Consider the following 72,089-nt stretch of genomic DNA (forward strand, 5'->3'; position numbering starts at 1 on the left):
GTTCATTCAGGTTGGTTTTCGCTAATGATCTAACACTTGTGTGTACACCTACACTCACTCTAGTCACCGGCACCACAGACACCATACATGCATATGAAAATGGAGTGAAAACCCCCTTACTGGAAAATAGTTGAAGAGACAGTTTAATGAGGAGACAGAACACACTGCAGTGATCAGGGACTGGACATGGCCAGATGAATACACTAACCAACTCCTGCATAAACTCAAATGGGCTCTTCTGTTTCTTCATCCCTCTATTGCCCCTACTTGTTTCTTCCCAAATCGCCTAAACCTCTTCCTTTCCCCACCTTTCTTCCCCTAAGTGTATCTTAATAAATCCTGTGCAGTCCCAACATGCTCTTTCCCTACGTCCAATACTGCCTCCCAAAACCCTCAGCCACAACTCCCCTTAATCTAAAAGGTGATCTCGTCCCTGGGATGAATTCCATCCGGCCTCATGGATTTAGGTATATCCAGCTGGTGAAGGAAGTCTCCATCAAGTCCAGGGTCAGAAAGAATTTTATCATTCCCCCATAGAGTGATGTTTCTTTTTCCTTTCTTGCTATGTACACACTATTCCTCAACTGAGAAAGTTTCTACTCACTTTCCATCACTTCCTGCTTTTCTTCTGCTACCATACACCCAATCCAGATGTGTTATCACTAATCTGGCAAATGAGGAGGCTGGCAGAGTAGTAAGAGAGAAACATTCTTGAATTTTATAAACACTGTTTCATTCTTGTGGCATTTAAAAGACAAATAGCATGTGAATGTGTGGTGGTGGATTTGAGTGGTGAAATAGAAAGAGGAAGAATAGCCCTAATGACTGACATGGAGCCAAGGCAAGATCTAGATACTTTCTTCAGATGCTATGCTGATGAAAGCCCTCCTAAAACTTTTTGAGAAAAAAGAAGGGACTGAATTTTCAGGTTCATGTGACAGTTTTACTGTCTTTTAAGGCTTTTCTTTCTTGATCATGCCTTTAAACAACCACAACAGCCAATTAAAGGAAAGCTTTTCACCAAATCTAGAAGGAATATTCTGAATATAAATGCTGATAAATTTTCTTCCTGCATTTTATCTCTCCTGCCCAAATAAAAGAATCAGAAATACTGGAATTGTATGGAAAGGAGATAATATTAAGTGACAAGATGGGATTACTTATAAATGTTCAATTTACTCCTGCTTCCCAAAAGACCAAGAACAAAAGTGCTTGTTATAAAAGTTACAGTTTCAGTACTTTTAATATGGATAGGAGTAGCTTCAGACCACAATTCAGTTGACACACGTGCACTTGCAAAGTACTGTGATATATGATCCCTTGATTAATTTTCTGTCTTTTTGTACCCAACTTTGTCACCTGATGCCTAATTTTAGGGAGGCAGACACCTACCTCTGAGCCAGTTGTCTAGACTCCTTTTCTTATCCATGTTGAGAAACAGAAATTTTTAGAGTGTAATTAATATGTCTTCCTCATGATAAGCGGCTTAATATCACAAAATTTCCTTTTTTGATGCTGACTATAAAGAAACTTCAGACAAGTATCTCAGATGTGGATATCTACTTTGTAGATGCTTAATACAAAGTCAGATGAAACTATCTGCAAAGTCTGTTTAATCAAACCATTTTTCACACATATAGCAGGTTTTTCCTTCTTTAATAACTCAAACCATTGGGTTTTTTCCAAAGATTAATATGGTCCTAGTGAAGATGAGGTCTTGTCTGTACATGCTATGTCAGAAGACAAAAAAGAAAGAGGGTCACAGTTTTGATATAAAATGAACTAACTTGTCAACAATTCACACAAAAATGTTGTTTGGAATATCCTAGTTCAGATGAACACATGGGGAACTTTAATTAGGTCCCACCTAGACTAATAAGTTTGGTGAGGTTTAAGAAAGAAGGAACTGAATAAGAGGTTGAGGTTTTAAACTTTCAGGCTCCAAGTTACAGATTGTAAGGAAGTCTAGCCAGAATGTCACCCCATTATAGCACAACTACTTTAAAACATTGAAATAAAAATTGTGGGCAGAGGCAGATGTTAGAAGCTGAGTATTTGACATGATATTGAGCAGGCTCCCATTTGTGTAAAAACCAGGTGATTTTCTTTGGAACCCACAATCTTGTACTCTTCAGTCTAAGACAATATTTGGAACAACAGCATCCCAAACAAAGACACTGGAAAATAACCTTGTTGATTTTTATGTCTTCAAAGACAAACAGGCAAATTAATTTTTTACTATGTAAATTTGCTGAGTTTGAAACTGTTGACCAAAACCCACTTCCATTTGTATTTGTTTATTACAATTATTAACACTAGATTATTTTCCTTTGCATGTCAATATTGTGAAGAATTACATTGTTGAGCAAAATGTGCCAAATACTCCCATCACAATCAGTGCTTGTGTGTATATGGAGATTACACAAGAGACAAGTTATGCTGTTTTCAAAAGGTGTGTATTCTGTCTTTGAATAGTGTTCTGTTCCAAGGCTTTGTGTAGCCAGAATTAGGTAGGCAGAGAGAATTAAACAACTGCACTTGCTTTGAAGCTTTCCATTGTGACACCTTTTGAAAAGTCCTGTATTTAAGTCCAATTTCCTCTTTGCTTATGTTTCTTACAGACTGGGCTTCTGAAGTCTGCTTCTGTAGAGCACTTAGTATAATGGAGTATGAATTCTCCTGGAGTGTTAAGGCTTTAAGCTGCAGTTAACACCAAATAAATGCTATTTTTCAAAATCCATTTTCCAATTGGCTGATTGGAATTTCAATAGTAATAGTATCATATTATATTACCATATTCATACCTAAATCCCCCCATGGAGCACTTCTGTCATTGTTTTACTTTATCATTCCTAGTTTATACAACAGGGTTCTGTATGCGTATTAAATATTTCAAATTCACATATTTAGGAGAACATTTTCAAGAAGTCGAGTCTACAGCTCCCATAGAACAGTCATAATGTTTCTCTGTGCACTTACTCAAAATCCTTCATCGCGTTCTGGGAGAGATATAGCCACTTAGATGCTGGCAGACACTACCAGTGTAGCTGTCCAGCCTTGCCTTATCTCTAATCTCATTATTTATTTGTGTCATATAATACCTTTTAGGGAGGGGCCACAGTTCCAATGGCATTAAAGATAAATCATAGAGAGTATAGCAGAAATTATTATACTAACAGCTGTCAAAGCATGTGTAATGGCGTTATGCAGAAAGCCCAGCTTCCAGAACCCTTTTCCTTACCTTGGCCTAGGAATTAGGTAGTGAGATGGAAATATTTCTATTAGATGTTAAACAGATGCCAAAGGAACAGACATCTGTCAGAAGACTACCAGCCCACAATTACATGATATTTTGCTAAAAGATTATTTGAACTCAAAATTTACTGTATCATCCTTTTGACTTAAGGAGATGAAGATCCGATATCAGCTTTTTAGGTCCAGAAAAGTTATCTGACCATGTGCTTACACAGAAGAAATTATAGACTCCAACTCTACATTTAGAAAAACTGTTTAAATTCCTTATTAATAGTCATTCATTAACTATAAATTAATTTGCGTGCCTTAAAGTAAGTACCTTTTATTTAAGCCATGCGTTTAATTATTTCTGATGTGGAGCTCTTCTGCAATTTTCTTTTTAACCCTTTTGACAGCTGTAATAGTTAATATCCAAATAATGAACAGATTTATCCTCTATGGAGCTGAGGTTTTGTTGTCGTTTCATAAAAGAACTAGATTTAATTAGACTCTAGCTAAATGGTCTTTCCTTTACAAGTAAAGTACCCGATAATGTGCTGTGTCTGACAATGTGTCCAGCCCTTAATCACTTCCACTAGCAGTTTGTTAGCATCTCAAAGGGTCCAGTGTTCAATCAGACCCCAGAGTGCAATTCTGAAAGGATACTCTTGAGGGACCAGTAACTACAAAACATGAATCCGAATTTCACACATTTAGATGACACTACATGGCTCTGCTACCAGATATGAAGAATATGAATAAGACTCTTTCTCTGTGACTGGGAACCATAAGCTTATTGATGATGACCTGTAGCTTAAAAGGCAATGCTGTGTTTTACCACAGGGATTCTTCTGCAGTTTGTGAGGTCTTGTTCTTCGCAAAAGAAAATCCATTACTCCTATCAAAAGTCCTATTTCCTTGGGTAGGAGGCAATGTTGCTCCAACCTACCTAATAGCTGGACATTCCAAAGAGTACCTGAAATATTTTTTTTTAAAAGTAATGTGAAAATTAAGTCTCATCTTTCTCTTTTGCATACATATGACATGAGGAAGACAAATTTGTGGAGGATAACTTTGCACAGTAGCCTTTAATTCTTGTTATGTGATTTGTGCAGGCAATATTATACAGAAGCCTATATTTATAGGTAAATTTTCATTCAATCTTAAGGATAGTTTGCCCAGGGGAATAGACATGAAAAGCACTCATCTGAACCTTTTTTCAGTAAAAGTTCTGAAAAACCTGAGGGCATTTCTGCAATACAAGTTTTTCTTAGCAAAGTGGAGATGATCATGGATGATATTATCAATTTAAAAATAAATAAATAAGTAAATTTAGGCTTATGTTCTACTCTGCTCCCCAGATTTCACAGAAGAATGTAGCATATATTCTTTCATCAACTTGAGAATCTTGCTAAATCTCTGTCAAACATGAATCCAATTCTAGTTACAGAATTCTTAGCTATAAATTCCCAAGTTCTTTTCTCAGGTCTGAGAGAGTTTATTTTGCATAACTGAGAAATACTGTATGTATGAATATCATAAACATTTCAGAATAGATCCATGCTTATGTTTTTGATATAGTATTTTTTTGAAATGATTAAGAGTGAAGGAATACACATGAAGGGAGGATACAAAGAAGATGGAGCCAGACTCTTTTCAGTGATGTTCAGCGACAGGACAAAAGGCTATGGACACAAGCTGTAAAACAGGAGGTACTTTCTGAACATCAGGAAACTTTTTTTTCACTCCGAGGGTGATTGAGCACTGCCACAGCTTGCTCAGAGAGGTTGTGGTGTCTCCATCCTTGCAGTTATACAATAAACATCTGGACATGAGCCTGGGCAATCAGGTCTAAGTGACTCTACTTGAGCAGGGAGCTGGGACCAGATAATCTCCAGAGGTCCCTTCCAACTGCAACCATTCTGTGATTCTACAATAATGTGAATATCTGGGACACAGAAATAATCTGTTTTAGACATTCTATAGCAAGAACTTGCTGATCTAGTAAGTTCCCATTTTGATAATATTCTTCTGCTTACTTAAAAAAATTACTTTCACTTCCAATCTTTAACAAAAAAAAATCACACTGCAGACGTAGGTAAAATGACTCCCATCTGCACAAACAGCAATAAAAAACTCTCCTTCCCTATATGAATACAAATATGAAAATTCATTAAAAGCTAAGAAGAAATCATGAATGTGTTAGCATTGTGAAAGAGCAATTATGCATTTTCAGCACATTGGTTTGTAAGAGAAGGAAAAGAAAATTCTGTTATTTCTGTACTGAAAACAATCTTAACTTGTTTTATAAGAAAGTGAAAAAATCTCATGAATTATTACTATCAATGCATCTATAGCTGTATATATTTGATTTTCAGAAATAAGTGTCTGTGTTTCTTCTCAGGTTCTTTATTTCTTAAACCACTTTTTTACTTTTCAGTCATTCACCATTTTCTTGATTGCCCTTCTGAAGAATTCACCATACTGTCCTTAAGCCTGGAAACAATTGCTGTTTCTTCCCTTTCATTTGAACAGATTACATACAGTTCTCGTAAAACAGAAACTTTCAACAGTGACAGATTTGCGTAATTTTTATTTATGAGACAATTCCTATGACTCTTTCAACTCCGGTTCAAAATGTCATTGTTGAACTAGATATGATTTTATGTTGCTGTCTGTCTTTTATAACTTTGAATTTGTAGCTGCACAACAATTAATACTATCTTGACAAGCCATTTTCATGAGGCAGTCGTTTATATGTATAACCATAATTATGACCTTTCAAAGTCCAGCTTACAGAATATTTCTTTTAACAAGGAATGTGTGAAATGATTTAAATATTTATTTTGAAGACGTATTTAAATGCAGAAGTTAGTATCTTTCTGTCAGTTGTTATTCTTTAATTCCTAGTGAAGCCAGTAAAAAACTCCTTGACTTCACTAGATAGAGAATCAGCTGCAGTATCAGCAGTAGTTATTTGCAAACTGGCTGAGGTTACTGGTGCAGAAGACTGAAAATACTTGTCTGATCAGTTTGTAATATAAGTCTCCCATAAAAGAATTCAAATACATTCTCTGTGTTCTGAAAACCTGATGTAGCAATGACATCTTCTGAGATCTTAGCATCAGCTTCCACGTGGCCAGGAAGGAGTAGCATTTAAGCAGACTATATGGATACTCAATGATTCCAGTCCAAAATTATGACAAAATAAAATCCCTTAAAAGGGAAAGAGTTAAATATCTTCCTCTCACAAGAAAATATGTTCAAATTCAATGATGTGATCCATTAGATTATTTAGCTAGGCACACAAACTAGCACCAGAGCTGTATCTGGCCTTCCAAAACAATTGATATGATACAAAGTATAGCATCTCCCTAGAGATGCTTCATGAAGGGCACTGTAAAAAGTCGAGTGTACCTTCTGCCATTTTGTTTGTAAAATATCATCTCTTCCACATCACTTAAAAAAACAGTGTCATATGACCAAAATACATCTGCCTGTTGCCATCTAATGGACAGGCACCTATTGTGGCAAAACATATTTTTATATTGATTATATGATAAATGCATTCACAATCACAACAAGAGGACAGGAAAGAACATGCTTGAACTCCTGCACAAGTAACTACTTGACTACCTCAACCTAAATCATGGGTGTTAGACTTCTAAATCCCATAATCCATTGATTGAGATCATCTGTATCAATGTGATCTTCTATACAGTCATATAGTTTCCCATCAATCCACTCATGCAAATTATCATGAACCTGCAGTATTAACATCCTGCTTTTCCCCTCAAATTCAACTCCCAGCAAGCACCTGCTCATGTTGAGTGACTTCTCAGAAAACAGAACCTCAACATACATAACAATTGCTTGGGAAGGCAAGTGCCGCAGAAACAAACATCCCCTTCCTGCTCCTTTCTCTGAGCTTTTACTGCTGAGTGTTGTGCAAGCAGATATTTAATTGTTTGCCTGAGTTTTTACTGCTGCTTATTGTTGTGAAGCACCATTCAGTGGCATCCAAAACACTGGAGTGTTATCAGCACTATTTTAGCCACCACAAATACAAAGCAGTGTGCCACATGACCTGTTGTGATAAAAAATAGCTCCATCCTAGCCAGACCTAGTACAGCCTGGTCTTCGATGTGTTTGCTTTCTTACATTTTTAAATAGGTCATATCAGACTCAGCATCACAGTGCCAGACCCTTTCATCTAAGGTCTTTCTTCTGTTCTCCTAAAAAACAGAATAACGATTTTCATCATGATTATTGTCCAAAAAGATGACAAAGAGAAGATTTTCTTACCAAATTTTTCAGAGCTACAGTATAAAAGAATGACATTAAAAAATGTTTGTCTCTACCACAAAGGTATTCTTAAAAGTATTCTAAAAAGTATGTCATTAAAAACTACTGTAAATTATACAATTAGACTGGTGACATATGAATTAACTCCAAATTTTAGTTTCCATGCATTTGGTACAGTAGTCACTTAGGCAGTGGTCAAAGATAGAACCATAGAATCACTAGGTTGGAAAAGACCCATCAGATCATCGAGTCCAACCATTCCTATCAAATATGACTGATATATGACTTTTGTTTTAGTTTCAATATTTAGTTTCAATATTTGTTTCTACTTCATAGTCGCTCAAGGTGTCTGCATTTTTCCTCAGTAACAATTTTACAGTGCTATAAAGATCAAAAATACTTGATAATCTGCTTGAAAGACAATTTTTTTTATAAATAAGAAAGGTCAACCAGCATCTTCCTGATATTCTAAGCATAAAAATATGATATTTAAAACTTTTGTGAAAATACTTTAGTCTTAAAATGTTTAAAATTTACTTTCAGTGAACATTATTTTTGTACAAAAGTTCCCATAAATTAAAAATAAAAAATAAAAATAAGATTTTAAAAAGTGAGGAAAAAGATTAGACAACACAGAAAAATACTTTATTTCTAGTTTAGATAAATGCTTTTCATTAATAAAAAAAATTAGATTTTCTTTGTTTAATTTAGTTTGGGTACTAAGACAAAACTCTACTTTTGTTCAAAATAAATAAAAATCTGTGTCTTCCTAAATGAAATCTAAAAAATAAAAATCTATCTTTAGGAACAGAATAAAATATGTTAGTCCTTTTATAGGCTAGAAAACAGAGAGACAGTCTGGGTAGTGGAGTCTATTTTCAGCTCTCTGTATGTCTGAAGGAGATAAAGCAAGAATCCAAGCCCAGTTATCCCTTGCAACACTGATCAGAACCTAACTAACTGCAAATTTCAGGTCTTCTTTGCTAATAGCAGTTCAAACAAGTAGAGTATTGTTCAAATCCTGCAGAACAGCTTACAATTTTTCATGGGACTGGAAAAAAAAACCAATCCAAATTAAGTAATGTTTTTACATTGAGACTTGTATTTATATATATGGGTATTTAATTTTTATTAGATCAGTCAACATATATATTTATCAACCAAAACTGAAAAAAATACTTTCAGTATCCTGAAGACTCTAACTCCTTTGCAACTCGATAATCAGTATAGGCAAACAACATCATCTTGAGTACTGTTCCTTACAATAAAAAAACATGTTTTGTACATGAAAGAATCAAGCAAGTAGGAAGAAGGTTTTGAAAGCTTTCACCTGGTTACTGTTGCTTAGGAAACCAGAAGCTCAGTATTAGCAGATATTCGTCACAGAAGTACCACATTAACTAGTGAAGGACTAAGTGGCCTTACACCACAATTTCAACAAAATCAACACTTGGGCTATTGACCAAGTACAAGCCTTTGGGATGTTACTACAAATCAACTGAAACTTCAGGAATCATACACTAGTTTAGTGTTGTTATGCTACCCCAATAATACTGTGGACAACGATGTAGTAAATATCTTATTGATTTCAATGTTAGTGAAAACAATAGCACTCGAGGTGCATTTGTGTTGTGGGTTAAACCTGGTAGACAGCTAAACACTGAACAGCTGTTTGCTTACTATCCCACAGTTGTGTCAAGGAGAGAATCAGAAGGGTCAATGTGAGAAAATTGGTGGGTTAAGATTAAGACAGGTAAAGCAAAAGCTACATGTGCAAGCAAAGTAAAATAAGGAATTAATTCACTCTTTACCATTCGTAGTCAGGTGATCAACCATTTCCAGGAAAGCAAGGCTCCATCCTGTGTAACGGTTACTTGGACAGACAAATGCCATAACTCCAAATGTTCCCACTTTGTCCTTCTTTCCCTAACATTTATTGATAAGCATGGCATCATATAGTCAGGGAAACCCCTTTGGTCAGTTGGATCAGTTATCCTAAGCTTCTTGTGCCCTAGCCCACTCATGGGTGGAGCAGTGTGAGAAGCAGAGAAGACTTTGATGCTCTGCAAGCACTGTCCAGCAGTAATTAAAACAGCTCTGTGTTATCAACACTGTTTTGGTCACAAATCCAATACATATCTCTCAGTGAGCAAACGTAAAGAAGATTAACTCTATCTCAGCCAGACACAGTAGAATCTGGCAGAGAAAACAATTTTTCTATTTCAGTGTTTGACATAATGCATCCTGTTAAAAGTCCAAAGCATAATATAGCACAGATTGGCTAGCTGGTTTTGGATTAATCGTATTCTCATGCCTCAAGACTCTAAACCAATTATCTCAAATCAGAAGCTTTTTTACCTCTAAAAGTATACACCTCTTATTCTGAATGTGATACATATATCTGAAGAATCTCACCATTATGACATGCCCTGAATTATTTAAAAATGCAAAAGGAGAGAAAAAATACTTAACAGATAAAACTTTTACAAACAAATGAATTGCAACTGACTAAAAGTTGGTTCTCATAGTGCAAAGGGCAAATACTTAGTCATCATAGGAAGAATTTTGAAAACACAAGTATGGGTTCATTTAGTAGATCTCTACCTGTAGACTAAGTGAGAATGCACGGTGTCAGTAGAAGGAGCATTTTTCTAATTATATACAGCTAGTTGGCACTGGTTTTGTGTGCACTGTGAAAAATATGAAATTTTTTCAATGTATGATTTCTGAAAAATCATAGTTAATCTGTTTTCAAAGCTGTCTCCAATGTCCTCTTCATAAAGCTTTGCTAAGATTATTTGTATAACAAGTATTTGCTTGGGGTTTTGTTAGTTTGGTTGATTTCAGTGAATGAAAGACAATTATTATAGATTTGGCTCGTGGCACATAAGTAATTCATGTTCAGGTCTATTTCTAGCTTTTCTTAGAAGTTGTAATTAAATTAAAGAACAACCTGATTGTAGAGGTTTGCCATATATACATAATGCAGACTGCTTTAGAAGTACCAGACTAGTCCATAAATCTTAAAAATAAGCACAGGTTGAGAATATACACAAATGAGCTACAAAGCTATTAGTTTCTAAAACAAGTTTTTCAAATTCAAACCCAGATTATAAGGGGCCATGCTTACAAACATTGCAATTGGCATAGTTCCTGAAATGTTAAGCATAATTTTCAGTGGACTGTGTTCCAAGGGTATTGAAGGAGCTGGTGGATGTGCTGGCCAAACCCCTTTCCATCATCTTCCAACAGTCCTGGAAGACTGGGGAAGTCCCACTGGACTGGAGGCTGGCTGATGTTGTGCCCATCTACAAGAAGGGTCACAGGGAGGACCCAGGAAACTACAGGCCTGTCAGTCTGACCTCAGTGCCAGGGAAAGTCATGGAGCAGGTGATCTTGAGTGCTCTCATGAAGCACATGCAAGAGAATCGGGTGATCAGGCCCAGTCAACATGGGTTCATGAAAGGCAGGTCTTGCCAAACTAACCTGATCGCCTTCTATGACAAAGTGACTCAGCTGCTGGATGAGGGAAAGGCTGTGGATGTGGTCTTCCTGGACTTCAGTAAAGCCTTTGACACAGTTTCTCACAACGTTCTGCTTGAGAAACTGTCAGCCTCTGGCCTGGACAGGCACACGTTCTCCTGGGTGGAAAACTGGTTGGATGGCCGGGCCCAGAGAGTGGTGGGAAATGGTGTGAAATCCAGCTGGAGGCCAGTGACAAGTGGGGTTCCCCAGGGCTCAGTGCTGGGTCCAGCCCTGTTCAATGTCTTTATCAATGACCTGGATGAAGGCATCGAGTGTACCCTTAGCAAGTTTGCGGACGACACTAAGGTGTGTGGACGGTCGGGAGGCTCTGCAAAGGGATCTGAACAGGCTGGACCACTGGGCAGAGTCCAATGGCATGAGGTTTAATAAGGCCAAATGCCGGTTCATTGCTTTCTATAACTACCTGAAAGGAGGTTGTAGAGAGGAGGGTGCTGGCCTCTTCTCCCAAGTGACGGGAGACAGGACAAGAGGGAATGGCCTCAAGCTCCGCCAGGGGAGGTTTAGGCTGGACATTAGGAAAAAATTCTTAAGAGAAAGGGTCATTGGGCACTGGAACAGGCTGCCCAGGGAGGTGGTTGATTCACCTTCCCTGGAGGTGTTTAAGGCACGGGTGGATGAGGTGCTAAGGGGCATGGTTTAGTGCTTGATAGGAATGGTTGGACTCGATGATCCGGTGGGTCTCTTCTAACCTGGTTATTCTATGATTCTATGATTCTATGATTCTTATATAAATAAACAGTACCACAGGCAAGCTAAGAGAGTATTTTCCTGTTAGAGTATTCACATAAGAAGCCAAGAGACTTTTTGGGCTAGTATCTTTTCAAAATTGAAAACTGCTGCTTTATTCGTTCTTCATTGTCCACCGAGGAAGAATTAGTAAGTAACTTGTCTTCTCTGTCTCAGTGTGGGGCTGCTTGGTTTGCTCTGTTGTCCATGTCCCACCAACTATTAGAACACGAACTGCCTGATAGGACATATGTTTCTTCTCTGAATTTTAATTAACTGTCTCCATTGCTAGGCTTTGTTTCCTTTATTCTTAATGTGTCTTCTGTTTATTTTCACAAAAAATTGACAAAAAACCACTAATGGAAACATAGACAGACTAGCTGGTTTGTCTTCATAAGTAAATGCAGAAAAAACACTTGGGTTTTAGGTGTGCCACCTACTAGAAAAAAGCAAAAAACAAAAAAAAAAGCCCAAACCCAACCAACCTAAACATTTATTTCCAAGAGAACAGAGAACATGTCTTTTCTTTGTTCCTGTTAGACCATAACAGATGAAATTTTCTAAAAAAATGTGTTGTATACCAGATACTTAGCAGATGGGAAAATGCAACCAAATGGTTAAAGTCTGCCAAGATGAAAATAAGTGCTTATAACAAAAAATGTCAAGCAACAAAAATTCTCTACTGCTATTTACCTTAACCCACTGCCTTGACATTAATATGCAAATTTATATAGTTTGAAGAACAAATGCATGTTTTGCTTCATTAAAGGTTTCGGGTTTCCTTAAGGGAAAAAGAAAACCAAGTTTATTAATTAACTTGGTCGTCATATGAGACACCTATGCTACTTGACAAGGCATAATTTATAGACTAAAACTTCTATATAGAAGACAAGTACCATAGTCTGGTTTGAGGAACATTATCTGCTATTCCATCTTGTCTGATAATAGGGCTGATATTTTTCTTGGTGACAATGGGAGGGCAGCTACATTTCTGCATTTAGAATTTCTTGTTACTTGGTGATGTCGTTCCTTTCCAGGCTACAAGGGGCTGAAGAAAATTAAGTAGAAATTAAAGTCTCATTTACACAGTGAAATTAATGTGCTGCAAGGTGGACTCTGAATGCAGAGTGCACCATCAGATCTGTTTTTTACTCCCCAGGTAGGGGACCTAACGTGTGCCTATTACAGAATTCCTTAAAGCACTCTGAATTTTCTAGGTATCCCTGAGATCCCTATCACAACACCAGCCTGCTCAAATGTTCTGAAGAGGTGACTAAATATCTTACAGTAAGAATATCATGGACTTCACTTACTTTTTCTAATCTATATTATCCTAACAAATGTAGGTATAATATTAGGAATCATAGGATCACTAAGGTTGGAAAAGACCTCTAAAATGCTCAGGTCCAAGTGTAAGCCCAGCTTCATCATGCCTACTAAACCATGTCCTGAAGTGCCATATCTACACTTTTTTTGAATGCCTCCTGGGATGATGACTCCATCATTACCCTAGGCACCCTGTTCCAGTGCTTGATTATTCTTTTGGTAAAGAAATTTTTCTTAATATCCAATCAAACTTCCTCTCGTGTAATCTAAGGCTATTATTTCCTCTCATCCTATCACTAGTTACTTGGAAAAGAGACTAACACCTGCCTCAATACAACCTCCTTTCAGGTAGTCTTGGAGAGCAATAAGGTTTCCTCTCAGCCTCCTCTTCTCCAGAGCAAACAATCTCAGTCCCCGCAGCTGTTCCTTATAAGACTTGTGCTCCAGATCCTTCACTAGCTTTGTTACCTTTCTCTGGCCATGCTCCAGCATTTCAATGCCCTTCCCTGAGGATTCCAAGACTGAACACAGTATTCAAAGCGTAGCTTCACCAATGCCTTTTGGTGAAGGCTACACTCCTTTTGGCCACACTTATTGGTAAAAGCCAGGATGTTGTTGGTCTTCTTGGCTACCTGATCATACTGCTGGCTCATGTTCAGTGTCTGCCTACTAACACCCCCAGGGTCCTTTTCTGCCAGGAAGCTTTCCAGCCACTCTTCTCCAGTCCTGTAGTGTTACATGGAGTTGCTGTGACCAAAGTGCAGGATCTGGCACTTGATTCTGGTTAAACCTCATACAATTGACCTTGGCTCATCAATCCAGCCTGCCCAGATCCCTCTGTAAAGCCTTCCTACACCTGAGCAGATCTACACTTCTGCCCAGTTTGGTGTCATCTACAAACTTACTGAGGGTCCACTCTATCCCCTCATCTAGATCAGTGACAAAGATATTAAACAAGACTGGCCATAAAGTTGTGCCCTGGGTAACACTGCTTGTGACTGGTTGCTAACTAGATTTAGAAACATTGGATGCATGTGTGTTTCTCTGTAAAAACATTGTGTGAAGCACTCCAAAGTGGGTCTGTGGTAATACTGCAGGTAGAAATGTGGATAGTAGTTATCCTAGACTTAGGGCTGCCCTGCAGCCTCTATGTACTGTTTCCTAAGGAGAAAACAATTTTTTTGAGAAGTATGTAGTAATATAGGTGTGTGATTCAGAAAACTGGTGACCCACTATTTGTTAAAAGCATATCTGTGTAATACATAATTACAGACAACAGATTTTTGCAACACTCACAATGGTTTTCATAATTAATCCACCTTTTCTGGTAAGCCAGTGGCTTACCTAATAGCTGTCTACACATGATAACAGCTAACGTGCTTTACTGTGATGCTAGCTATGGAAATACTATCTTGATTGAATGGTACTCCTATTAAAGCATTAGAAAACTAGAAAAATTCTCACAGTGTAATTAATAGATAAGACCTGTACTATGTATCCTTGAGGCTGAATGCTAAAAAATCTCACATAAGCTGCACAACATCCCTTATGAGAGAGAAAGATTTAGTAAATTTCCCTTCTCTCTCTGAAGTCAGATTTACTGTGAAGACACTATAATGACCATCTTTGAGTATACCGTTTTATCATTTTTCAAACAGACTTGCTCTAGGCTACAGTGTCTTTGAACAACCCGTTCCAGTGTTTGTCTATTGTCACTGTGCAGACATGTTCCTAATGTTGAATTGGAATTTCTCTTTCTGCAACTTGTGCCTGCTGTCCACTGATGCACCTCCAAGAAGAATCTGTTCCTGTTGTTCTAGCTATAGATAGCAATAAGATCCCCTCTTCACTTTCTTTTCCTAAGGCTGTAGTTCCTAAGGCTCGAGGTTGTAGAGAGGAGGGTGCTGTCCTCTTCTCCCAAGTGACGGGGGACAGGACAAGAAGGAATGGCCTCAAGCTCCACCGGGGGAGATTTAGGCTGGACATTAGGAAAAAATTCTTCAGAGAAAGGGTCATTGGGCACTGGAACAGGCTGCCCAGGGAGGTGGTTGATTCACCTTCCCTGGAGGTGTTTAAGGCATGGGTGGACGATGTGCTGAGGGGCATGGTTTAGTGTTTGATAGGAATGGTTGGACTCGATGATCCAGTGGGTCTCTTCCAAGCTGGTTATTCTATGATTCTATGATTCTATGATTCTATGATTCTATGATTCTATGAATATCACTATCTTTACAATAAATATTAGGGGTTTCTTTTCTACTCCCTTTATTCTCCATAGAACGCTCAATCTTTCTGGCAAAATGATGGCTCATGTTTGTCTTCTGCATCAACAAAACCGAACCACAAAACAAAAAACAGGAATACAATTAGAGATTTGGTATCTAAGACTTCACCGTTGATATTTTATGCATAGAAAGGAGAGAATACCTCCTTTACACCAATATGCCTCACTTGTTCTTCCTGCCAGCCATGTACTATAAGCTGCCAATTTCATCTCAGAAAGAGCACTGTAAAATACTTCCTTATTTGATAGACCTACTATTAATGTTTATCTGTAATACTACCTTCTCCTTCCCTAGAAGTAGAGGCGATGACATTTGCTCTTAATCTGCAATCTTAACAGTTGCTATTGCAGAACTAGTAGAAACATTTCTACTCTTGAAATTAAGATTTTCTTGTTTGTTGTTCTTTTCTTTATGAGAATTATTTTTAAGTAAGGCACATATTTCTTGTATCACTAAAATAAGGTCAGTGTGATTTGAACAAGAGCAAAACTACAGCTCAGATTTTAGAAATGTTTGTATAAGTCATAAATGCGCTGCAGCACAGGAAAGCGGAAAAAGAATTAATACTGTAACATTAAGACTGCGGTTCACTGAGAATAGTTTCAGTGCTTAAATACATTGCTGTCTTAATATTAATTAAATTATGATTACACTAATCTATTCCCCGTAGGTCTTTACTGGGTGTCCATAGACTTTTAAGGGACAATTTAAATGTTTGTTTAGAGTACAACATTAGAGTTTAAAAAGTTTATATGCAAGCTTTCTCTTTCTCATGCAGCAAAGAACAGATAATTGTTGATAAAATTTTGACAGGACAAGAGTTAATGAATTTTGTATGAGTTTCTAATTCAAAGTATATTAATGTGTCACAGTGGAAGTGCTCTTTAAATATTAAAATCCTGAAACTGTATTCAAAAGCGTATGCTACATGTAAAAATAATTTTGTCATCCAAAGTTAACGAGGAGATTGTGTGCTATGGCACTCTAATTGTAATGTGTGCTGTGCTTTTGAGCCCTACAAGAGATTTAGGCCCAGTTCTCTATCATAGGAGAAAATTCCCACTAAAAGCAACCTGAAAAAAACATGGCTCTGAAGGGAAAGTCAAAAGGAACACTAGCAAAGAGAACTAGACAGCAATGTGATAATACTGAACCACTATTGCAAGACTCGGATTTAGTTTTTGCCATGACATCCAGTTATTCTGCTGACATTCAAATGAGAAAACCAGCACTTGCTTGGGAGAATTAGGGGAATGGTCTTTTGACTGATTAATAGGAAATGCTGAATCATTTGTGAGCAATTCTTAAAGTTACGATTCATAGGAAGTAATAAATATTTTTGAAATTTTAGTAAGGAAGGAACAGAAGATAAGATTGTTGTCCTCTGTTCTCACAAGTGTCGTAATCAAGTTTGTTAGCTTGTATTCACATATCTTTCAGATGGATTTGATGTTTATGTATTGTGCTATAAAGGATATTCCTCACCAGAAACAGCTTGCAAATTGAGTAAACTCTATATAGGATTAAAACCAATTGGCACATACTTCGGCACGCTTACTTATAAATATAAGAGCACTATTGAACAGATTTTTACAGATAGAGATAGAGATGAACAGTAGAGGATAAAGCTGCAAAGTCAATAGGTGGGCTGTGAAACTATGGGTATGTTTGAGCACATTTCATTCTCGTGATTTTTACTGTAAAAAAAATAAAGGAGTTATATCCTGTCCTACAGTGTTTTCAGGAGTTTGGAGATAGGCTCTATCTGAGCAGAAAATACATTCCAGGCATACAGCCAAGACAGAGAATGGTAAAAGAGACAACCAAGGGGAAAGTGAAAAGAAGAGGCTCTATCAGAGTGCAAAGTCCAGGAGAGGGGAACTTAATTAGTAGCAAGCTGTTATGTAAACATTTAGATGGAACTGGTGAATATTCAAAATTAAGTTTCTCATCAAAAAGTGAATAGGAAGTAGTGGTTAGGCTACCAGCAGCTGCTGAACAGGACGCTAGAGATAAGTAAAAGGCATCTAGATAGAGAAGATAAGCATTAAAGTGGAAGTTAAAAACCAATAATCAGTATGGGAACCATAATTGGTTTCTTAATATTGTTTTACTGCCTTTCTGCTGGGAGCCGTTTTCCTTGGTGGAAAGAGATAGTGAAACTAGCACTTTCCAAAATGTTCTTTATTATAGAAAAAAACTAAAATGTGTGCTGAGCAGACATTAAAAAACTTGTGATCAGATGCTGACAAACATAAGTCCATTCTAATCTAGCAACTCTGTTAAGCAAAGAGTTGGAAAAAAGTAGGTATTTAACTGCTTTGAATAACTGGGATGTTTGTATAAATGTAGCATTTTAAAAGACATTTGGCTTTCAAGCACTTGGGGCACAGATTCACTGGAGCTTCCTACATGTGCCAGCCTATTGTTTTATTGTTATAGTAAATAGTTCTATCAAATATTTATGTCTCATTGAGAAACTCTTCACCTAAACTGTAGTTCAACCTTAAATTTTCTAAAATATACATTGTATGAATTAACAAAAGAAACATGTGCAGTGCCAATCACAGAAGAAATATTTGATCTTGCAGTACATTGGTTTATTCACGGGGGACAATCTGAAAAATCTCACTGCCTTCTCTCACATTCTCTCGTCTGTGATCCTACATGTTTCATAATTTCCTAGCAAGAGAACGCATTATCCTTCTCCTATTTGTATTTCTCCTGGTTTATATTATAATTCTCTAAATATATCCTGTCCTGTTATTTATCTTTGTATGCAGATGCAGGGTGTATATCTACTACACTGACTCCGGGATTCTTGTAAATAAATTTTTCAAGAGTGCACAATGCAATGCTGGGGTTAACTGAAACACCAAACATTTTTCAATTATGCTATGGAGAGCAAAGCAGAGTAATTTGATTTCCAGAATTAAAGGAGTAGGTTATTGCTCCTCCACAGATGGCCTTCCATAAATCTAGAGGGAAAGAAATTCTATCTGAACAATCAGGATTTTAACAGACAATGAAAACTGATCTAAAAATATTGCAGTTTTTATATGTCTAACATAGCTTCAGTTTGCTACTCAAAGGTTCCTCACAAAGTATGAAGAAATAAAATAACATGAAAAAGGTCTTCATGTTAAACTAAACACCCCTAAGTAATGATGTCATTCCACACTATTTCCAAGAAATACATGTATAAGTGTTTAGATGACAGAGTCACACAACCTCAGAACAGTTGATGTTGGCAGGGACCTCTGGAGGCCATCTTATTGTATCTCCATGCCCAAAGTGGTGCCCAGCAGAGGAGATAGCACAGCACACTGGGAGACTGATTTTAAAGATCTCCAAGGAAGGAGACTTTAAAGCCTCTGCAGGCAGTCTGATCCAGCATTTGAAAAACACAATACCTCACGGTGGAATAGTATTTTTTGGTTCAGATAGAATTTCCTGTATTTCAGTTTGTGTTTATTGCCTCTTGTTCTATCATTGGACACCACTGAAAAGAGTCCTTCCTGGATCCCATCAAGCATTTACACATATTATCAAAAGCCTTTGAGTTTTTTGTTCTCTGGGCTGAACAGTCCAAGGTCACTCAACCTCTCCTTGTGCAGGAGCTTCATCACCATTGCAGCCCTTGGCTGGACTTCATCCAGCATATTTGTATCTTCTCTTGTACTGAGGAAACTAATACTGGGGACAGCACCCCAGAGGCATCAACAGTGATGAGCAGAGGTGAAGGAAATGTCCTCAAGCTCCACCAGGGGAGGTTTAGGCTGGACATTAGGAAAAAATTCTTCAGAGAAAGGGTCATTGGGCACTGGAACAGGCTGCCCAGGGAGGTGGCTGAGTCACCTTCCCTGGAGGTGTTTAAGGCACGGGTAGACGAGGTGCTAAGGGGCATGGTTTAGTGTTTGATAGGAATGGTTGGACTCGATGATCTGGTGGGTCTCTTCCAACCTGGTTATTCTATGATTCTATTCTATGATTATAGATTTCATAGAATAACCAGGTAGGAAGAGACCCACTGGATCATCGAGTCCAGCCATAAACAAACGGGTTATCTCTGTTGACCTGATGGCAACACTCTGCCTGTTGTTTCCCAGAAGGCTGGTGGCCACCTTTGCCACAAAGGAACATTGCTGGCACACATTCAGCTTGGTTTCAGACTCTGAGGTCCCTCTCTGTCAAGCTACCTTCCAGTCAGTCAGCCTCTCAGCCTGTATAGATATGTAGGGTCACTCCTCCCCAGGTACAGAACTGGGCATTTCCCATTGCTGAACTTCAGGAATCTCTTTTCTGTTAAACTCTCCAGCCTGTCCAGATCCCTCTAAATGTCAGCAAGTTCTTCTAACAAACCAACTACATTCTTTACTCCACATTTTGTATCATCTGTGAACTTGGTGAAAGTTCATTTTATACAATCATCCAGCTCCTTATTGATGTTAAAGAATACTGGCCCTGGCCTTAATCCCTGGGGTGCACTATGAGCGACTGGCTTTCAGCTACACTTTATGTTGATAACAATCCTTTGACCCTGGCATTTCAGCCAGTTTTCAATCCACCTCTCTCAAGATAGATGAAGATTGCTTGTGAGATACATTGTGAATTATATAAGCTAAAGTGTGTATCATGAGGAGTTATAATTTAGATTAGCCTGGTTTCAAGACTGTAATTTAGCAATTTCTGGTATAAAGTAACTAGGCATTTAGCATCCTGAATAAATAATACAGCAACCTTCCTTTAAAATACACTCATCTGCCTAAAAAAAGTGTTCCGCTGTCAGGAAGAACAAGCACACTACTTGCTCTCTTCCCTAGATAATCAGAGATCTATCTATCAGAAATAAAATTATCAGCGTCACCACTCAACTCAATAAAACCAAAATCATACCCTAGCCAGGATCCTTTATTATTTACACTTGTCATGCCACCCTACACAATTTTTTTTCTCTTTTCTCCTTATTCTTGGGCAATTATTCATATCTTACTCACTACATTGACATAAATCATATAAGAGTTTTCGCATCACCAACCTCCGTAACAGGTGGTTCTTCACATGCTCATGAGTAAAATGTGAAATACAAATGGCAGGAGCAATTGCCAGATGGAATTCTTTTATTTTTTTAATTTGTTTTTCTGGCTAATTAAGAAAATTTGACTGGCCCAAGGATGAAGCAAATATTTTTTATCTACCAGCTACCAAAGAAGAGAGTGGTGAATTATCACTCGGCTTGCAGGCTTGGGTGGGTTTGAAGCACGTGTTAGCATATCATAAGATAATTGCCAGGCAACACGTTCGAATGCCTTTTCAAATCACTGGGATTTCTTGTAATATTGCAAAGCTGGCAAGTGTTACACAACAAGTGTATAGTACTGAAACCATAAGAAAATACTGAATAAGCTTTATGTAGGAATCAGTTACCCAAACATCACCAAGGTATATGCTGCAACTACTTGGTGACATTACTTCTAACAATTGCATAAGGAAAGAAATTTAAAAAAATACACAGAATAGGAAAGGATTCTAACTTTTAGTGCCAATTAACTAATGAGAAAAAAGAAGAACTTTAGCTATTCAAGTGGTTATGTTTACTAAGATAAGGACACATTCAAGAAAGCGAAAAGACCACCGAGCATCCTTGCAGAAAACTTATTTACTTTTTGAAATTGTGTTTAGGACCAATATTTATAATTATATGTAAAGAAGAAACTGTGACAGGAACTGGTCGAGACTGTGGAAATCAACTGTTTAAAATGTAGTGTATCCTTAGGACCATGGAAGACAGACTACTAAGAGCTTTTTTGAAAGCTATTGTCTTCAAGTTTATGGCTAACTAGAAAGAATATGTAAAGTGATCAATTACAGTAGCATTTAAAATTAATTTCTAATACTGGGAAAATATTCTTGTCAGAAAGGATAAAGAAAAGTTATGTAGTCTAAGTAAATGAAACAAGGAAGTAGTAGCAATAGTGTTGGGTTTGTTCGTTTTTTTAATTTTATATTTATTCACAGTTCTGTTAAATTATTATTACCATATTGAAAAAAAAAAAAAAGAAAAGAAAGAAACCTGGGAGAACACAGAGGTTTTGAAAGGTTTCTACAAACATGCTTTGTGAATTACATTCTTTTCTGTTTCAAAATGTAGACCAAATGAAGTTTTTTTATACTAGTAGGTATTTAGTGGAAGGCAGCATCATATATTTTTAGTAGAAGCTATGTGAGAATTCTTCTTGGACTTGGTTTGGCATAGGAATATTAGTGTCTTATGATTACTTATTTATTTGTAATTTTACTGAGATACACCAAATGTGCCACTGTGTTTACAGTCATTTTGAATTATATCTGCAATATAATTTCAGCATGAATCAAGTTTATGTGTGTGTTTGTCTTTCCTTGGAAATTCTATTCCCAAGATATACATAATGAATAGATCATTTCCTTTCATATTTTGAAGGAAAATAAATGAGATATTGGTTAATCTATAATATTTTGTCTTCAATTAATCATGATCAGTATAAGATAATAATCTCATTATTTATGTTGATATCTCCACAAGAAAACTAAAAGAAGCTAGAAGACATCAATGTATTAAACAAAATGTTATTTGCAGGCTAAGACATTTTAAATAGGAATTTAAACAAAAGCTAATCTATCAGTGCAGTCTCAATGAGTCAAATATAGTTATGAACCTGACAATGTTTTAACCCTTTTTGTAGAGTAGACTAAAAATGTAAAAGTGCTTTGTGGGTTGGAACTTGGCTTATCTTTATCTTCCTAGTGGTAATTTTGTGGGGAAAAAAGCAGTTTTCACTGAGGTCCTGATATCAGTTCCATCAGAAAAAAATGCAAATTTCTGTTGTCTTAAGGTGTATAGGATGAAGATATTAAAGACATGAAATTATAGCGTTAATTTGACCCTCTTTCCAATGAAGTCAATCAGGATTGTATGTGGGTCTGGTAAAGAATTAGGTCCGCATGGAGCGCTTAGGAAAATCACACCATTTCTCCATCATTGATCTAGTTAACTGTGCCCTAAGGTCTAATGAACAGATGTAAAGGTCAAGATTACCTAAATTCTGTCTAAGCAGGACTACCATTTTATTTTCTAATTATATGAGAAGACTGCTTAATGTCTGAAAGAGAGGGTTAAATGTTGATCACTGGACTAGTGAAGAGTAAAGAATAACAGTATGCAGACTAACCTGTAGACAGAAACTGTAAGATTCTTTCAAGCCTCCATGGACTGCGAGAGGGAAAGCTTTGAAAGAAATTAGAAAACCTATTAGTTATGACTCTTGGATACACTCATGTCTTAGCAGAGGTCTCATTGCCTACAAAATGCAGAAGTCCAAGTTATGTTTATCCTTCACCAGAAGGTCAGCCAGGACACATAATTTTACTTATATAACAGATATTTCACTTGTGTAATAATGTTTTACTTATGTAACAGACAAATCTGTAAGAAATGTGTCATACAAATAGTTTAGAATGGTTATCACTTGGTTTATGAATTTAATGTGAAAGTCGTGATGTTACTCTCAATAGGTGCATTTTTAAGCTATACACAGTATGTTACATATAGTATGTGTGCTTGATTTATTGTCCTTTTTTCCTCACATGGAACTTAAAGCTGCGTGGAGTAACTACAGAGTATTATTGCTTTGACTGGAACAGTGAAAATATCTTGCTGAAAATCTGGTAAGGAATTGCTAGATATTGAGTCAAAGTAGTAAGGTTCTGAGCCAAGTGAAAGGCAATGCTGTAATGTTCTACTTCTTCAGAAGGCTATAGATTCGATTGATCATGGACTTTTATGATAGCAACAACATTAAGATTTTTGTAAGACTAATATCAAACAGATTAAAGAAAACCAAGACAAATCAATCAAACAAACCTTAAATAATCTGTTTTCTTCTCACATCTACACATCTACTGCACTGTACATTTTACTTCTTTTCGGTTGCTATAAATACATCTTTTGCCCTTCAAAACATCTTTTGTTTATCAGAAACCAAAGATGAACAGAGAACACAGAGAACCTAGCTTACAAATTTCTTACAGAACTTTGTTCCTTCTGCTATTTTTTTTTTTCACTCGTATCTCAGCTGATAAGAGCACACTGGCAACAAACTGGTTTTCACCTGAAGTCAATTTGTTGTTTCAAATGCTGTGCAGGGCCTTTAGAATTCTTGTTGTTTGCTCTTATTAAAAGATTCAAAGTATTAATAAATCAGTAAATTTATAAAAGTGTCTACACTTAAATTTGGACTACAACGCGCTGAAAAAAACCCCAACACTTTATAGTATCTACCCAGAAGTTTCAAAATTTCTGACTATAGTTTTTTGTTATCAACACTAAGAAATTATTTGAAATAATGCTTCCTTGTTAACTTTTTTAAGTGTTTTATGTCAGACTGAAAAGATCAGAGCTATTAGTCCCTTGAAGATACATTATCGCATGCAGTGAAGTTGATATGTTGCAAATGTGGAAACACATGTTGCATATAATGAGAATTTTCTCAAGGATATGAGGATATGTATGTTAATAAAAAAAAAGCTTAATTTTGTAATGTTTTTCAGCAAATTTTGAAAGATGTATGAAAAGCCTCCTCTAAAGGCACTTTATAGGAGAAAGAAAGTATTCAAGAGCAGATGAATTTTGAGACTGCTGTATGTAAAACAACAAAGACTCTGATTATATATAATATTTTCAGTTCCAAATATAGAGAATGCCATGGCAACATTATCTGCTTGCATAGAAAAAAGAATGCATGCAGCATTTAACTGTTAAAAATCCCTTGTAAACTGATGAAGGAAAAAAGATTTAGTATAGAATTCCTGGTAGTGCAGTACCACTATACCATACTGCTATTTTCTACATGATTCTGAAGAACATAAGCAGAAAAGAACTTACGTTTCAGGTGTATTTCTGTTTTATTATACACAGGTGAGAAAGCAGCATGCAGAGGTTATGCGTCTTGTCCTAGCATTCTATTCAAAGCAAAGCTAAAGCATCCAGGAAATGGAATCAGGACTTGTCTTGCAAAACAAACTGCTAGTCCTGCTAACCTTGCACTTTCGTTTGTTATCTCTAAACCTAGAAATCTCACTGACTACACAGTGAAAAACTTGCAGTATGGCAAACACATCCAAAAACTGTGGGAATTGTCTTTAAACCTCAGACATAAACTTTAGTGTAAATTCTTGCAAAGGTGGGGTTTTGCTGACAGTTCTGTCTCGGCACTCGGATTTGTAGCCAACAGAGTCAGTACAGAAGCCTGCTTCTCTGCTGCAAGACACAGGGAATTCAGGTAATTTTCAGTCCTACAGCTACTACCTAATTTTCAGGTTTACAGGACTGGTCATTACAAAGTCTAAATCACTCTATTGAACCTAGACATGTGTACTTGGCCACTCAGAGAAAAGTAATTCCTGGGGGTAATCAGAGTTTTAACCAACATCCATACTACTGTTGGAACAGAGCCAGGAAGGAAGTCAAGTCATGTTCACATGCTCCCTGGCAAAGTTTAGTCTCATGCTGACTAGAAGAGATCTCCAGAAACATTTTGCATGGCAACTCACACCAGAGACTTTTCCAGTAAATATTATGGACAAGATTGCATCACAGTTTTTTTCCCGACCATTTTAGGCAATCTTCCAAGACTATCCAAATAGTTATTGCCTTCTCTAATATCCATCATGATGCTCCCTGGGGTGTGCACTTTGTGTCTACCTGCCATGCAAATGTTACTCACAGCCCTCACAGAATTTCAAATATGAAACATACAAAATAGTTATTACATCATAGATCTCTAGAGACATGTATGGAGAGCAGATCTATCCTCACAGTGCATTCCAATGTATATTCAGAGTACAGAATGTTTTACTGAGTGTTACTATGGATGCAATGAAAGGTGCATAGGAAAATTCTTAATTTAAAAAAGGAAGCATCTAGTATATTAGAATAATCTCAAACATTGCCTTTGACTGCTAAACTCTACCTATTTTTGTCTGAAGTACTTAGACTGGTTTTTGAATCTGGACTAAAGTTCTTGTGCTTCTGTGGGTATGAAAGCCACAATGAGAGGGAACAATGCAATACATATCTATAGTGCCTTGTGGAAAAGGAAAACTCACTCAGCAGGCCTGCAGGCAGGCTACCAGGTTGCTACACCCTTTCCTCCCAACTTCACTAATGCCTGGGGACACAAAAGCCTCTCGATACCTACATGATCTTTTTTTCCTGCAGTAACATCGTGATCAAAGCATAGCAAGACAATAAGGGTAACTGATTAGCCCCCTCTATTCAGTGCTTTTCAGAATGCATCTGGATTACTATGTCCATTTGGGGCTTTCCAACACAAGACAAATACTAATAAACTGGAAGAAGTTCAGCAGAGGGCCTTCAAGATGGTCAGGGACTGTAGCACTTTCCCTGTGAAAGAGAAAGTGAGAGTCTTGTGGGGGAGAAGTTGGTGAACCTACATCCAAAAATTCGCCAAGAAGGCAATCAGGCTGTCTAGGGAAGCTATGCAATCTCTCTCCATCCTTGGAGATTTTCTAGGCCGGACTAAATACAGCCCTGGGCCACTTGGTCTGACCTCAGAACTTTGAGCAAGAGATTGATTTAGAGATCTCCTGATGTCCTTTCCAATCTGAATGAGTCTATCTCTTACTTGCATGTAATATTTATTGAGCGATAAACTCTGGCTATCACTTAATAGCTCACAGATGCCTCTAAAGAGCACTTTATTTTCAAATATATAATCATGAAACAGAATTTTCAATGCAAAAGGTAGCTTTATGTTAGGTGTATTCTGTTTTCTTTTTTTTTTTTTTGTTGTACGAGTAGGTAGATTACTTTCTAGAGCATGGAAAATGACACTTAGATGTCTGTATCCTGTCTGTGGCAACCTTCTGTTCCCTTCCTAACAGTTAATGAACTCTGACCAATTGCAGACAAATCTGAAAGAGTAACAGTGATCTCAAAATGCTAAGCATTGTAAATATAGACAGCATAGTAAAGAGAAACTCTAATTAGTGTCATCATGAGAAAGGATGTAGTAACTGTTGGTTAATCAACTGCTGTCCAGTTAGTGAAATTATAAAACGGTTTAACACCCAATAACTAGAAAGGGGGACATAAGTATTGTAGGAGGGAAAAAATAACATGGGACCTTTGGAGAATGTAGGAAAACTATGTGTGAGTGAGATTCTGTAATAAACCACAGTATATTAGTACCAGTATTCAGGAAATACTGAAATATTTTAGGGTTGGGTTTTTTTTTTCCCCTACCATTAAGAGAGATATTTCTGGCTTGCAAAAGAAACAGACTAAAGGGCAAATTCAAATAATCTCACATGGAACTTAATAGGCTTGGTAAAGAGTTTGATAAATATGAGAATTTTGCCTAATTATGAGAAACAGCTTTATACTCCAAGCATAAAGGTCCTTAGTAAAAGGCAATGACATTCTTTGTAACACGGTTTGAGATCAAAATAAATACAGTGATGGAAAAGACAAAGTGCTTGATCACATAGATAAAATATTCTATGCTGTAATTTGAGAGAATCTTCTGAATCTTAGAATCTGAGATTCCACAGAAAGACGGATGAAAGCTGTTGGCATTTCCTCTTGATTACAAATCACAGAATCACAGAATCACAGAATAACCAGCTTGGAAGAGACCCACCGGATCATCAAGTCCAACCGTTCCCATCAAACACTAAACCATATCCCTCAGCACCTCATCCACCCGTGCCTTAAACACCTCCAGGAAAGGCGAATCAACCACCTCCCTGGGCAGCCTGTTCCAGTGCCCAATGACCCTTTCTGTGAAAAATTTTTTCCTAACGTCTAGCCTAAACCTCCCCTGGCAGAGCTTGAGGCCATTGCCCCTTGTCCTGTCCCCTGTCACTTGGAAGAAGAGGCCAGCACCCTCCTCTCTACAACGCCCTTTCAGGTAGTTGTAGAGAGCAATGAGGTCTCCCCTCAGCCTCCTCTTCTCCAGGCTAAACAACCCCAGCTCTCTCAGCCGCTCCTCATAAGGCCTGTTCTGCAGCCCTTTCACCAGCTTTGTTGCTCTTCTCTGGACTCGCTCCAGAGCCTCAACATCCTTCTTGGGGTGAGGGGCCCAGAACTGAACACAGGATTTGAGGAGCGGTCTCACCAGTGCCGAGTACAGAGGGAGGATAACCTCCCTGGACCTGCTGGTCACACCATTTCTGACATAAGCCAAGATGCCATTGGCCTTCTTGGCCACCTGGGCACACTGCTGGCTCATATTCAGTCGGTTGTCAACCAACACGCCCAGGTCCCTGTCCTCCAGGCAGCTTTCTAGACAGACTTCTCCCAGTCTGTAGCATTGAATAGGGTTGTTGTGCCCCAAGTGCAGAACCCGGCATTTGGCCTTGTTAAACCTCATGCCATTGGACTCTGCCCAGTGGTCCAGCCTGTTCAGATCCCTTTGCAGAGCCTCCCTGCCCTCCAGCAGATCGACACTTCCACCCAGCTTAGTGTCGTCCGCAAACTTGCTAAGGGTGCACTCGATGCCTTCATCCAGGTCATTGATAAAGACATTGAACAGGGCTGGACCCAGCACTGAGCCCTGGGGAACCCCACTTGTCACTGGCCTCCAGCTGGATTTCACACCATTTCCCACCACTCTCTGGGCCCGGCCATCCAACCAGTTTTCCACCCAGGAGAGCATGTGCCTGTCCAGGCCAGAGGCTGATGGTTTCCGAAGCAGAATGCTGTGAGAAACTGTGTCAAAGGCTTTGCTGAAGTCCAGAAAGACCACATCCACAGCCTTTCCCTCATCCAGCAGCTGAGTCACTTTGTCATAGAAGGCGATCAGTTTAGTTTGGCAAGACCTGCCTTTTGTGAACCCATGTTGACTGGGCCTGATCACCCGATTCTCTTGCATGTGCTTCATGAGAGCACTCAAGATCACCTGCTCCATGACTTTCCCTGGCACTGAGGTCAGACTGACAGGCCTGTAGTTTCCTGGGTCCTCCCTGCGGCCCTTTTTGTAGATGGGCACGACATCAACCAACCTCCAATCCAGTGGGACTTCCCCAGTCTTCCAGGACTGTTGGAAGATGATGGAAAGGGGTCTGGCCAGCACATCCACCAGCTCCTTCAGTACCCTAGGGTGAATCCCATCCGGCCCCATAGACTTGTAGCTATCCAGTCAGGCTAGCAAGGCTCTGACCACCTCCTCTTGGATCACGGGAGCCTCATTATGCTCCTCTAGCTCCTGGGTTAGTACACAGATGGAACGACCCTCCTTACGACTAAAGACTGAGGCAAAGAAGGCATTAAGTACCTCAGCCTTTTCCTCATCCCCTGTTACTGTTGTCCCTTCTGTGTCCAATAGGGACTGTATGGTCTCCCTAGTCCGCCTTTTATTATTTATATATTTGTAGAAAGATTTTTTGTTATCTTTCACTGACTTGGCCAATCCGATTTCTAGCTGAGCCTTAGCCCTTCTGATTTTTTCCCTACACAATCTAACTTCCCTCCTGTAGTCCACCCAAGAGGCCTGTCCCTTCTTCCAGAGCCCATAAACATTTCTCTTCTTCTTGATATCCCTCAAGATCTCTCTATTCAACCAAGCTGGCTTTCTTCCCTGACGGCTTTTTTTCCGGAACACAGGGATGGCTTTCTCCTGAGCTGCTAGGACCACCCTTTTGAAGAGCTCCCAGCCCTCCTGGGCTCCCTTGCCCTTGAGTACTGTCTCCCATGAGACTTTGCCGACCAGCCTTCTGAAGAGATCAAAGTCTGCCCTCTGGAAATGTAATGCTACCGTCTTGCTAACCACCCTCTTCACTTCACCTAGAACAGAAAACCCTATCATCTCATGGTCGCTTAGTCCTAGGTGTCCACCTACTGCCACATCCCCTACAAGGCCTTCTCTGTTCACAAGCAGCAGGTCCAGGAGGGCACCTTCCCTTGTTGGTTCATTCACCAGCTGTGCGAGGAAGTTGTCTCCCACGCACTCCAGGAACCTCCTAGACTGCTTCCTTTCTGCTGTATTGTACACCCAGCAGATATCAGGCAGATTGAAGTCTCCCACAAGAATGAGAGGCATTGATCTAGAGATTGACCGCAGATGTTTATAGAAGAGCTCATCAGCTGCTTCTCCTTGGTTGGGTGGTCTGTAACAGACTCCCATCACAAAATTTACCTTCTGGTGGGCTCCTCTGATTTTGACCCACAGGCACTCAACCTCCTGATGGCCACAATCCATCTCAATGGAGTCCAAGTCCTCCCTTACAAAGAGGGCTACCCCGCCTCCTCTCCTACCCTTCCTGTCCCGCCTTAAAAGCTTATACCCCACCATAGCCGTACTCCAGTTATATGAGTCGTCCCACCACGTTTCTGTGATGGCAACGACATCATAGGCTCCTTGCCCTACGACAGCTTCCAGCTCTTCCTTTTTATTCCCCATGCTGCGTGCATTGGTGTAAATGCACTTCAGCTGAGCTGCCGAGCCTTCAGCCCTCTTAGAGGGAACGGGATTCGTTCCCAAATGATGATGTACTAAATAATGCTGAGAGGAAAGAATAAAAAAAAATAAGGATTTCTTGACATTGTACAGCTTTTGAAGTTATCGTTTTAATGATGTTACTTTAATCCATGTGGCAGAAATATGTTCAAATATTAACATGTGCAGTATGTTAACTTTGGCTGGACACCTGCCCACTAAATTCCTCTATCACCCCCTTCCTCAGTGGGGAGAAATTAAGATGGAAAAAAGTGATGTGTCAAGATATAGGCAGTTTAATAAAAAAAGCAAAAGCAAAGGTCACATGTGCAAGCAAAGGAAAACACAAGATTTATTCTCTACTTCCCATCATCAGGCAATGTCCAGTCATTTCCCAGACAGTAAGGCTTCAATAAACAAAGCGGTTGCTCTGGAGAACAAACATCATAATAACAAATGCCGCCCTTCCTCTTCCTTTCTCTTAGCTTTTATTACTAGGCAGACTACATATGATATGAAATATTCTGGGTCAGTTTGGGTCAGCTGTCCTGGCTATGTCATCTCCCAAGACCTTGCCCACCCCCAGCCTACTGGTAAAGAGGAACGTTGGAGAGACAGGCCTGATGGCGTGCAAGCACTGATGTGCAGTAGACAAAACACTGATGACTTATCAACACCTTTCCTACTACGAATGCAAAGTAGAGCAATATAAGAGCTACTGTGCAGAAACTTAACTCCATCTCAGCCAGGCCTAAAACAATATGAATAAAAATGTATTTTAATAAGACATGCACTTGTTAAAAGGCTTCTTTATGCATTACTTGTTCTTACCATCCCAAGAAACAATCTCTTACCAGGTGTTTCCTCATTAAGATCTTTATTTCCTCTCTTAATCCATGAATGAAAGGGTTTGTGGTCTTTTGGTGCTTCTTTTAAGTCTGGTTTCAGGGTGGATTTTTCAGGTTTTTTTCTTGTGTTTTTGGTTTCAGCCTATCAAGTCTTATCATTGAAAGACATGATAAAGGAAACTCTGCATCACAAAAGAAGACTTTAGAAGATTAGAATCATAGAATCATAGAATCATAGAATCACCAGGTTGGAAGAGACCCACCGGATCATCAAGTCCAACCATTCCTATCAGTCACTAAACCATGCCCCTTAGCACCTCGGCCACCCGTGCCTTAAACACCTCCAGGGAAGGTGATTCAACCATCTCCCTGGGCAGCCTGTTCCAGTGCCCAATCACCCTTTCCATGAAATTTTTTTTCCTAATGTTCAGCCTAAACCACCCCTGCCCAAGCTTGAGGCCTTTTCCCTCTTGTCCTGTCCCCTGTCACTTGGGAGAAGAGGCCAGCACCCTCCTCTCTACAACCTCTTTTCAGGTAGTTGTAGAGAGCCATAAGGTCTCCCCTCAGCCTCCTCTTCTCCAGGCTAAACAACCCCAGCTCTCTCAGCCGCTCCTCATAAGGCCTGTTCTGCAGCTCCTTCACCAACTTCATTGCTCTTCTCTGGACTCGTTCCAGAGCCTCAACATCCTTCTTGTGGTGAGGGGACCAGAAATGAGCACAGTATTCAAGGAGCAGTCTCACCAGTGCCGAGTACAGAGGGAGAATAACCTCCCTGGACCTGCTGGTCACACTGTTTCTGATACAAGCCAAGATGCCATTGGCCTTCTTGGCCACCTGGGCACACTGCTGGCTCACGTTCAGTCGGCTGTCAAGCAACACCTCCAGGTCTTTCTCCTCCAGGCAGCTTTCTAGACAGACTTCTCCTAGTCTGTAGCACTGCACAGGGTTGTTGTGCCCCAAGTGCAGGACCCGGCATTTGGCCTTGTTAAACCTCATGCCATTGGACTCTGCCCAGTGGTCCAGCCTGTTCAGATCCCTTTGCAGAGCTTCCCTACCCTCCAGCAGATCAACACTTCCACCCAGCTTAGTGTCGTCCGCAAACTTGCTAAGGGTGCACTCGATGCCTTCATCCAGGTCATTGATAAAGACATTGAACAGGGCTGGACCCAGCACTGAGCCCTGGGGAACCCCACTTGTCACTAGCCTCCAGCTGGATTTAATGCTATTTACCATCACTTCCTTCTCTTTCCTCTTTCAATGCCTGTCTCAGAAGCAAATAAAAAATGACACATGACCTCATTTGAGTCTTAATTCTGTGTCCAAATATCAACAGATATCATAGGGGGATTGGAAGGATTTAGAATGATACAATGCAACTTACTATCAGCCATGTTACACATAAAATTTTAGTCTACATTACAACACCTCTAGATAACAAAAATCTAAGTACTCCTCATATTATACTTATAGAAATACAAATTGAGTAAGGCTGGAATATTACCTCATTTATTTGTCTTGAAATCTTATGCTCTAAATCTTTTAATACATTGAAATAATTATAAAGAACTATATAAAATATTGTAATATGTTGGCATATTGTTAATGAGCATATTTAAGTCAGTGCATTTTTCTCTGGGAAAAAAGAAGGACAAGGCATTTTAATATATGTTAGAAATGTTTGTAACTACAAAATGAAATAAGGTAAAAACATGCTTGACTGAAATGAGGAGCTGTAATTATTTCTTTATTGAAAGTTGGTTTTGACCAAAACTATATGTGCATACATAACTCTTTCAGTAAGCAGATCTAAGCAAGAATCAATACAAACATATATCTATTTTTGTAATATTTATCTACAACACTTTAAACTTCCAGTTTGTACCTGCTGTATAACTAAACCTCCCTTCTCAAATCTGCCTGTACTTTGTGTCTCACTGACTTCAGTTCCTTCTTCCATCTTTGTGCACCAGAATCTGTGCTACCTCTTCCACTCTTGCCTTTCTTTCCCTGGACTCAAATCACTGAGTGTTTTTTCTCTTTTCACACCAACGCTTTTCACTCTGAACTTATATCGTTTGCTCTTTAATCTAATGTGAACTTGGGCAGTTCCAACACTGAAACCAAGTTCAGAAATCCAACTGTAGCTGACTGATCTTTTTTAGAACAACTTAAGCAGTACTTTGTTATCATCTTCAGCCTTTCAAATTGCAGGAAATTAAAACAGATAGATCTGAAGTGATCTAGCATAGAGACATGATGAAATTTACAAAAAAAATCAGCATTTTTTTTTTTTTTTAATTAATTAGAAACAAAACAATCAAGATTGGATTTGGGACAGGGTCATAAAAGGACATAACAAAGCATTTTATTCTTCTATAGAAAGGAGAATAGTTTTATTTGACCTGATCATTTCATCAGGTATTCATTTTTGGTATCGGATAATTACAAGCACATATGCTTCCAGTCATTTAGCCTGTTACAGAGTAGACTTTGTGCTCCTGCCACCTAACTCTTAGGGCTTCCTTAATACCTCTTCAGAAAATTGCATTTAACTTGTCTCAGAAAGAAAATAATTGCAAAACTAGTGAGAGAATGTTGCAATATCAGACTCACAAACTAGACTAATACTGCCTGCAGAATGATATGTTAAGGTTTAATTCAGGCACATAAAATCTTTAACTCCAGGTACTTTTTTCTTCTGACAACATATGGTTCACAGTAAGGGGACAGAAAATAATTGGGGAAGGTTAACATTGAGGAAAAAGCCAATCTATCCCAAATAAGATTAATCCAAGAAAAATTAAATAGTATATTGAGGGAATAGAATATCGAAATTGAATACATTTTGAATGAGATTGGTAATCTAAGATTAGACTTGCCCAAATGTATTTGTAAGCAGATGGGATTTATTTCCATCTTCAAGTGACAAAGATGTTGAGTACTTATTTGACAAAAATTTTATTATTTTCAACTACACTCTTCAGTGCTCAGGTTACAGAGCTTAAATGATGCTTAGGACTTGAGCTAAGCAATTAGTTCATAGCTAGCAACTTATTTGATGAATTTTACTCTCTTCAATGTATGGATTTTCTATGAGCAGGCTATGATTTTTCTCTAATTTATTCAGTATTTGAAATTATTATAAAAATAACTTCTTTGAATAATTATTGGTTGGCAAACTGCTTGGAAGGAGATAATTTCAAATTATGTATGTTTAGCATGTGGCCTAGAAAAAACATTCTGCGTACAAGTCAATCTTCTTTACTACCTAAAGATCTCTAATTCTTTTCAGTAAAGGTAAAGATATAAATTCAAAAGTCTTTGGATGGTGAACATCTATAGAAATCTATTGTTCACATTTTTCACTGAACCTACTGATTTATCTCAGTCAAACAAGCATATCTTTGGAATTTTAAATTTTAAACTCATTTTGTTGTGAAATAGCTAGGGGAATTTTATAAAACTCAGAAAGATGACATGAAACAGCATAATGGATCGCCAGCATAATCAGTTCTAGGAAACTTGTTCAAAGCATCTCTTGTGCAACGTACTTTATTGTATCTTTTCTCAACAATAGAATACAAATATTAAATAATTTTATAATGATATGATATTAAAAACTCCCTCTGCAAAACCTTAAACAATTTACCTATTTCAAGACTTTTTCATTTCAATCTCTCTCATTTGAACATCAAATAATTGAATACTTTTAATCATGGCTATTTTCTGCTGGCTTTTTCACATGTGAAAATGTGAAACAGCAATTGCTTCCATAAAGGGGCATTTTGCTTTGTCAAAGTCCTTATTCTAGTTCCATAATTACTCCATTTTTTCCTTCTCTGCATTTGCCACATAATGTGCCTCTTGTTGAGAAAAACAGAACAGAATTGAATACATGCCTCAACAGAGGAAGGACCTCAGAGTGGTTGTCTTCACTTCAAACCTCTAAGCTAGTGTCCAATGCTTCACAGAGAAAACAAGTGCAAAAGCGAGCTCTGTGCACAGTAATGTGGCCATACTTCTTTTTTTTTTCTGTTCTTCTTTTTTCTTTTTATTTTCCTTTCTTTAACAAAAACTTTGATATGTGACACAGGAATCTGAATTTCTGTATGGCAAGTAGGCCTTTTGCGGAGCAAATAGGACATTCACAACTTGCATGAGCTACTGGAAAAAAAGAAAAGAAACAACAATGGTACTTGATGCAAGGAGTAGATCTTGCTCCCTTTTTTTTTTTTAATGACCAATAGATCATATCCCTCTCTTCAATAAAATATTCTAAATTGTATATTAAAATCTATGGAAAATACTGAGATTATTTTTTCTACAGCATTAATTGCCTACCCAAGTCTAACCTCTGCTCAGAGTGCTACTTTCTGCAACTTTGAATTGAATTACTTTTAATGAAAGGATTTTAGAACTCATGTTTTTATAAAATAATTACAAATTATTTATTGTAGAACTGAGCACTAAAACATCTAAGACACTCAGTGGATCTAGCTTCTGATCGAGAAGAGATGATAACATTCCTGTAAAAGATATATTAAAGGTCTTTTATGGATTGTCCTATAATAGTAACAATAAATATTAAATTGTATATTACATTTATATGTTGATACATAATATGTAGTAACTTGGTACACTAAAGAAAGTGATGTAACAACTTAATCAGTATCTTTTGCATTACAACCTCCTCCTTATACTTCTCATCCTGTGAAAGAAGCAGGGAGATGTTTTTGGTGTCATCTCACAATGTGAACAAACCCATACAAAAATGTGCTCACTGATCTAATAAATCCTCATACTACATTATCCATAAAGGCTACACTATTTCCTCCCTCGGGAAATCATGGAACTCACGTATTGTGTACAATTCTTAATACTTTTCTACTCTCCTCTCAGCACAACTCTGTGGTGAAATTGATACGTCAGGTAATCCCCTGCTGTACCAAAGCCCTTTAGGATGCTTGCAGATTAACATTCAACATCTTCAACAGTTGCTTATGGTATAATTTTACTTACTCTTTGTGCTCTCAAAGTTCTACAAAGCCTTTTCTGACTTGACTCTGTGTTGTAGATGTAACTGTCACAAACAGCAAAATTGAATGAGAGGCGATTTTGAACAAAAAAGGGAATAAAAGAGTCAAGAAGTTTGTCTTTTTTCTGGTGATTGTAGTATATAATCTTGAAAGACCAGAATGGGATTTCCATAAAATTCCATTATTCATTTCGGTGCAGCAATACCATCACTCTACAATATGAAGTCAGAAATGAATAGTTTAGCATACAGGCTTGACGAATTATTTCTTCCTGCCTCCAATTTACATCTCACAGAGGAGTCTAGCCTGTAGATTTCACTGTGATCAACTGCTACACCAATTAGTTACTGTGATGAGATTCTGCAGTATCAAAAATCAAAGCTTTCCTGAGAAAATCATATTCTAGCTTAGAAAGTAAGTCAGGGGAGAAGTCAGTGAAAGATCCCCAAGGATCTATATGCATAATGTTAATCTCAATGTAGACTAAACACATTAAATAATTTGGGGTGTTGATTGACAGCTGCCTGAACATGAGCCAGCAGGGTGCCCAGGTGGCCAAGGAGGCCAATGGCATCTTGGCTTGTATCAGAAACGGTGTGACCAGCAGGTCCAGGGAAGTTATTCTCCCTCTGTACTCGGCACTGGTGAGACCGCTCCTTGAATCCTGTGTTCAGTTCTGGTCCCCTCACCACAAGAAGGATGTTGAGGCTCTGGAGCGAGTCCAGAGAAGAGCAAGGAAGCTGGTGAAGGGGCTGGAGAACAAGTCTTATGAGAAGCAGCTGAGGGAACTGGGGTTGTTTAGCCTGGAGAAGAGGAGGCTGAGGGGAGACCTCATTGCTCTCTACAACTACCTGAAAGGAGGTTGTGGAGAGGAGGGAACTGGCCTCTTCTCCCAAGTGACAGGGGACAGGACAAGAGGAAATGGCCTCAAGCACTGGCAGGGGCGGTTCAGGCTGGACATTAGGAAAAAAATTTTCATGGAAAGGGTCATTGGGCACTGGAACAGGCTGCCCAGGGAGGTGGTTGTGTCACCATCCCTGGAGGTATTTAAAAGACGGGTGGATGAGGTGCTGAGGGGCATGGTTTCGTAGTTGGTAGGAATGGTTGGACTCAATGACCCTGGGGGTCTTTTCCAAACCAGTGACTCTGATATTCTGTGAAATAAGTACGAAAAGAGTATAGCCTCTGGACAAGACTGACAGCAGTGTATTTTGAAGCAAGATACTGAAATAAAAAAATAGATTTAAATGTTTAAATGATTAATAATAAACACTGAATGCTCTAATTTCTTCTAAAAAAGAGATTTTCAGCTCCCAGGATTTTGGTTGTGTGGGTAGTGTAAGTTACAAGAGGAATGATAAGGTCTCCTGGATTACTTTCTTTATTTGTACTTTTGTTAGGAATCCCCTTAACACGGTATTTTTAAATGTGGTAACTCCAGATTTTAAAATACTATTATGTTAAGACAAGAAAAACAATTGCAGAAGTTGCAATTCTTGTCTGTGGTGACCTTAGCTGGCTGCTAGAAGCCCAGGCAGATGCTTTTTCACTCTTCTTCCTCAAAAGAACAGGGGGAGAAAATAATGTGGGAAAAATCTATGGGTCAAGATAAAAACAGAGAGATCACTCACTAATTACAAGCACGGGCAATACAGACCAACTTGGGGAAAATTAATTTAAGGTATTGTCAATTAAAATAGAATTAGATGCTGAGAAAGAAATAAAAATAAAAATAAAAATAAATGTTTTCCCCTTTACCCCAATGTCTTTTTCCAGGCATGTGCTCACTCTCTTATTCCTACCTCTTCTACCCTCTTAACTCTGAACAATGCAGAGGGATGGGGAATAGAGATCGTCATCAGTTCACAACAATTCATCTCTGTTTCTTATCCCTCTGCATACTTTTCCCCTGCCCCAGTATGGGCCCTCTCTGTGGGCTGCAGTCCTTCACAATAAACTGTCTGTGCATGGTCACTCCATGGGGTGCAGGAAAAATCTACCTGCTCCGCTGTGTGGTCCTTCATGGGCTGCAAGAAGTAACTCCTTCTTCTTCTTAGCTGACCTTAGTGTTCATAGGGCTGTTTATCACTTTTTTTTTTTTTTTTGATTTCTTATTCCTCTTGCCTTCTGGTAATTTTACCTATTCTTAAACATGTTTACCCAAAGGCACCGCCAGCTCAGCTTATGGGCTCAGCCACATCCTGCAGTGGCTCTCTTTTGAAAATTTCTGTATCTGGTCATGTCCAATGTAGCAATCCATGGTCTCTCCTCACAGAGGCCACCCCTTTAGCCCTCTCCACTCCCAAAACCACCAATACTATTAGGATGACAGCCAATGCAGTGCACCGAGGCATTCTTACCTCCTAACCACCTGCACCTACCAAAAGAGGAAAATAATACTGTATGACTGATGGTGTAGTCAAGAAAGGTTAGCATGAAATCCCAAAGGCATTACAGGGTACTCAAACCAAGATTTTCTGACCAGCCCTCTGAAGAGCATCTGCCTCACTCACCCTGTGATGCATAGAAAAATGTCTGGCACAAATTACCAATATACAGGACATCAGAGCTGTGCTAACAGGTCGTTACTTGTAAGATAGGAGAAACCATTTTCCTTTCCTCTGTTTGCCAGACTTCCTGAGTTTTGTGGCACTTATGTTTTTTCTAAGGAAGAAAAAAGGGTGGTTAACAGGAACAGAGCATGACACTTCATATCACTGTGAGATCACACTGAAAAAAAAGAGGACGTTCCTAATACAGATGGCTTGGGCTAAAACTGACCTATATCTGAAAGCAGTGCCCTCAATAAAATTCATGGGTTTATCCACTCATTTCTGTTCGTATATTTTGAAATCTGACTATGTTAATGTATAAACATGTTTGGGGTTCTTGCCTTCATTGTGCCTTTAATTCCTGTAGGTTTTGGAGTTGACTGAAGAGAACTTCTTCACATTCTGTCTTTTGACTTCACGTATGTCACGTTGATGTACTTGGCAGATTACAGAAAGAGTGGATTTGCTTTTCATGAATATTGAAACAAATCTCTGACAGATGGCTTATTTCATGGTGAAACGAAAGGAAACCATTCATGGGGAAATATGAGTCCAAAGATTTTCCAGTTGTTAAGCAGTCCACAAAACTGGGGACTTACTTAAGAATTTCCTGTCCACTTTGTACCTCCAGGACTGGAAAATATGTTTTGATACAGATTTGGTAACACTTCTCAATAGAGTCTGGACAATTTACAAAATTATTGCCTTTCCTCAACAGAAAATGGAAAGTCAAGTTCTACTGTTCTTGTAGGTCAATTTAAGCCCATGGGCAATTTTTAGTAAATTTCTTTTCTCCCTCCTCAGTTGCTTGAAGCATAAGACTTTTTTTCTGGAAGATATGGTTCTGCCTCATATGGACCAACATAAGGCTTTATTTTAAAAGGAGAAATACTTTGAATTATGCTTCAAGAAGAAGCTTTATATGTAGTGTCCAGTGGAATGAAATATGTCACTTATGTCAGATAGTAGGTCAAAGACTCTTACTTTACACATTCAAGATATAAAATTTTTCCATAACTTTTCTTTAATTCCTCACAGATTATAATGTCTATGTTAATATCCTGCTATTTAAAGTTTGTTCATTGCAAACCTGAGGCACTCAAGACCGTTTTATTCCAGGAGAACCCCAAATACCCGGTTCCTATGCTCTGTTACTGTGATAAAGAAAACAAGGTTACTATTTTCTTTTTATCTTCAGGTTTGCAGCCTTTTTTTCCAGTGCCTTGACCTGATTTGCACTTGTCCGAAGTAGGATTAAAAGTACTGGAGAGACTCACCTTACACAGGTATGTATAATCCCACAAAGTGCAAAGCAAAATGCAAAGTCAGTAACAAAGACTGAAATTTATTGAAAATGTGAAGCCAAACTGAGGACCTATTTTGTGTTTCTCCCATATTAAAGGATGACATTTAAACAAACTCTAGCTCAGATATTTTCCAACTAATTTCTAAACTGTACTAGATAGATTTTATATTTATCAAATGAAACAAGACAAAACCCACTACTGTTGATACACTAACTCATGGATCAGTATAATTTGATAATTTATTTGTTCAACCTAAACAATGTAATGGTTGCTGAAACTGATTTATTTCTACACAAACTTAAAATGACTTAACTCATAAGGTTTCTATCTATTTAACTAGATCAGTTCTTGTATATGTGTTAGGTTAGTATAATTCTTTAATAGAGACATGCTCAGAGATCTACGCTCAGCAGAAATTTGAGGAAAAGATTATTGAGAAATGTATTTTACACTGAATTATAATTCTGTAATCTATATATATTTCTTGTGAATTTCACCCTAGACTCACATGAGATGATGAAGTGGATATTTGATCTGGTTAGAATTATATTCATGATTCTTTAGAATTCTAAGGGAGGGATTTAACTCCTAAATAAATCATTGAGATACTTTTAAAAGCAGAGAAATGGATTGGGCCCTAGGTGTTTTATAGTATGTATAAATATTAAATTACACGTGAAAGTACAAGCAAATGAGTCCACAGATCTCTGAAGAACAGAATGTTACCCAACAGTCCTCCAAGTTTATTGATCACCTTGTCAAAGACACACATTGCTCTTTGGGGAAAAAAAAATCAGCTATACCTGCTAGCCTGGGTTCAGCCCATTGCTAAATTTGTATTTAGAAGCCTTTGCTGTAGATGAGAATGGAAAGGCGAGGGAGTATGTTGTGAGCTCTCAGGACAAGTCTGAAGGGTGTTCTCATCCCTGGAGAGATGAATTTGCAGTAAAAAAACTGTACAGTAAAAAACCCATCCTATCACTCAACCAGGTGTATAAGAAGGAGCCTTGAGGTTATGTGGCTGTCGTAAGGCTTGGCTTGATTCACCACAGGTTGACGTTGTAATATGTTATAATTTGATGTTTGGATTAAAACAATTTATGAATGCAAATTTTTGAGTTCGAAGAGGAAACTAATGATAAGACCTTGCAGAATGAATGAGATTCTTCAGAAATCAAAATGTCATTACTATTTGACATAACATTATGAAAGATACTTGAGAAATCTGTATTTTTATATCATGCTTTTCATGCTGAAGTGGATAGTCAATCAAAATAATACCTCTGTAAGGCTGAATTGCTCCATCTCATGCCTGAAACTTTTGGGATCACTCAAGCTTTAGGAAACCTCTTTTTTCCGATTTCCATGTAAGTATACACAGGATAAACAGAAATAATGTCAGAGACCATTCACCCCATACCTTTTCCCAACTGATTGTTTTATTTTAAACCATTCTCAATGCTGCTGGCTATGCCGTTAAACAAACTCTGAAAAAGCAGGCAATATCTACACTTCTTCAATGTCTACTGCCCTCTATGTTCCTTTTATTCCAATAAAGATAGAAGATAAGTAGAAAACAAGGGGGACACAGTCAGAAAGATAAGGCTTTGCTTTCCACCTTAGTACCTGCAGTTGCTCCCTGTTTGTTTTTCAAAATATTTTTCTCGCTTCATCTGGAAACAATCACACAGAAATAAAAGCTAAATAAAATGTTAATAAGTCACAGAAACTTTCAGAAGACAGCCTCTTCTCCTCCAAAATAGCTGCTATCCAGTTACTGAAATCCAGTGTGTGCATGGTCCGCACGTTTCTTTTAAATATATAGGTTTAGTTTCTGGAAGTATAAAGAATTCATTGTATTTAAAGAAGTGATAAAAATGATCACCATTACTTAATAAATTATCATTGTTTTTGTTGTTGATTATTATAACAATAACAATAGCAATAACAATAATAATAATAATAATAATAAAAAAAACTCTTCTTGGGTAAAGGATGTGTTTACAAAATATTTTAAAAAGTAAATACAACACTACATAGACCTGTACTTTGAATAATGGACACGGGTATTTGCATATATGCAATGAAGTGCCATCAATATGGAAATCAGGCAATAGTAATGATTCTGGCTGGTTTCATTATTTATATAAATTCCATCTGTTAAAAAATTATGGTTTATGCCAAGGAAAATGAAATTCCAGACCCATGCAAATGTGTGCACACAAAATCACTACCATACCACTTGGTTTCATTGTCCCTAAATTCCCTTATGTGCATGAAACAGACATTTCAGTAAAACTCTGGGTATACTTGTGCACATTGTAACTGTTCATAATTGCATAGCGACAGCATAGATAAAAATCAAATCTTTATTACTTCAGAGCTTCCACAGTTTTAGATAAAAAATTGAATTCAGGTGTTGGTTTCTACTTAGCAGAGAGGTATTACTTCCAAGTTATCTGTGAGGAACTAAAGTATTGTTCTTCCCTACAAAGGAAGTCAGTGTCATACACACAAATCACCCACTTATGATCTTCCAGCTGAGCAAAATTAATCCCCACATGTTCTGAAAATACTAACTCAGTAACATCTTCAGTCTTTGTGCTTACAAGTGTTCTGAATATCTTGGGCTTTCCAGCCTTTTATACTGTTAAAACTACTAAATTTCTGAGTTCCTTATACCAGATTGAACAGTTATCATTTAAACTACTACATAAACTAAAGTGTAATAAACTAAAGAAAAATCTCTACTATTGGTTATATGCCCAACTCAACATTCACAATACTTAGTTCAAGCCCAGAGAAATATCTCATATAGGCATTACTGAAATTATTGAAGTATTGATTGTTGTAGTTAAATTTCAGAATTTAATACTGCAGACACAAACACAGAGCAAAGAAAAATGTTTAAAAATGGAGTTGAGAATAAGAGCAAGAACTAATACCTTAGTGTCAAAACAGTTTTTCTACAACTTGTCATAACTTAAGAAATTAATGATTTGAAGTTTAAGGAAAGTTTGAACGTCTTAAGAAAGATATGTAAACTCAAGCCTCTGATTTAACCTTAGATCTGCCTTGTTATGGAGTCTCAGAATTACAACATCACAGACATTACAGTACCTTCTCCCGTACTTGTATTTGATTTTTAAAATTTGATTTGATTATTCCCTTGTGGAATAATACAAGCTGTCTCATCTGCTCCTTTATTTCCCCAGCACTGGGTTTGTTCAGAAATGCAGTACTCAGGGAGTGCTTCCCAAACTGATGTGTAGATATAAGCACTTTAAAATGCAGCTACTGTTCTGTTAGTTGCCCACTAATAAACCTTTTAAACATATGGGACAAATTTCCTTTGTATCATTAAAAACAACAGAATGTTTTTATATGCCAACTACATGAAGAATAAATTATATGCAAAGTAATCCTTAAGGTCATTTCATTGCATTAATTTTCTGTGGCAATACAGAAGTAACCACGTCAGAATCAGCTATATTCATGCTTTTCAATGTACTTTCTATTCTCACAGACATTAAATATAATGAATGTCAATAGCTAACCTAATTCCAACATACTTTCTAGGAATATTATTTATGCAAAGAGTGATGTGGAGAAGTCAGCAGATTTTATTTATTCATAGGCAATGTTACTCAGGAAAAACAATGGTCCCACAGCACAGGGGTTCTGTTTGTTTGAGTTTTTAATTTATTCTAATTTGTAAACTAAATGTTGAATTTACTTACAAATATTCAAAAGGTTTGTTCTGTCCTCAAAATGTGAATGGGAGAATTTTAAGGAAGACCTGAAGGTTTTAAAATCTGAATGCTGAGTCTTTTGTTCATGAGTAAAACAGCATAGTGCCATCACCTTTCAGTACATCTCAAAATGTAAAAGAAAATTAGATAGTTTTTGCTTATAAACATTGTCACTTCACAATGGATACTGTTTTCCTTTCTGTAAATTAAATATATATCTTCATCTTGTCTTTGTCCTATAGGTACTTTTTGCTTGTTCAGTAATCTACCCAAACATACATTTTCCACAAGTTAAATAACTTGGTTTATCCTTCAAGACTTTTTTTTTTCATTCTAGGCATGTTTTCATTTATACAATATTTCAAGAAATACAGTTACAAGCTAAGGAATACACTGGGAGTAATTGTTGAGCTTCAGTTTGTTTGGTATTCTCTTTTTGAAGCATGTTTGCAGACAAAGGGAAAGATTAGTTTAAGGAACCTGGCTTTGAACTGTTCTTTATCCTTGAAATCAGAAAACACAGGATTCATGTGTGTGCATGAATGTATGTACTCCTGTGATACCCATGGGAAGATTTTAACCAAGTGAAAGCGAACATGTGAGTCTTGAGAGAAATACCTATATATTTTCTTGCTGCTTCAATTTCTGCTATTTTGTCTTTCTCATCATAGTTTTCTACCCCACAGAGCACATCATCACTCTTAACAGACCACTTAGTTACTAGATAACAGTATGTTCCAATTTAAAATCAATCAATCAGCTCTATGTCTGACCATGCTCCCTTTGCTCCTTCTACAGCTTCTCATGGGCAAAGGTCTAGCTGAACGAAGGCAGCAGCTGGCGGGGAATGAGGTACAAGTTTCTTTAATGATGAAACTAAGACACCAGTTTAAAACAGACAAAAAAGTTCCCTCTGTGGGTTTGAAACTTAAGAACTCCAGCAACGGTTGCCGATCCACAGGCACATTAGCTGTAGGGTAATGACCTTTGGCAGCATACTCCAAGAAAGTTCTCTCGCAACAGGGACCCTTTCATTAGTGATGCATCACTGTCAGAGGATGAAAGTGTTCAAGATGACATTCCTGTAAGCCTCCTTATGTTCACAAAAGGCAGCATTAGTCATTGCTGTTTTCTGTTAAGTGCTGTGCCAAAAACAATGGCGGTTTCTCCTTACATGTGTCCCTACCTTCTCCTTGCATTATGGCTATTTGAATTTATTCTGCTTGTAGACTTCATAGAAGAAACAATACTTGAAAGTGCTGCAGTGGGCAGACAGTATGGATGGTCAAACAAGCAGGGAGCTGTTGGCTCCAAGGTGCAAGGAGAAAGCTAAGTAAGGAAGTAGTACAGGACTGACAGAAGTGAGGCTGAATGAAACTTAGGAATGCTGTTTTTCACAAAAGTCAGTGTATTCATCCAAGATCTAGAGCATTACATATGTCTACCTACTTTGCATCTACATTTAGATATGCATTTCCCATATCCAACTAAGTATTGAAATCATTAGCTGTCATAAACTTGTTTTTATAGACACTTTGAATGAAGATTCCACCCCTAACCTGAAGACCTATCTTGGTTTTCAAAACGTGATGCATTAATCAAGTATTTGAAACCTCATTTTTCAATGGCCATCTGTGTCTGTGTGCTGTTCCAACTTAGATGAAAACATGTAAAACTTTAACCCCTGGCGTTCACTTGTATTAAGCAGAGACAGACTTGTCAGAAAACTATATAGACCTGTTGGAACTGATCAAGGTTATACATGCTCCTACATAATATAGTGAGCTTATAGTCTCACAGGGGAATATACATCCATGTGGGAGTTAAAATAAGTAAGAAGAATAGATCAGTTTTGCTAAAACCAAACTTTTTCAATTTTTAACACTAAATGTTATTTCACTGAAGTTTTTGTCAAAAGAAAGTTGAAATAAATGATTTTGCATTATATTTTTCATCAGATTTGGGTTTTGGTTTTTTTTGTAATGTCAGTGGAGACAATATAGGTGGAGAAGGGCAACCAGAATTGGAACAGTCTGAGAAATTCTAGGACATAGTTGAGTTTTGCACCAAATTTTTCAGGACTGGAATGGGTTGTAGGTATGTTCACACAGGAAGTCCACATGAATAGAAGGCTGGTAAGATAGCCTCTTTAGGGTCACTGTCCTTCCAGAGCCCCAAATGTTTGTGTCCTACTATTCAACTACTAGCAAAAGGCTCAAACATTCCTGTTTCTTTCTGCATTGACCCACACTAATGCCAATAACCTACTACTGTCATTGAGTTATACCATTTACCTCAAGCAGCAGAAGCCTAAGAGTTAAAGTTTTCAGTTCTGATGTGGACAAAAGTAAATATATGATGTATTACAGTGGCATTCCTTTTTGATTCAGTTTGTTCTTTAAAATAGTAGGAAAATGGATGTATACGTGTATTCAATATTAATATTCATTCTTTACACGGTAAAGATGTCCTCAGAAGTTAGATAATGCACAACCATTGTGCATTTCCATGTCTTGTCACAGACTATTTTGTGATAACACTGATTAATATGTCCATATCAACCCTTTTTGTGAAATTCCTGAACTGTTTGTTCCATGAACGTGCTGAACCTGTGCCAGGGCTGAATTTGCATGAATAATGACTTTACTTGCTGTACAATCCATACAACTTTCTTTGTCTGAGTTTGGAATGTGTATAATAATGCATAGGAATGCAGGAACTGAAAAAAAGTTTTCATGATTAGGTCTGTCAAATGTTGCTGACACCAAACGTTCTATAGGAGATAATGCCCCTTTTTTAAGAATGCTACAGAGATGAAAATACCTTTATGAAACGAGCATATACAAAGAATGCAAGCAGAGGCTTTTTCTGAATCAGAACATAATTCTACAGTCAGTAGGGCTTGGGCAGTGCACAGTAAATGGGCTATGAAACCTGTAAGGAAATAATGAGGAGAAAACAAACTATTGACTGTTTGCTCATTAAGGGAGCAGATATTCTGTGCAGTGAATATAGCGGAGTTCGGTGAAAATTAGAGCCTGCCATTCTGCAATTTAGGTCTGTACCGTAATGCATTTCCATGCACCAGCCAAATTAAGATGGTACAATCTTAGTTTAGTCAATTGCTATTTTTCTGACTGATATTGTTCATTTAATTACATTTTATACTACATGTATTTATGTATAAATGCTGTTTGCAGCTGGCTGATAGACATTTTTACGGCAGTCTACCACTTAAAATACATATTCTGTGGAGTCCACAAAGGAGGCAATGATGTGAATCAAAGTAATTCCTGGATTTTTAATTTTTCTATAGGCACTCCTAACTTACTACTTGGACTGTTTGTCCGGTGTGGCAGTATCTCTGCTGAGAATAAGGCTCAATACTGCATACAGAAGCTATAATAGACTCCAGAAGTAATCTCCTGAAAATATATGCATTTCCAATTGCTCCACTGACAGTGCGTAAACTTGAGAAGCCTAGGAGACATCTAGGCTCTGAAGAATTTGGATTAACTTTTAAATTAAAAGAAAAAGAAACACACAGACCTGCTAGAAGCACAGTAAAGAGTTCCCACTGTAGAAAGCTGTGGAAGTTTGTACCTAAAAGAGCAGTTTCAAAACCACGTACTCTTAATAAGTTAAGTACCACAGAAATCAATAATGACAGCCAAGATTTTTATAGAGTACAGTGGTGCCAAAAGTGCCTCTCCCCTGCAGACCCCTATATTCTACTCCTCTTGGTAGCTACAGGGACTTGTGTTCTCACCACAGCTTAACTCCTGAAGATGCAACCTGTAGTGCCAAGAAGGAGAAGTACAGCAGGGAATTGCTTGGACTTACATCCTTTCCTTTCAAAGACAGATACCTGCAGAAAATTTTCAGCCATTACCTTGGAAACAATGAAACTGATGTTTCCTTTGAAATTCAAGAGTGAAACAGAGAAGCATAATTTCTGAGTGACTGATTCATGCACCGTCCTTATATTTTGAACAACTGACTGTAGAACGTGAAATCTCTATTCCTGTGAATAACGGATAGTTTTTATATTGAGGCCGCCATGAGAATTCCAGACATCATACCCAGTGGAATAGTGTTTAAGATGCTGTGTTGGTCATAAATGGCAACTCCCTGCTTATTAAAACACAAAGAAGAACTTAAAAACATAGTTTGCCTTTTCTAAACATCTTCTGACCACTGAGCTATGTACCAATCAATAGAAATGCACTGAAAACCCAGTGCTACTTACTTTGATGATGACAGAATTTGGATTCTGATTAACACACCATAAGGAAAAAAAAAAAGGATAAATGGCAGATGAGTTAAGGGTTTTTAATCTTTTGGGTTTAGGGCAGTCAGCTTTAATAAAGCACACCATGTGATACTGTACACAACTTCCATCATTGAAATCATGCAATTAGATCATAATTTTGCTTTCTACCTAAGACTGAAGAGGATAAATAGTGCTTTACCTCTACAGCATATATGCTTGCAAGGTGAAATATGAGTCCAATTGGAATACTATTCTCTCTAGTATTACCTCTCTCCTTTCATCATTTATCTATGACCTAAGCTTCACCAATCAGTAATTGAATGCTTACACTTTATTTTCCCAAGATGTTTCTTTATAAATGTTATTTTTATGCCTGCTGACAAAAATATTACTTCCAAACCATGTCTGCCTTTTTCTTTACAGTTAAATACTGAAAAAACCATTCCATTACCAGTTTGTTTTTCTTCCAAGTGATAATTTAAGTAAAATTAACAAAACATTACAGAGATTGTGGATCTGATATACTTCTAGATCTGCACGGAAATCAGCTAGTTTCACCAAAACTAATTGCTTATTTACACATGTAAATCCTGCGTACAATAGTAACTTCTTTAAACATCTTGTCATCTTTAAACTTGGTTCTCTGATGTAATCTTAGTATTTTTATACTCTCAGAACACTTGATGTGATAATCAGATATGTCAGATTACGCATTTTACTTTATATCTTATCTATCCTTTCACAGAGGAAAAGCAGTATTTTGATTCTTTAATCACAGTTATTTATAACACATTTTATTAACCAAAATGGACAGAGGATGTCTTTCAAGAGGTGAGAAGTACTATTGAGAACTGAGTGATAGACAAGTCACTCACAAGGGTCTATGTCTCAGGCAAGATACGCACCTAGCTGAAAGGCAGAATTGGCTCAGATACCTTCTAGGGTAGAAACTGCTGAGGCCAGCAAGCAGATCACCATGCCCAAGAGCCTCTCAGGGGAAAAACTTAAGCAGTCTACCTAGGGGATGGCTAATTACTGAGGAAATAACTTTCTATATTGCTAAATGCTTCTCTCTGCCCTTAGGGAAAGTCGGCACCAGGGATGTGGCAGAGACAAATGGCTGTTAAAATGCACCTGCAGAGGGATTTAACATGTGGAGGTCAATCTCAAGCAGGTGATTTTGCGATGAGGTGATTTTTTATTTCCCTTTTGAGAAGGCTGATGTCTGAAGAGATATTCTGTTTCTCTTTGCTAAGTCAGCACGAATGGTGGATTATTACATGGTTAAGTACAGCCATTTTACTCACATTTAAGGACAGCTCACACCAAAGATAAAAGTGGAAAAAATTAATTTTCTCCTCTGGCAACTTAAGCTACGATATAAAAAATAATTATCAGGACTTGAATTATAGAATACTTGCAATGCACAGGTGAAAAATAAATCAATAAAATATCTTTCTTAACAAAATATACAGTTTATTACAACACTGGGTACTATATTGCTTTTCCCCAAATAGAAGGCGGTTGTCTGTACTTGTATCAGCATATTTCTATCTTGCAATAAATTGTGTCTATAAATTATACTGTATCTTGTCAAGAGAGAAATGTACATTGGATCAAGCTATATATGTGTATACAGAGAGAGAATATGTATATATTCATACTGCTAAGTAAACAGATGACAAAATGGCCGTGAAAGGTAAGTTTTCTGCAAAATTAGTCAAAGAAAAGAGGAAAAACATAAAGCCTATAACAAATATATTTTATAGCAGAAGATAAGTGTAGATTCTCATACTAGTACATAATATTTTATTAGTTCCCAGTTCTATAATGACAGTTTGTCATAAACCCTGCCTAACATATAATTCATGATTTCTCTTAGTCTGCTGTAGAATAGAGTAAAAATCAACCCTTTTTTATTTCTTCTATTCAGAAGACACTAATTAAATGGGGCTTTTAGTAAAGACCAAACAATGAGACCTATAGAGAAATAACAAAAATGGGTTGATTTTTTTCTAGCCAGCAGATAATTCACATGGAAAACTATACATGTTAGGCAGGGTTTATAAATAAAACCCAAGAAGTTACAGAAGGGGCAAATAAAAATATTATGTTTGTATGTGAAGTATATTCTAACTTCATGTCTAGGCAAGCAACAAATCCAATAGTACTGTTGATGACTTTCCTTTGACCTATATTCTTCAGAAATGCAACATTTGCACACTGGACAGTTTATCCATGCACAAGGAGCCATATCCCACGAGGAATACACAGTATTTTTTTATAAAATCAGACAAACGATTCTTCATAGTCAATTAATTCACATTTACATTCACTGACTGTTTCACTAAAGTAAAATATCTCTGAGATATAAAAATGTTGCAAATACTTGCTACATTTTTCTTCAAATGTGTCTTGCTAAAGGCTTTCTTTTCACTAATCCTCTGTACTTTAGAAACCAGTAGTTGAGCAATGAACAATAAACATTCATGCTATTTCAGCTAAGAAAAAAAATATTAACTTAAAATTCTGGACCTATAGGTTTCAATCTAAACTCATTTCTCATGTTGTTACTACTAATAATGTGCATTTTCTTTTCCATTATGACAATCAAATGGTAATTTCTCTTGAATAACAGCTAGTCTTGAGTGCACAGTGGAACACATGGTCTTACTGATAATTCCTTCCTCTCTTTCGTTTTTATTATTACTGAAAAGACAACATTTCACTTTAATGCCAGTTTTCAAAATTTCTGTCAGCACGTAACATCCTAATTGCAGGACTGCAGAAGATGTCAAATGATCTAGTGGAACATGCAGACACTTGCACAAATATTATATATAATTGTTTTATTTATGTTGAAACAGTTTTTTAACACTGGTGTTACTCAAAGTTCTTGAAACTGTTACATTTGTGGAATTTAGAGCCTGTCTATAAATTGAAGATCATGTCTTGCACATCAAGAAAAGCTTATGATTGTTTGGAATTGTTTCTAGACAGGGTGTTATAAATGCATCACTATTCACATGTATAAATAACAGAGCAAAGAGAACTTATTTGCTTTTCTCTGAGGACAAGAAAGAAAGTATTCACATCAGAAAAAAACGAGATCTACCATGTGAGTTTAAGTTCTATTAATTATTCACAACTATCACATTGATTGTTGGAGAATCACCACAATGAAAGTAAAGAAACTAATCTATCCTAAGTCTCCTTTGTGAATTTTCCATTTTGATCTGGATAACAAGCTGAATTTTAATGACAAATATTTAAATTATTTCAATATCATTATCACTGAAATGTGGGATTTCCTACAAATTGATTTTGAAGATAGTAATTTCATTATTCTTATAATTGTTCTTGCAATAGAAAAGGAAGAGTGAAAGAGATTGTGAATGACGTTGCCACTGGCAAGCCCTAATGTGTTGGTCTCTGAAAACACAACATGTTGAAACAATGAAAGGCGTACTCTTTGGAGCTACTATGGCTTGGTCTGGTGGAACTTGTTGAACAACTGAAATAACAGCTTTCGCTGAAAATAAAATAGTTGTGAATACAAACCTTAACTTAGATTTTCACAGAATTTTTAGGCTGTGATGCTGCAAATTAATCTGGGTTTGTTTTGTTTTTTTTTTCTTTATGCCATAGCTACTTGCTGGTTTTGACAGATGTCAACAAAATAATTATTAAACTACTTATCAGTAGAATATTTCTATATTTCTACATTGCCCAGCCCGTCCTTACAACAGTTAAACAACACTTGGCAACTTGGCATTCTGTTTTGACAAATATACTTAAATTATAATCCTTGTTTTCTTTATTTAGCCAAATCCATTAAAGTTCTTTTTATTATTTTCTTTCTGTTGTTTGAAACTTATCTGAGCTTGAATCTGCTGGGAGTATAATTTTGTAAGAATTAGATCATAGCTCTCCAAGAAATAAGCACATAATTTTGGTTCTTACACTTAGTATAAGTCTCCCATTATTTTTTAGATTTGTTTAAGAACAGGCTGAAAGCAAACAAAAAGATTTAGAAGTTATGTAATTAACATGTTAGTTTTATTTTAAGTTTTATATAAATGACTCTTCTTAAGAACCTTCATCTTTTAGATGTTTTTAGAGGGTTCACTTCAGGGTTACTTGAACAGGAAGGCACAAGCATAAAAAGCTCTGGATGCTCTATTTGATATACTGCTTCCAAACTGCAACTTTCAGAGGTGTAGTTTGACTTTATTAGGGACAGGATTTCACATCAGCTTTTTTTGTTTGTTTATTTGTTTGTTTCAGAAGTTCAGAAGCTTTCTTCAATGTTAAGATCAACCTGCTTCTACAGGGCTTCAAGAAATCTGAGCTTTGAACTGCAGGAAAAATAGGTGCAGTAGAGAGAATGATACTTATTTCTAAACATCTGTAGAATGTGATCTCTCTCTGAAAACTTCACGTTTTAATTCTTGTTTTCATTTGTCTCTCATCTGTTGCTTTTTAATGATTCAAATAAAATGAGTGCCTTGTGTTTCAGCACAACACTCTGTTCCCAGTGGTCTGGTTGGAAAGTTCAGCATTTTAGATCCTCAAATAAAAAGTTCTATTTTTTTTTGTAGGATGTTTCTACTTACTCTTGAGGCTAGATTTACTTGTGGCAGAAAACACTACCTAGGATATAGAAATGGCTCTGAAAAATACTACAGTAAATCAAAAAGATCTTGAAGACTAGAGAAAGAAAAGATGTGCTAGTTCCCCTAAAACACGTCAATAGAGATCTGGGCTGAACCTGTAAGACAACAAGAAGGAGTCTCCTATGCTTCTATGTGGAAAAATCCCAGAACATAAATAAATGTATGATATATAATTCAAGAGATATTACTGCAACTTCTAAGTTCAGTTTGACTCTGTCCCTTTCTTGTGCATATGCATACAATTAAGAAAAAAAGGAAGAATGGACAACTTAAAATTCATGGTCTGAAATACAACCTCTATGCTCTGACAACAAGCAATTAAAAACCCCTGTAACCTTCAATTTGCTGATGACCATATGCACCTCCAGAGACCAAAACGAGTTGAAGTCTATACCTTGGATGTATTCTGGCTGCAGGTCACGTACTTTCCAATATTTTTTTATTACCTTTGCTGCAAAGTTTTAACCACTTCTTTTAAATGGCACTGAGAGACTGTAGAATAGTTTGATCATAAAATATACAGAGCTGACTTGAGGAGAATGTAACTGTTGTAGGAACCACCCCTAACTTTTGAGGTCTTGGCCTTTAGTGACCAATTTGTGATTATCATATAGATCTCATGTGAGTACAAGAGTATTTTCCAAACTACTGGATAACAGCATATAAAAACCCCACATTCTAGTGTGTATGGTTTCATAATTATAAAAACAATACTTCTCTCCCATTTTATCCTAATTACGTTCTGTTATTGTACTGGGTGTCTGTGTGAAGGCACTGGTGGTGGTGGCAGTGGGGCAGCCTCTGTGAGGAGATGCCAAGGCCAACCTGTGCACGACACAACCTGTTTCAGCCAGCTCCAACCGATGCATCACTGTGTACAGCTAAGCCTCACAGCCAAGATGGAAGTGTCTTAGGAAAAGTACTTCTAAGGAAGGGAAAAATACTTTTTCAAAACTGTTGTAGACTGGCCATAACCTTTTATTCTGTCATCTCCCCCTACATCATTTCAAGGACAGGGAAGAGGTAAAGGAGAAGAGAAAGAAGTGAAGTTGAGCCTGAGAAAGTGTGTGTGCATAAGTATTTTTTCTCTTCATTTTCTCATTCTCTTTTTTCTGCTTTTTATTTAGTTGTTTGGGTTTTATTCCTCACTATTGAAATCTACTTTAATTGGTAATAACCTAAATTAGTTTTCCTGTAGTCGAGTCTGGTAATTGTTAAGTGATCTCCCTGTCTTTATCTTGACCCATAATCTTGTCAATCTTATTTTCACACCCTGTCTTGTTGAGAAGGTGGAGTGTTTGGAATGTGGTAGCCCACCAAAGACAAACTCGCTACACTGTCCTCTTTGCTTTCCTTTATTTCTGTGAGTACACTTCAGATGAGCCTTTTTCTGCTCTGTTTTGTTGATTATGAAGTCTGTCTTGCTCACAACACCCTGAACCCTTTACTTTCCAATCTGGTTCACTGTTTTCTCACTTAACAGAAGATTGTCATCTCCCTTCACTGTTACTTCTACTTTAAAGCTTGCTTCACCGGGTTACTGAGACACATGGCAAAAAATGCCTTTCTCCTGCTTAGCTAAGTGGTCTCAGCCCTGCTAAGCAGTCTTCAGCCCTTGAAAAGAGTCCCAAAGCCTTAGAAATCAAACTGTTTTGTTTCGAAGTACTTCTACTGCGTAACTTGTAGTACAAGGTAAAGCATCTGCAAAATAATTAGCCTGAATAGTTTTTACTTCCAGCTGAAAGAATCTGCAGCAATGAGTAATACGTTTTTCTTCCCTGTTTTTGCTTCTGTTCTAGATGAGAAAGCAATAATCCCCATTTTTTAACACTATCTAGACACATTTGATTTATTCCAAAGGGTTTAGTATCTGAAAAGAAGTTTTTCTAGAAGAATTACTGTATGCAGCTGGATGAACAAGTTTGTTAAAATGCTCTAAGGCTGTTTGGGATTTTCACACCACTTTACTGTACTTGACTACCTCATTTTCCTCTAATGTAGCATAACCTTTCCAAGCAATCCACACATAATCACCAAGTAGTCGGAGATTTCTAACAGCAGTAGCAGAGCTGATTCAGTATGTCACATTGCTGAACCTACTAAATCTCTGAGCTCTGCAACACAGCGGTGAAATCTTCCTCAACACTTTCAATAGCATGTCTTTTCAGTGACAGCCACTATGAAGGGGCCAAGGAGTCCACTGTGACAGGTGTAACAAGGAGGAACATCTCTGACATGAGGACTGAAAAGAAGACACAGTGACAGAGAAGAGAAAGACTAAGGTCAGATCTAAATCTATTAAATTCTGTTAGTCATAGCATTCTTCACTTCTTTCTTACCTTGAGAGCTGTGGAACCCACACACATTATTGTGGTTGGCAGGAAAATGAAAGGCAGTTTGTCTAAGCCAGTTAACCCATTTGGGATCTTTAGATCTGTATTAGAAAGAAAATATATATGCTGATTGAAATGACTATGAAAGAATCTTAACTTTACCAAGAGTGTCCCAAGCATAGACTAAACCCTTAATAATAGTGTAAAAAGATGAATTAAAGAAATATAGACATTAGAAACAAGACATGAAGACAAGAAATAGACACTAGCTCCTCAGAAAAATATAGATTAATCATTACTTAGATAGTGGAATATTCGGATTCTCCAACTAAGCAAACAGCAGTGTAGAGCATTTTGGACACAGTCTCAGGTTATTCTTTCTCTCTGTATAATTTCATTTCTTTTTAATCTTAAAATAATCCTGAAGAACTTCATATTGGGCTGTAAGTCTTTTGTGTTTTAAAATCAATGCCTGTGAAGAGCTCGCTTTCTTGCAAATACGCTTATATTTCTACAATAATTCACTCTGATAAGTTATTTCTTAGCTCTGTTCCTCATTGTCTGTTTGGTTGTTACACAGAATCACGGAATGATAGGGGTTGCAAGGGACCTCTGGAATAATCCAGTCCACTTTCCCTGCTAAAGAAGGTTCTCCTAGAGCAGGTTGCACAGGAACATGTCCAGGCTGGTTTTGAATATCTCCAGACAAGGAAACTCTACAGACTCCTTGGCCGGTTCCAGTGCTCTGTCAGCCTCAGAGTAAAGAATTTCCTGTGTTCCAGACTGTACTAACAATCACAACACTCTGAGTGAATTATTTACATCTGTGGGGTTTCCACTGTCTTCTGTGCATCTCATCTATGCTCTTGTGGTTTTAGTCCCCAACACTGCATCCTGTACCCCCATTTTCAAGACCTTTTCTGACATACCATGCCTGCATTCTTCTACACTACCTCATTATTCTAGAGATATAAATATTTCTTTCTATGCTAACATTTTATTCTATGCAGAACAATCTTATTATGAAAATATGGTTGTACTACTGTGAGAGTGGTGGGTCACTGGAATGTGTTACCCAGAGAAGTCGTAGAAACTCTGCCCTGGAAGATGATCAAGGCCAGGCTTGGAGCTACCTGATTTAGTGGCAAGCATCCCTGTCCATGGCAGGGAGGTCAGAAACAGATATAAGGTTCCTTCCAACCCAAACCATTCTGTGACTCTATGATTCAAAAGTAAAACTAACCAGGCAATATCCACCACATGATTAGAAAATGGCTTTTATAGCTAAAGAAACTAAAACAAAACCCCCAAGCAGGCAAACACAACTTCAGACAAAAGGTGACAAACCTCATTGCTGATCCTATAACCTTTTACAAATGATGGCAATGCTATATTTACAAGACTGCAGGGCTACATTAATAACCACTAAGGATCTTTGCACTCAGAAAATGTTCTTGACATATTATTGGAGACTTCATTGCCTTCAAACTGTCCATCAAGTTATTTCTTCCTTTGTCTCTTAAGTACAATCCTAGCCTACATCATGCTTTCTGAATGCTAGTAGTGTCTCCTTTCCTTCTCACTGTTTCTGAGGTGCATGAATGATTAAAGGAAAAAATAACTTTTATCTAAACAGCTTTGTTCTTGCAGAAAGGCTTTTAATAAGTCCACTCTCTGACTACAGTTCATCATGGAGAAAAATCTGCTTCAACGTTCTGAAAGAGTGAGTCTTGGGGTAAAGCATTCCTAATTGCCCTCCAGTGTAAATTGGAGGGCAATTTACACTGCCCCCCAGTGTTTAGGTATTCAAATGAAAATTGCAGTACTTGTTTTAGTTTCTTTCCAGACAGACAATTATCAGTGTGCTTTAACCTTAGTTATACTCAGCTCAATAGTGATAGAACATGAGCACACCGCTGTGTTAGCAGCAGTTCTGTGTAAAGGGAAGGTATGCACAGAGAATGTAAATCACACTGGATTTGTACCAAGCTCTAGAGCAAGGCGGTCAGCCCCAGAGGCTGCTCTTGCCCCTCTACTTGTCACTCATTCCTGTTCAGCAGTTTCTCTTCTCTGCTCTAAGCTGATTATACATACATCCACAGGTAGGAAATTCCTCATTAAGTTAGGAAAGTGGAGAAAAGAAGTGAGAAAACAATACTGAGTTCTCATGTGGTTACCCCATCCAAATGTACTGCAAAAACAGTTATGTGAGAAAACTGAGGTGAGATACAATTCATACTTAATTCTGCCAGCAAAAAGATTTTGATACCCCTTCTTTTCATGTGACAGTGCCATAAGAGCATCTCCCTACCCCTTCCCTGCCCCGAGTTCTGGAAGAAGCATTGCACAGGCCTAACAAAAACCATAAATAATATTCTTCAAGATTTAAATAATATTTGTGCATCACTGCCATCCTTAGAAGAGAAGAAGGCCAGAGCCCAGGCGGTGCCCTTGGCCTTTTCTCTCTCTCTCTCTCCCTTTTTATCCCTTAGTTCTGTTTCTTTTCCCTTAACACAAAATTAGCAAGCCAATGCCAATATGATTCCTAAGAATGTCTCTACAAATAAATTCATTTTTGGAAAAATCATTTGGCATTGTTTTTCCATCATTTTGCCCAGGGGGTACTGAACCCATGACTTTTACAGATAGACCCCGGGTCTTACCCTGGCAAACTCTGGAGTGTACAGGCTGGGTTGTGACAGGAGGGAATGTGCTCATCAGGAATCTGGAGGCTGAAGATAGGGCAAGAATGAATACTGCCATTATCAGAATACTTGCTAAATAGTTATCAAACTATGGCATTAGAACTTCTGATAAAGAAAGAAAATTATTATGAAAATTCAATCTAAGTAAAATATAATGAAAGAAATAGATGAGTTTCTGATGTTCATGAGATACAAAATGAAGATATGGAAATTAACTTTCCTATCTACAAAGCAGAGCTTCCACGTGTGTTCATTTAGTTCTATATTTGTTTAGAGACTTCTAAACAATTCACATTTTATGTTTTTAGTTTATCCAACTCATATTTCTGAAGAATATAACACTATTATCAGACTCCATTATAAAGGGTACATGATTACTCAATATGACAATGACAAAAAGAATTATCATTAGATTGCTTTAGTATCCCTTCCTAAAAGTCCTAACAAGTTTTTAAGCAGTACCAAGAGACAGATTCTTGCAGCCAAATTGAGGGCAGAGACAGAAATAATTGATGCTACGTTGACAATGACAAATAAAAATTTTAAATTACAAGGGAAGATTTAAATCAATTTGGGGAGAAATTGAATGCCCTAGTAAGAGAGATCATATATTGTTGCTAGTCAAAACTGTCATAAGAGAGACTATTAAAAGCTAACGAAATGAACTTTGTTGTAACTTAGTGGCACCCTACAGAAATTAGTCAACTTTCTGTTGTGTACATAGTTGTGTAGGTTTTTCCTTCTGTGCAGAATTGTGGGAAAACCTTCATACATTACTTCTGCCTTTAGCAATTATCTATACAATGTAAAGTGAATAACTGCTCCTAGGTCTTGTCTATTTTACTCCTGTGAATCCTCAAAGCCTTAATACGAAGTCAGGAACTGTTTTGCTTTTTCTATCTTCTGACACCATGAATTTGGAGTCTAAACCTATAGGCAATCATCTCAAGTGTTTTAGAAAAAATGATTTTGAGTGCTTCTTGAACATAAGTATCTATAGCACTAATGGTAACAGGAGGATAGATTCTAAAGATTTTTGTTATTATTATTGTGATTTTGCATTACTGACCATGCTGAAAAGTGTCATTTTCTAACATATAATTAAAGACAATAAATGTTCATTAAGAAAAATATTCTGATTTTTTTTTATCTCTTCATTGTTTTGATACTACATCCATCATAAACCATTCAATATATTAAATCGAGAAAGATTAACAGATTATATGAAAAATCAATCACAATTGGAAGTGGAAGGATATCTCAGTCAAGTAAGAGAGAATGAAGAGTAGATTTAGCAGGGCCACAATAGATTTCCCATTCTACATACTTTTTCCTATAAGGCATTTACACAGGGATTGGAATTAAGATTTTACTGCCCCCACACAATACATTACGCATGTTAAGAAAGGAATTTCATTTATAAACATAGATTAATGACAATGTGGTCTGATTCAGGTGCTCTACCTCTACCTAATGATATATGTTACTTATATGAGATCAGATTAAGACCCATTAAATCCAGATTTAGGAAAAGAATAAATGCCTTTGGTCTGGATTAATCTCTCACTTGAGTCTTGCTCATTAGTTGTAAAACATCAGTGATTAGAGGCTTCCAGCATGATGAGTGTGATACTGCATGCCTACATAGTAGGAGACCCCACCTGTTCAAATGAGCTTCTCTTACTCAAAGGAGTAACTAATTAGATACAAAACATCTTTGATTTATTATTTATTCAATGCTGCCAATCAAATTACTGGAAAGAAAATGCATGGAATTCACATGTACATGTACTCGTATTTCTAATACTTACATTATTCCTGGTCAAATGGCTGGTCCATCGAAAAACTCCTTGGAAAGTCAGTCTACCCCACAAAGGCAGTGTCCAACAGCTTTGGCTTGACGTGCATAGGAAAAGAAAATCCATGGCTACTTTTGTCCTTTGTCTGCTGCCTGAGACTTCTTTGAGGGCAGCAGCCTCTGCATGCCCTGGATAATCTCAGCTAATCCAGCTTTGGCTGTAGTGCTGTTCATGTTAGTTGTGCATTCAAATCTCTCTCTTGCTTTCCCCTATGTTAGACCAGTTCTGTCCAGTTCTCATCAATTCTTCCTTCTTTGCAATAAGCAGCTGCAAAATTTGCCCATACCTACTTGGCAACACTTTTAGCAGTATCAAGACATACACTGGGAAACAATTTGTGGCTGTAATGGTTGAGGCAATTTCCCAAGATCATGAAGCAGGGTGATGGCTAGCCCAAAAGGGGATCCCAGAAGATCTCCTGATTTTGAGTCTAGTGTCACAAGTGGTAGTGAAAAGAAAAGTTTGCGGCAGAATCTTAATATAAACATTAGCACAATAGAATATGGCAAATGTGAAGCAGAACAGATGAAAAAACATTTGAAGATGATAGTGTATGGCTATTCTGTACCAAAAGTGGAAGGAAAAAATACTCCTTCACTTACTTTCTCAAGCTTTTTTACTTTGAAAACAATAAAATAATTTCTTCACATACGGTCTGCCAAAAGTTTCATTACATATTTAAAACAAAGTTCACGAAAATTATATAAGAGAAACATGGAGATCTCTAAAGAACTTATAAAATAGCTGAAAACAGAAAGAAATATCGTAAGTAATCTCCATTGACCTCTTCTTTTACTGTGCTGCTTTTTGACTATATTACATTTTAGTCAATCAAAATTATAGTTATATATTGGTATAGCCACATTTCCATGGTGCAATCGTGAAGCATAATTCACTTGCTAGTAGAATCTATGAAACAGTTGTGTTAACTGTAATTAAATTCAAATCTAAGTTATATTTTTAAAACAAAGTAATTGGACATTTAGAATTTGGTTGTGTAAAATGCACACAAATCACTGTGTATCTTGGATACACATGCCTTAACCTCAAAATCTAAGTAAGATAAAGTCAATTTACAGAATGCTAGAATGAGCTAACATGGAATCCTATCTTTATCTGCCGATAAATTGTTGTTTCAGGAAATAAAAAGACACTAGTCAGACCATTTCATTCTTGCTGGGTCAAAATTTACAGGTTCAAAGAGAGCTGTAAAAATTAATTTATCAGAACTAAGCTATCATCTAAATCCTGATTACTTCAAAATAATCTCCAACTTGATTATCTTGAAGTGTGATAGATCCAATATTCTTATAATGTTAAAACAATGCAGAAAATCCTCCACTTCTGGGTATTGCTTTGTGTAGCTTCTAGGTCCAGATGGGCAGCCAGCAGGAGCCAAATACTTTTCCTTTCTTATCCAGATCATTCTGGACAGGTACACAATGATCAACTGGAGGCGTTTAGGGATTTTTTTTTACGCCAAAGCTTTTCAAGCTTGATATCTTATCAGCCTTTCACATTTGATGGTTGCAAAAAGCGTTTTTTATTTGGCTGCATCAGCACAGGAAGTCCACCAATATCCTGCTTTAAGTACTTAAAAACCTTTTCAGATCTTACCCTTGATTAGAGCCCGATAAGGAAATACACTACTCCAAAAGGCATTTTTCAGGAGCTTCTGTTCACTGATTCAATTGGGAAGAATGCAAAACTCTGTTAATGGAGCTTGAGTACGCCTAGGAAATGTTCAAATCCAACACATACGTACTATTAAAACTCCAGGGTAATAGACATGGAAGATCAGACAGGTACAAAGAAAGGCAAAATCTTTAGAAACATCAACCAGAGGTAGAATATGCTTGTTCACATTACTTACTGCTGTATAAAAAAAAAATAGCATTTAATTACAAATTACAATATCTTAAAGATGTGATAAGTCTGTAGCAGCAATTTGTACCAACATTTCAGCCAGAAAGATAATTCATCAGAAACATCTGAAGAAAAGGAATTGACACAGATCTCAATCACAATGTTAATCACAGTGTAATTATCATTGCTGAGATTGACATAAGTATAATCATTAGATAGATATTAAAATGCAGTCTTCTCTCTCAAAAATCTAATAAGTTATATGTTTGATCAATATGCAGAACCATTATTCAGAAAGACAAGACTATTTTCCTTTCTGTTTAGCTGGAGAAGAAAAGGTTTGTGACATCCTCATCAAAATGGCAATAACAAGAAGCTTTAGGTTTTGAATTAAACTAAACTTGGCAGAAAACATGAAGGAACAAAATCAACAGCAACGAACTATTCTAAGTGAAACAGGTACAGAGGAAAGATTTAAAATAAGATTTATTTTTCTTCAAGAAAGATATTTATACTTAAATTTTGGTGTCTGCACACAGACAATGCATTCTCATTGTAGACAATGGAGCCTAAAGAAAAATTCAGATCTGTAAAGTAAACATTAAGACATCAATACTGTTGCTGACACACAATAAGTGGCATTTAGGACAGCTTGCAAACTGAGACAACATGGGATAGGCAGATGTGGCACAGCACCTAAAGCAAAGATATCTCTTCAGCGGGGTCAGGCCAAGCAGGATACTTTCAAGTGTCTTAAATGTGGTTAAATACCTGTTATTATGTGACTTATTAATGGTGTTGTTGCACAGGTGTTCAGAGTGTCTGTTAAAAAGCAAGAAAACTTAATTTGTTGGAATCTTGGCATGGTGTAATGCCTGTGTGGAGAATCACATCTCTTGGTTGTCCTATGTGACTAGCCCATCTCACGCATGATTCATCACTGTTGATACATCTGAAAAGCATAGAAAACACCTCATAAATATCTACATACAAAACATTGCCTTAAGCAACTATTTCTACAGGAAGGGTTTCTATTGACTATTTACAGGTCTCTCACATAGGCACAATTCAGTCATGTCTGTGACAGGAATGAAGTAGGTGTGTCCTTTGACGTTCCACCCAGAATGTTAATCGGTACATTTAGGCATATAAATTGGACTAGACACAATAGGGTTTGCCAAACTGTCCAAAGTTTCCACCTTGAGGCCTTCTGTAATTATTAGTCAAATACATCACTGTGAAGGTTCAATCAGCCAGTTACCTGGTTTCAAATTGGTCCATTGTTTCAAGCCTGTCCATCAATTCATCTGGGAATATGACTGTCTGGAGAATTACCGGACAACCTAAGGAATTAATGGCTTATGCGTACTTCTGTGCTACAGGCACAGTCCTGAAACCCAGATGCCCCCAATTATACCTAAGGACCACATTTTATTTTCACACTTACAACTTAATCATAACTTCAGCATCATATCTCTTGGCACATTGTTTACGAAAAATCCCCCGTGAAAACATAATTTCTTAAAGAAGTACGTACCTTTTAAAAATGGTCTTTAAAAATGATGATCCTTTTGTTATCAACAATAATAACTGATAAGTTAGAGCACACAAGGTGTGTAAAATCAGCTATCTAAATGCTTAATTAAATGATAGAAAAATAATTAGTGTTACAATTAAGCAATGGATTATGCCACAGAAAGATGACACATGGGTAACTACAGATACTATACAGTTTCAGTACTTGTTGCTAACACAGTTTTGTGTACTGGCATGGTTGGACAAACTGAGTTACCACTGAGCTCTGAAAATATGCAATGTGAATTTGAAATTAAAATTTTCTTAATTATTCTACTTCTCTAGTGATGCCTAATACTGTCTTCTCTTCCAACAGACTTAGAAATCCCAGATGTAATTTATTGAATTATTCAACTTAAAATATATTTTCATAATATTAAAAATAGGAAAAAATACTTCCTAAACTAATATGATTCATATAGTCAATAGCAGTTTATGAAACATAAGTGCTCAAAGAAAAGCAAGGATTATAAATATTTTTCTAATTATCAGATGTTCAATGAAGATCTACTTTTGAAAGTGTTTTTCTAAATACCTGTGTGTTAGAAATATGACATTTTCTAGCCACAGTCTGCACATGTAAATTGCATGAGAACTGAAGAGCAGATTAATTACTCTGAAGGCATAATAAGAACTTCATTCTTGCCCCCTCTGAATTCAATGGGAATTTTGCCATCAGCTTCAATGAAAGCAGGTTGAGGTTTTAGATAGATGACACAGAGCATATTTTAAAGCCACCTGTGTAAATACAACCACTGAGCCACCTTCTGTTGCTACTGTTCTACAGAATTTTCAGCCTCCAATGGTATATTACTTTCACCTAATAAAATTGATTAAATTCATCAGCTGCAACACTTTACCTAGAATTACATATTTTACACTTTATTTCTATTAGAATTAATGGATCTGAATAAAAGATCTTATTTTGAGATTTTCATGCTTTTATCTCAGTTAGCATCTCCCATTAAATCAACCACATTTACTACAGAAAGTTCAGATTAAAAAAAAGTTATGATGTTATAAAAATATTGGTGCTAAAAAGTATTGTTTGAAATGAGGAAACATTTATTTTCAGTTTGCACATGTGTATTTTATAGTTGTATTAAGAGTACTCCAGATACTAAGATAAGGTTCAGCTGTTTATGAAGGGATGGCAGCCATGCACATAGGTGTGACTTTCAGTTATTTGAACAAATAAGATAAAAGTATGTTTCAATTATTTAAATGTAGATAGAATGTTGTTTATAATTACTATAAAATAATTAGAGGAAGATTAGAGGTTCTTACCTGTCATTACAGTGAAATAAAATGAAATTAAATGTGCCTTAAACTCTTTAGACAGGATGTTTTTTCCAACATTAAATCATCTTTTTCCTTTGGGCCATCTGAGTGCAACAAAAGCATCTATCCTCTTGTAAAATTCTACCTTATTGTACAGTAAGAGGTGCAAAGAATTGTAGCACTATTAGCAAACTACACAGCTTTGGTTTTTAATACCAAAGGTGTTTGTATAGTTTTGATGCAAGAGATTAGAGCCCAGGATTGTGTTTGGGGTATGGTGTCGGTTGCTGTTATTGCTACTGATTTGGGTCTGTAGCCATAATGTTAGTATTGCAACCATGGAAATCATTGAAGACTTTTAATAAAATATGATGCACAAATCTCAGACTTTGGCTAACCTTGAAAAAAATATGAATGACAAAATATGCTGGACTTTAAACTGGACATTTTTGACTATTCTAATAAAGAGATTATATTATAGAACGTGTATTCCAAACACACAGATTAGTTTTACCCCACTCATGACTATTTATTATCCTTGTAAAGAAAGCATACATCATAGATACGGAAAAATAATACTGAATGCACTTATTTCTTAATTGAAGCTGGGGTTATTTTGAAAACCTATTGAGCAACTGCAAACAAACCAGTAACAGACAAGTCAATTCTTTAAAGTCACAGTATTGAAACTGTTGATTTATAAATAGGTGGTTGGTATATGTTGACATACAAGGTTATTGTTGTGTCAGCTTCATTACCTTGTCTAATGGTTTGTTACAGCTGAAATATTTTGAAACTGTTGGGCCAAAACTGTGTAATCCCTACGCAGACAGTACTCAGGGCAATGCTAAGAGGAATTCAGGAAATGCAGTTAAAACAGGCCACACAAACATGAACCAAGGTTGTTCATAAATTATAACTAATGATTTGCAAATTTTCTTTGCATCACAGAATACTGAATATATAAAATATTCCCATACACAACTGCTCCTATGATTTGTCATTTGTTAAAGAGAAGTTTCAGCAAAGTTCATGTGACTCATACCTCTGCAATTTGATACAGAATCAGGACCCCTTAGTTCAATGAAATCTGACAACTAAATTTGGCCCCATATACCATTTTTTTCTTTGTAATTCTTTTCATTCTGTAATGTACCCTGTGAAAAACAAAACCAAACCCAAAACAAAACAAAAAAAATCAGAAAAACAGGAAAAAACATTAGGTGTGACATCAGCTATATCTTCTTCCATGTACACATTTTGCACTTATCTGTAGATGTGAGTAAAGCTGTAAACTTTTAAAGCCCATAAGACATAAGTAGACACAAAATGGAGCATAAGTGCTGTATACCTAATATTTAGGCCCTGGACTTCTTCTGGTATCCAAAACTCTTGTTAGGCTCTTTCACACTGTCTATTGTGATTAAAGAACCCACAAATGCAGTTAAAAAAAAATTCTGCTAACTGACAGGCCGCTTACCTCAGTCAATAACATTCTGCTAGCAGCAGTCTACTGGCTTCATAATGATTTAACTCAAGCCTTGGAACTTACTGCTAATTGTCATCTGCAGTCACGGGTCTGTTTCACCTGTGATTTCAGAAACTAGAAATGTAAAGGAAGGCTCAGGAGGGCTCTTTCCTGTAGCTTTACACTTTTTGTGCAGTGACTTCTTTTGCTATAACTTAATGCTGATTCTGTTATGGTACGGTCTAACCATACCATAATACAAGGCTAACAAAAATGAGGAATCACTGTGTAACAAAGCTGTGGGCCAAAAAGGAAAGAAAGCAAGACCAAGGAGGCTTTTCTAAGAACATATAATAATAACTTCAAGTAGTTCCATGACTAAACAGGTCCAAGGAATACTTGTGACCAACATCATATACCTTGTGGTGAAGAATAACAAATTCTGGTGGCTCATCTCTGGACACCCTTCTCATTCATTCTTCTCAGTTTTCTTGAGGGAGACTAACCCCATTGGCCTTAGGTACCAGAGGGAAAGTAAAAGTGTGAGCACAAAGGGGCAAGCAATTCTTCGTGCAAGAATTTTTACTATCATAAATGAAGATTTTTAGAAAGATTTATTTAGAAGTGCTAGTATCACTCTAACTGGACTGATAATAATGTTTATTGTATTTTTGATAGCCTGTTAAAACTCAAATTAAGATAATAAGCAGTTCTTGAGTCTACATTTAAGTTATATTCCCCTTTTCCCCACACCACTTTGGGTGTAAAACCCATATAGAACTATTAACAGAAAACAGAGTGTGATGATGTCTTAGATTCCACTTCCACTAGGTTCAATGTTGCTTTATGCATTTATGGCATCATGGAATTCATGATTCCATAAATCTCTCAGAAAAAAAACCATGTCAACACATTTATGTGTATTGTATTCTGGGTGGCTATATCTGAAAAGAACAAGGGCTCTACACTGGTCAATGACTATGTCTGTTATGATAGGCCCTAGCAAAATTTTTACTATAGAGAACTGTTTTCTGGGCAAAGTTCAAGTGATATCACAGACAAAGAATTACGTTAACAAGGAAGGAAGGACAAGCTCAACACATTTTGGTAAGAAAAAATGTGAAAAATGTAAATGTGAGTGTTGCTTTGCCCGTTACCCTTTCCTGGCCTTTTTTAGTTATAAATACAGATCTAGCCTGTGCCTTGCCAACCAAACCCTTCAACTTTTCTTACTTGTTTAAAAAACTTGGTGGCAGAACACTAGAGACTCTGGAAGTGTTATGATCAAGGGAAAAGATTTCAGCATAAACTCTCATTTGTTGTTATGCTTTAATATATATGCCCCAATCAAAGGAAAAGCTTCAATCAGAGACTGTATTTTCATAGACTGTAAAGTCAATCAGGCACAAAAAATAAATCCATAGAAAATCAGGCTTTCTTAGTTCTGGTCCTAATTGTTTCACAGAAACAAAGCAAGATGACCTTCTTTCAAACACTGTCAGTGATGATGCCTATCTGCTCTCTCCTTTTTATAAAATACCTCAATGGCTAAATCATTTCCCCAGAACAGGAGAGATCTAAGGTCAGTGCCAGTTTCTGTCTCAGGGAATAGAAAATCTCATCTCTCACCTCCCTGGCAAATACAATAATCAACAAGATAGTTTATTTGGAACAGCAGGGAGTGTTTGTCTCTCATCTCATTGATTCTGTATAGAAAAGAATTCAAGATTATCTGGGATAGAGAAAAAGGAGAAGTAAAGTAAGAAAATGAGAACATGACTTCCTAGTTTGTTAAACATTCCCCTGAAATGGAGGAAGCTCCCAATATCAGGCAATGCACAAAGGATAGTTAATCCATTTTATTCATGACTGTTATTTGTAGAACACAAAAAAAGAACTTCAGAGCAAAGGCTGAAGCTCAGATATCTCCTCACCAGTGTGTTCTCTGGTCTGATGAAATTAAGTTAACTTTCACACAGATGTACAGATCCAGCAGTTTGGGTTGCAGAAGCATAAGCCCTCACAAAGAAACTCAGCTAGTGTTACTTGGGGGACAAGCTAAAGAATAACATTTAGGTTTCATGCTGTCAGGGTACAGTGAGGTCAGGTTGGTCATGAAGGGATTAGGGTAATCCAAGAGTCAGCCATAGCTTTAGTGATAGATACAGTCCCACAGGGTCTGGATACAGTGGACAGGGCTGACATCCAGTCAGGGGCAAAGGAGATATTCCTGGCCAGGATGCAGACCAGGCTGCAGTGTGGGTCCAGGGTCGGTCTAGGAGTGAGGGTTGGAAACAGGGCAGACCATGACACGGGCATGTTGCATGCCCCAGGGTCCATTCAGGAGATGAGTTTCTTACAGAGGTCTGTTCAGGGAAATGGAGATGGAACCAGGCATATCTGCAACAGGACTGAGGCAGGGACAGATGGCCTAGGCTGAGTTGATAGGGGTAGGAGCAGCTAGCCAGGGTCATTCAGAGGACTAAAGTCTTGGAGAAGTTCCCATTAGGCAGAAGCCTTTATAGCTGCGATCTGCTGAGTCCTGCTTGAATGGTCTAATTTCTGAGCTAAGACAGGAAAAGGAAAACAACACTTTGCTAAGCAGAGAGGTATTAATATAGAATTCTTGGATTTAGCCATCAAAAATCCACCTCACTTCAGTGAAGATTTCTGTGTTTTATTGCAACTAAGAATCATTCCCTGAGACAATTCTGAACATTTCCTCCCTGTCCTGCAACATCCACAGTTGGAAAACATGACCTATTCTTAAAAACTCCAGAATTATGCATTGTGAGAACTTGGACTGATTTACCACCTTCCCTACATACTTATTTCTTCAGGGAACCACTGCTGGCGATAATATCAGATTAGATTTCTGTTGAGGAAAATCCCACAAGAGAAAATGCATTGTAAACTGGCATGTATGAAATTTTACCAGGAAAGGTCAGGCAGGAAAATGTTGTTAAAACAAAATATTTCCTCAGCTTTAAATAAAATATAAGCGCAGATTCCTTTACATTACATCATGTGCCATTATTTAAGCCATTTTTCCACCTGTGGAGAGGAAATGAGAGACTATTCCTTGTTGCAAAAAAATAAAGTCATGTCAGTTTACAAAATTTTGTTTCTAATAAAGCTACTGCTGCATATAAGACACTGTAGGTTACTATCACTGGGCATTTGCATTTTCAGCATTCAAAGGACTACTGCCAGAATAAATTTCTTGTTAATTAAATATTTTGGGATGGTGTATAATCAAACAACAGGGTGCCATCACTAGACAGAGGGATGAAAATCTACCAAAAGGATCCTATTGACCTTGCTGACATTTTGGAAGGGAGATTTCTTCCCTCTACCATGTCAAATTAAGCAGTCTTCTACCATAAAGGACAATCAGCTTCTGAGATTCACATTCCTGGTGTCAATGCATGGGAAAATGAAGCTATGTGACCCTTCAACATTTTCAGCTACTGATACCCCTAAGTAAGCACTAAAGGTGTCTCTATTTTACTTCTGTGTCTCAAGAATCTCTAAAGAGTCATTCTACCATCAGAAAAGGTGGAAGATATGTTCTTTTGCCTACCTAGTAAAAGAAAGGGACTTTATACTGCCTCTAACTAATGAGTAGCTTTCTTCTTTTCTTTTTTTCTCTATTGTCCTTCTTCCACTGTTATTTTTTACAGTTAGACTTTTTGTATACATTATAAGCACACAGCATTAGTAGACTAGAGCATTCAACATGTAGAGAAATATTAGACAAGAAGCAAGGGTAACATAAGCTTTTTAATATTTCTATTAAAAATAAATTAGAAACTACTATAAATTATTAATAAAGTATGTTAAAAATGTTTTACAGTGATTGTTCCTCTTTTGTCCTCTCATCTAATCACCATTCTGTGGCTTCCACAGGGTGTCTAGCATTCACAAGGCTGAAAACAGTCTAATTTTGAGGCTCACATGAGCATTTTCAGGCTCATCTGTAAATGAGATCAGTTCAGTAAGACAGGTCACATGTTAAAATTCTAAATGGAGTTGAGGGACCTCAGGCAGTTTTATAAAAAATGGAAAAAAACAGTGCTTAGTCTGATGACTTAAATTCGGGTGTGAATTAGATTATCTGAAACTTCAGACAAGAATTTTCTTGTGCTAATTTTTATCTGGTACTAAGTACCTGAAGGAAATGAGGGGAAACTAAATTTGAATAGAAATATACTAATTGATCATCCCTTCATCTTCATTTTTCACTAAAAAAATATATCCTCATTAGCTGGCTTTTAATCGCACTTCTTTGTTAAGCATAGACCATTTCTTGTCTTGTGTTATTTTCACTCACAGAAATCTTTATTAAAGATTGTGTTTATTAAAAAGATGTATGAAAACAGAATAATCTGTGTCATATGCTGCACTATTGGACATCTCATGACTTGGCTTTAAATACTCTTTAAAGAGCTTTGTTAACTTAGGGTCAAGACTAGACATCCTTTACATACTGAACAGTGGGTCACAGAACATAAACACAGAGGTATTGCTTGCTTGCCAATTTTCACTTTTCATTGTGCTGTTGTGGGTTGGAAATGAATCAGTATACTCGAGCTTAATGTGAGGCTTATATGTAGACATTACTGGTGAAGAATACCTTAGTTTAGAAATGATAGATGAAATAACTATGCAGTTCTTTCCATCTTCTCTTTAGCCATGTTCCTTAGTGAATTTCCAGTTCTGCCTTCTAGACTAGCATTCTGAAGACAGGACATAGTAGTGCTCTTCTTTATTGCTAGAATAATTTTTACCAACAGTTAGCTTAATAAGAATGAGGATGTTCCTACAGTACATTTTAAATCAAAACCACTACACCTATTAGGCTGACTTTATAGGTTTTCTTTTTTTTTTTTCTGAGTTATAAAGCTTTATACATTTATAACAAATTTATACATTTCTTTACTTACATGGAAGCGATTCAAATTGTTCAGGTTTTATTACATACAGTAGTAAGCCCCAGGACTGATGGCTTCTAACTGTAGGCTCATAAGTAAATTTAAAAGTCACCATAGAATGCCGTTCAAAAAGCTCATACAGTCTGTAAAAAGTATAATTGAAGCTCGGTCAGATCTTATTTTCAAGACTAATGACGTTACGCGGAAAGACTCTTCTCACTTCCATGAAATTTCACAAATTAATTAATAATCAATAAGAAGAAGAGAGAGAGTTTCAAGGAGATTCTAGAAATTAATTTCTAATCAGAGAAGATGAATGAATGTTTCAACAGAACAGATATGAAAGGATGAATGCTGTGATATCCAAATAAAATCATCCCTTCAAAACTCATGTGGTGGCTGCTTCTACCCAGTTACCTGTTTCATATCTCCAAATTTTCTCTGGAGAGTCCTTCTGTGAACTATTCTGCTTCCTAACTCAGTGCAGACAGGAATCTTTTTACGGTGTATGTATTTTTGGAAGTAGATCACGTCACTCTCATTTCTATTGCATTCAGCAGATACTATCGCTGTAGATCTCTAATGTGTGATTGGCCTATATTCAGACAAGAACTTTGCCTGGCTCCCTGACATCTGCCTCAAAGTATTATCTGAAGGCACGTGTGTTCATGATAGTAGATGTATTAGATATTTAAAAGTTAATGAGACCAGAATTTGATGGCCAATGTTTAAAGATACAAAATGTGCAACTCCCACACCATTGTCACTTTACCTAAGGCAATGTCTAATCACCATGGGCAGTACAGCTTGCCACAATTAGCTTTGCTAAAATATGTTAACATAGATCAGTAACTCAGACTTGAGAATAATAAACCACTCTGCACATAGCTGATTCTAAAGCATGAAATCATCAAAAAATGGACATTATTATTAATACATACGTTCCACAGATTTGTCTGGTAAATTTCCTCATAACAGCCATGTTACAAACCACTCAGAGATTCCTTCCCTTTTGCATACACAAATTTTCCTTTTGCATAATCACTCAGTGGCTAGATAACTCACTAGTGGGAGAGGGATATTAGGAAGACTAGCTCCAGTTCTCTCACCTAAAGAAATACTTTCACATATGCCATAGAGTGTCCTCAGCAGACAATAAACCCCTTACCACAAGAATTTTTCTCCCTTCTAATGAAACTGCTCCACTGTGCAATAAATAATTGTAAGCTGCTGGAAAGAATAAGGGGAGAGAAGACAAAAGCAAGATGGAAAAAGAAGGAATAAATACAACAAACTGGTATATGGTTCTTCAGTCTGTTGGTCAAGGCACTGAATTATTGTTGTCATGGTTGCCTCAATATGGAAGATAAAAAAAGGATGCATAATTTTTGATCCTCCTTTCTCAACTCTTCATGAAATATCTGACCCAACATGTGACATAATAATTATTATTACTATAATTAATACCATTATTATATATAATATATTATTATTGCTAAGTTCTTTACTAAGTTGTAAAATACTTTGTATTTTTTAATTTAATTTTTAAGACACTTCAGAATAAAATGAGAGTATTCTTTCCTTACTCCTAGTGAACAAAATAATTAAAATTAATATGTTTAAATTATTTACGTTACAACTATATAAATAAATATTTATTGAAGAAGTGAATAATTTCAAATGAAGACTTTTATGTTAAGGCCTGAA

The sequence above is a fragment of the Phaenicophaeus curvirostris genome, chromosome 1 (genome assembly GCF_032191515.1).
Source record: "Phaenicophaeus curvirostris isolate KB17595 chromosome 1, BPBGC_Pcur_1.0, whole genome shotgun sequence".
Classification (NCBI taxonomy): Eukaryota; Metazoa; Chordata; class Aves; order Cuculiformes; family Cuculidae; genus Phaenicophaeus; species Phaenicophaeus curvirostris.